At 55.9% G+C, this 69,147-nt stretch overlaps 2 protein-coding genes across 3 annotated transcripts; one reads left to right on the top strand and one right to left on the bottom strand.

Annotated features, from left to right (window-relative positions):
- The first annotated feature begins 58 nt into the window (after positions 1 to 58).
- Positions 59 to 7,092, top strand: LOC135978420 (kinesin-like protein KIF21B). Of its 2 annotated transcripts, XM_065579366.1 has the most exons (5): positions 59 to 563; positions 1,368 to 1,485; positions 1,830 to 2,000; positions 3,524 to 3,723; positions 5,099 to 5,288. In XM_065579366.1, the coding sequence occupies exons 1-5, from the start codon at positions 514 to 516 to the stop codon at positions 5,151 to 5,153; spliced, it is 594 nt and encodes a 197-aa protein (XP_065435438.1). In that variant the 5' UTR covers positions 59 to 513; the 3' UTR covers positions 5,154 to 5,288. The 2 variants fall into 2 exon arrangements, with proteins under 2 accessions (XP_065435438.1, XP_065435439.1); XM_065579367.1 differs by lacking the exon at positions 3,524 to 3,723 and having other exon boundaries at positions 63 to 563; positions 5,099 to 7,092.
- A 2,039-nt stretch (positions 7,093 to 9,131) lies between these two features.
- LOC135978421 (maestro heat-like repeat-containing protein family member 7) lies at positions 9,132 to 54,659 on the bottom strand. Its single transcript, XM_065579368.1, has 22 exons — positions 54,235 to 54,659; positions 53,174 to 53,274; positions 51,450 to 51,566; positions 50,111 to 50,190; positions 48,585 to 48,705; positions 47,876 to 47,962; positions 45,521 to 45,625; positions 44,216 to 44,345; positions 40,376 to 40,482; positions 39,095 to 39,244; positions 37,640 to 37,794; positions 37,133 to 37,268; positions 31,342 to 31,505; positions 31,097 to 31,234; positions 29,565 to 29,679; positions 27,560 to 27,700; positions 25,174 to 25,350; positions 19,313 to 19,468; positions 18,331 to 18,432; positions 17,960 to 18,062; positions 17,462 to 17,515; positions 9,132 to 9,169 (listed from the first exon to the last, which is right to left on the bottom strand). The coding sequence occupies exons 1-22, from the start codon at positions 54,347 to 54,349 to the stop codon at positions 9,132 to 9,134; spliced, it is 2,592 nt and encodes an 863-aa protein (XP_065435440.1). The 5' UTR covers positions 54,350 to 54,659.
- Between the last annotated feature and the right edge of the window lie 14,488 nt (positions 54,660 to 69,147).

Genomic DNA, 69,147 nt, shown 5'->3' on the forward strand with positions numbered 1-69,147 from the left:
GCCTGTCAACATCAACTCCAGGCCAGGGGTGGGGTTTGTGTCGCTCCGCCCCGGGCGTGGAGCTGGCATGCCTGCTGGTACGGGTCTGGCTGGCTGCGCGGCAAGGCACCTCCCTTGGGTGCCGAAAGGTGCTGCCTGGGTCACCCTTGCTGTGCCGTTGCTCCCGGCTTGAGGGGACGTGGGACTGAGCGGGGGGATCTCATCCTGGCACCACTGGCACTGCATATGGCCAGGAAGTGGCGTTGCTTTCCCCTATAGATGGCTGGGGACAGACGCTGTCCAGCCTTCTAATCAGTCCACAATGGGCTAGATCTTCCATTCCACATTGTGTAAATTGCCCCCTTCCCTCCCCCAAGAGTCTCTGCCTTGAGGCTCACCTGTTTGTCTCTTTGGCTTAGCTCTTCAGGTCAGGTGATCTCTGGGGATGCCTGTGCTGGGACCACCACCCGCACCATCGCCAGCGTGCAGGGCGAGCACCAGATCAACCAGATCGCACTCAACCCCACCGGCACCATGCTCTACGCTGCCGCTGGGAACTCTGTCCGCATCTGGGAGCTCAACAGGTCCGGGCGGGGCTAACTCGGGCCCCCAGGCAGGGGCAGCTCTTGTGGGGAGGCAGACGGGTGCTGCGTAGGCAGAGGGAGCAGTCGTTCTGGGCTGAGCGGGGGCCCGCTCCCTCCCGGCTGGAAGCTGTGTTATTGAGGCAGGGGCGGATTTGGACTGGCACCGGGGGAAGCTGCACTGGCACAAACCCCAACGTGGAGCAGCTTAGCTTGTTTGTCTTGGGCTTTGCACTACATCAGCCCCAGCAGCTGCTGATCACGCCCAAGGGGGGCTGAAAGTAGGACCCAGTGCTCCTCTCCCAGCTGCAGCCCTTAGGGCAGGGGTGGGGAACCTTTTCTCTGTCACTGGCCATTGACCCACAGAAAAAATCAATCACGGGCCACTTACCTGCTGGGGGGCGTGGAGGCTTGGGGCTTCCCCTGCAGCGGGTGGTGGGAGAGGGCGCCACGGGCCAGATGAAATTAACTAACGGGCTGGATCCAGCCTGCGGGCCGTAGCTTTCCCCGCCCCTGCCTTAGGAGATCGGTGGACAAGCCGGTCACCCCCTGACACCGCATCTGAGCCCAGCTCCCTGCCCCTAGCCCAAGGCCACAGTCACGGCCCATGGTGCTGAGGGATGTGGTATCCCTGAGATTGCTCCGTGCTCTGCGCCCCGGAGCCCGAGGTCCCCACTTCTGCTTGGGATGGTGGAGAGGGGCCTGGGGCTGGGAGGGTCCCTGCTGGGAGCCTTGGAGACTGGGCCAGCGAAGGGCCTGCAGGAACGAGCGCCTCCTGCTGAGCGCACCCCGGGCTCCTGCTTGTAGGTTGCAGCCTATCGGGAAGCTGACCGGCCACATCGGGCCTGTGATGTGTCTCACTGTGAACCAGACTGCGAGCAACCATGACCTGGTCGTCACCGGCTCCAAGGATCACTACGTCAAGGTACCCTGGGACCCTCCCTCCCTCCCGCTCACAGGCAGCACAAGGGGCCTTTGAGCCCAGGAACCGCTGCTTGTGCCAGCCCTCCCCACCCCCATGCATAGCCGCTCTCCCGTAGGTGCCAGCTACAGGGGCTCGCTGCCCACCAAAGGCCTGGCGAGGAGGGGACATACTGGGTGGTTTTGTCCAGAGCGCCCAGCGTCGGCCTAACTCTGCTCCCATGGTGGGCAGGAAGGAGCCATTCTGTTGATCTCAGCGGGCTGTTGCTGGCCTAATGACCTGAGAGCGACTGGTCTCCTTTGCCACCGGCGTTCACAGCAGCTGCCCTCCGGGCTGTTGCCTTGCAGATGTTTGAGATTGCGGACAGCGTGGTGGGGAACGTCGGCCCCACCCATAACTTCGAGCCCCCGCACTACGATGGCATCGAGTGTCTGGCCATCCAGGGCGACGTGCTCTTCAGCGGCTCCGGGGACAACGGGATCAAGAAGTGGGACCTGGAGCAGCAGGAGCTCCTCCAGGTACGGAGGGGGACGAGCAGGAAGGCCCTGCTGCTGTGCGGGGGGCAGAGAGATGGGCTAGACCCGCAGCGTGCCGTTTCGAGGGCCAGTGCCAGGGTCTGGAGCGAGGACTTAGAACCTGCTGGAGAGTCGCTGTCCAGTCTGGAGCGTGCTCCCGCCATCCTGGGGGCAGAGGATCAGAGAGCAGACACAGAGACCCCATCCCTACGTTGCACATGGGGCCTCCAGGCAATGGAAGAGCCCCGGGGGTTGCAAACGACAGTGGCTGGCAGGGTGGGTCCCGAAGGCAGTTTACAGCCGTGGGCAATGCACGGTAGCCAGTTCTATAGGGCTGGGTCCCACCTGCTGCGGTTAAAGGGCTCAGTGGCCTATGGGGAAGGGGGACAGGTTGGTCTAGGGGTAGATAGCGCTCGGCGTTGTCCCTATTTCTGACCCGGTGAGTGTGGCTGTCTGGTCTCCGGGCCCCACAGGCCGCGGTGCCTGGCTCTCCAGGTCAGTGGTGGCGCGCTGCAGTGTGGGGATGGCCTCCGGTGGGTCTGGGATAGAGCAGCAGCCGAAGGGGGCGTGCAGGCCGGTGCTGGGAGGCAGGAGGTCTGGCTCTGCCATGAGACTTGGCTAACATTTCAGAGGCCTCCATTGATTTTTTATTTATTTATTTATTTATTTTTTTGGTGGTGGGGGGCTCTGTTTTGGAGAACCTACCATGTGCCCGCCCGGGGCTGGGTTGTTCAGAGGAGCTGGGCACTGTGGGAGTCAAGGGGAGCAGTGGGGGCTCCGCCCCTCTGAGAATGGGGTGGTCGGGGTGTCCCCCAAAATGGAGCTGCCCAGAGCTAGTCACCATTTGTGGCTGTGTGACCCTCCCCCACAGTCTCTCCCCTATGAAATGAGGCTAATGCTCATTTTTCTTCCCACTGGAGCACTGAGGATTGATGGCAGACAAATAATTAGAGAGATGGGGGGTGAGGGGGAATCTCTTTTATTGGACCAGCTCCTGTGGGTGGAAGGGACAAGCTTTCAAGCCCCACCCTGGAAGAAGAGCTGAGTTTGCAGACTTGTCCCTTCCCCTCCCTCCCCCCGAAATTGGTCCAATCAAAGAGATTCTCTCCCCCGTCTTGTGTGTCTCGTATCCTGGTTGCCAGCTCGGTTTGGATTGATTAGAGCTTGGAGATCCCCTGGTCAATCCCAATGAGCAATTGTCTCCTGGGGCGGAGCCCTCTTCTCTCCTGCTGAGCTGCTTCTGTAGCTCACCAGAGTCCCCTTGTCTTGAATTCAAATCCTCGGCTGCTGCTTGATGAGAAATCGAGCGGAGCTTAAAAATTCCAGCTCTCAGCCACGGTACAGATGTGGGGGGTTTGTCTCAGCCCATTACAGAGCCAGCAGCCAGCTGCAAACCCAGCATCTGGCTCTGGCTGCTGGCCTGACCCTGCCCTGGAGCTCAGGGGGCAGTTTGGGTCTTGATGGCCCCGGCTGGCAGCGTGGATCGTGGGCGCTCACTGGCTCTGCCCTGTCTCTGTGCCTGCCAGGAAATCCCCAAGGCGCACAAGGACTGGGTCTGCGCCCTGGCCTTCGTCCCCGGCCGCCCCATGCTGCTGAGCGCCTGCCGCGGGGGCGTGGTGAAGGTCTGGAACGTGGAGAACTTCACACCCGTTGGGGAGATCAAGGGCCATGACAGCCCCATCAATGCCATCTGCACCAATTCCAAGCACATATTCACTGCTTCCAGGTGAGGGCAGTGGGTAAGGCTAGGCCCCTGCGGCATGGGGGAGGGAGATCTGACCCCCAACTCACCCCAGTGCAGCAGAGCTGCAGGAGCTCTCCAAACCCACTGTTGCTCCCCCCATGTGGCAGGGCCTGGAAAGGCACTGGGAGCGAGGGATGGGAACAGCGCCGGAACCGGGCTGCAGGCGGTTTGGTGTGGGGCAGCAGTCGGCTGCAGGGCCCCCAACCCCTCCCCATCTAGCCTCTCGTCTCCTCCATCTCTCAGCCATTGTTAGGTCGCCCCACAGTGAGGCTCTTCTGCCCCATCCAGTTATGCCAAGCGCTGGTCCTGCCCTGCCCCGCCATGCTTTTGGGATGCTCTTGCCAGCTCCTTTGATGTGCCGGGACAAGCCAGACCTGGTGCTGCTGGCCCTGCCACCCTCAGCGCAGAGAACGGACTTCCTGCCAACCGGGCACCAGCTCCTCCTCGACGGCGCCTTGTGCATCTCCAATGAGAGCACCACCGCCCCCTCCTTCCGCTCCCTGGCCCCTGTGCACAGCCCTGGCCCCCAGAGGGGGTCCCCGGGTTCACAATGTCTCTGGCACCGTCTCTGATCTCCTCTTTTCCAACCATGTCCCTTTTCTCCTTTCCTTTCTCTTCCCCCCCCCCCCTCTGTTTCTCTCTGTGCCGCAGTGACTGCCAGGTAAAGCTATGGACTTACGTGCCTGGGCTCACCCCCTGCCTTCCTCACCACGTCGTTGCCATAAAGGGGCGTGCCACTAGCCTGCTTTGACCCTCCTTCTGCTCTCTCTGGCTCTCACCCCCTCTCTGGCTCTCTCTCCTTTCCTTTCTCTGTCTCTTCTCTCTCCACTCTGGTCTCAGCTGCTTCTTAACAGTATGAGATTCTTTTGGATTTTCCCCCCATGTAGAGCTCTTTGCAAGAGGAGACTGTCCTCTTGCCCCCCACCTCCCAGTCCCCCAGGTGATTGGATCCAGCGGCCAGCTCGGGGCTGCATGGGGTTTGCCCATCTGACTACTGCTCCTCCTGGGCCACTGCTGGGGGAATTCCCGCCCCATCCCCACTCCCCACTGCGTCACTGGCCACTGCCAGTGAGGTGCCACTGGCTGAGCCTGCGCTCTGGCAGAGTGCCCCGTTACTGGCGCTCTGGGGGATTATCCCGCTGGCGGGCAGCTGGGCGCATCTGCTCCCTCCTTGCGCCGGTGCCCGCCCGCTTGGGGCACAGCGGCCTTGCTCTCCTGGGCTGCAGCGTGATGCATTTGGGGACGGGGGAGTTGGGGGCAGGGCGTGGCCTGTAGCTGATTGTCTCGCTGTGCTGCCTCTCCCAGCTGGGGCGGGGGCAGCCCCCGGCCTTACTTCCTTTCTCTCTTCCTTCCCCAGCGACCTGACAGTGAAGCTCTGGAGCTGGAGAAGATTGCTGAACGGCCCGACCTAGGCACTGGAAAGGCCGGAGCCAGGGCGACTGTCAGGCTCCCTGGCGGGCCCAGGCCCCAGCCCCTCTCCCTGGCTGTGAAGAGCTGGGAGCGGCCTGGCCTGTGTGTGCTCCAGTTTCCAGGACTCTGGGGTGACGGCGTCTCAGCTGGGGCTTTGTGAACTGCCCGCTTCCACGGCTAGGGGGCGTCGTTCCCGTCCAGCCCCACGCTGGGTTTCCATGATGCACAGGGCTTTCTGCTGACCAGGGCGTGGCCAGGCAATGCTTCGGGACATGGCCTTGCCAGCCACGGGGAGGCTCCCAAGCTGAGAGACTCAACGGGATCATTCCAATCTGTCCCACAGCCCGTTCAGCAGCCCCAGATCCTGGATGTGCGAGAGGGATCCTGCCACCTGCATCCTGCTGCTGGCCTCTGCACCTCCTGGGTGCCTGGGGTCTCATTCCTTCTGCAAGCGGCTGCAGGCCCCTCTCCACGCTTCGTCGTTCAGCAGAGCTGGGATCTGCCGGCCGGTACCGAAATACGGAGAGGGCTTGTGTGCTGCCGACCCCAGCCTAGCACCAGCAGGGTGCATGGAGCCCCGTTCGCAGCACTGGCTGTGGTACCATCCTGGAGCTGGGACTCACTCTGTCCCATCTGCTACCATGTGTGCTGCAGGGGCAGGGCTGACTAAGGTCTAGCACCCCACGGCTCACCCCTTTCAGGCCCCCAATTAGCTGTTAGCACCGTAGAGCCAGAGTGCTAGCCCGGTTCCCACTAATCACTGGTGACAGGGCACAGTGTCCACTTCAGAAGCTGACTCCTTTAGCCCCCAAAGCCTTGGGGGAAGCCTGTGGTTCCGACAGGTCCCATCCCTTATGCTCCTCAGGACACAGTAGTAACCCCCCTTCTGAGGGCCCCGTTCTGCAGCCCTTATGTTGGGCAGGGCCGTGGGCCTGCAGCAGGAGACTTTGCTTGGCAGCGCTCCCCAGCATAAGGGTTACAGACCTGGGGCCGCACTACTCGGAAGGTGGAGTCTCATGAGCAACGGGGTGTCCCAGCACTGACTCTCTCCCAGGACCCTGTTTCCTTCCTGGTCCTTTACACTCAGCCCTTCCACCTCCCGCTGACCCCCATTTCAGGTACGATCCCCCAAAGAGCACAAGGGTCAGTTTTTTCTCTAAGCTGACAGCGTCTCCCATGCCACCACCCCCTTCAGCCCTAGAAACAAAGTCACTTGCTTTAAGATTCCAAGGCAAAGTTTCTCTCTGGCCAGAGCTGGGTTGTGGGACCCAGGGGAGTAGGACAAATGGCCTTCATCGGTGGCATCTTCAAAGGCAGTGGGCCATTGGCACTGGGACTGACCCAGAGCGGGGCTCGTTCCACCCCTCCCTGCCATACCCCAAAGTTCCACCCCGTGATTCTTCTGGTGCCCAGCCCTGCAACTCTTAGCTGAATTGTCCCATGCCTCACCCTGTTCGTCCAGGGGCTCCTCCACCTTCCACTACAGCCCTGCTTTACCCTGGGACAATGCCCAGCCTGGGGTGTAGTCTGTCTGCATGATCCCCACCAGGCACTGGCAGGAGCACTGCTTTACATTAAGGTTCTTTTGGTGATGGGCTAACCTTACCCCTGTCCTGCATTTCCAGTGTGAACAGCTGTAGATGGAAACCCAGACAGTAGAGATGGAGCAGGACTAACCGTGGTCACTTTGTCTAGCTCTCACCCTGTGTCTATACTACAGAAGTGTTGCAAACAGCAGGTGCATTTTCCTGCCCGGATAGGATTTTGAAGATGTTAACGCTTGCTACGGCTTTCTCGCTGTATGGGTTGTGGGATCCATTGGAGCGGTCTGTGTTCTGTGTACAGGAGAAGATGTGTAGATCTTTTATACCTCGATGTATTACTGTAATTACAATTATCTAATCAATAAAATGAATAAAAGCATTAAAGTACATCAAAAAACATCAAAATGAAACAGAGGATTGCTATGTACAGGGTGGGAGATTGCATGTGAGTGATGTTTGTCCATCGTTATCGATGAAGACCTCAACCACTCATTCTTTCGATGACCGGGCTCTGTACGTCTGAAGATGACTGATCAGTCCGATTCGAGCGTGGAACGTCCTGTCACATGTCGGGCAGACATGTAATGGCACTGTCGATGATGTACAAGCAGCTCTGGACTTGCGCAGCTCACGCTTTTTTTCAGCCTCAGCAATTCGCCTCGCCTCAGAGGTATTACTGCCTGTGTGAATGAATGTATAGCCACAGCCTGACTGGGACAGCTGTCCTTCGTTAGCAAGGCGAGTTTCGCTAAGGGCTGCAATGTCAATGTTGTAGCGTGCGAGCTCTCTAGCGACACGTGCTTTTCTTCTCTCCGGTCTATCTGCCGTGATGTTGTCCAGTAACGTGTGCACATTCCATGTGCCAATAGTGATCGGTGTCACTCTGTTTTGTTTTTATACGACCGCTTTTGTGGGATCCCCGCCAGCCGCGGTATGCTGGCCAGGGTAAGGTGAAGCAGGCAATGTTTAAGGCACCTTTTCTAGCCCCCTCCTCATTCTAGGGAGGTGAGCAGTGCAATCCTGAATAGGGCTGCTCAGTCGCTCAAGAAGATGCCGAGCCCCACTGCTGCTTCGGTCAGTGAGGAACGACCATTATGCCTGAGCCGCCTGTGTGCGGGTCCGCAGCTACAGCTCCCAGTGTATCCACACCTGCTGCTTCGTCGCTCGCCCATCGCCACAGGACTTGATATGATGTAATAGGATACGATATTATGTCGAGACTTGCGCATGAATTGGATTAAAGTGAGGGAGAGTTGCGCGACGTCAGCCTCACTCTCTCTTCCCAGTTCCTATCTGTATCCAGTGGCAAGACAGAAGTCGAGACGGCTGGAGATAGGGCAGGGCGCAGTGGATGACCAGGACGCCTACGTGTCTTGTCGTGCTCTTAAGCGTTCCACAACGCTTGCTGTCATCGCCTTCCTGACCATTGAACCAGGTTGCCTCAGTCAGCCAGATCCAGCCTTCGCATGCAATGGGTAGACAGGCCCTAACTCACAGAGAGTCTCATACTCATCGGCTACCCTCACCTGGTTTAGCCCACCGGTCGAGACGGTCTCCGGGGTGTGGCCGCTGTCACATGCTGACAGCTACTTGGAGCCACAGGTGAGAGCTGGGTATTGTCAAGTGGGGACCAAAGTGGATGAGCTACTCCTAGGAGTACGACTGCTCCCCCATCAGAGGTACTACCCCTCCCTGACAACCCCATGTGAGTAGGTAACCGCTCGATAGCTTTCATCACCATATAGTTTTTGACAGGTTACCACACCCCATCCCCATTGCCGGCGCCGTCCCCATTTTTCTGTGTTTTGCCGGGGGAAGGTTGCGTGCTTGTGTTTTGACATATTTAGAGAAAAAAGTATGAAAGACTAGAAAAAGAGGCTGTAAGGGGTTTGCAGCTCCCTCCCCGTCCGTCTGGGCAGGAGACAACACTAGGGTGACCAGACGTCCCGATAAAATCGGGACCGTCCCGATACTTAGGTATTTGTCCCGCGTCCCGATTGATCTTCGGTCGGGACGCTGCACTCCGCTTTTTTTTTTTTTTCTCCGCCGGCAGCACTCGGCTGTTCTCGGCTTTTTTTTTCTTCTCCTCTGACTGCCAGCAGCACTCAGCTGTTCTCCGTTGGTTCCCCCCCCCCCCTCTTAAAAACCAGAGGCTGAAGGGATGCATACCTAAGGAAGGGTGCATAATCTCCTCTGACTGCCCATAGCACTCCGCTGTTCTCAGCTCCCGCCCCCGACTGCCGGCAGCACTGGGCCACAGTAGGGAATTGGGAGAGGGAGCTGTTTGTGTCCTTATACCGGCAGCACTCAGTTTTTTGGGTTTTTTTGCTCCACCAGTGACCCCCCCCCACCCCCCTTGTGTCCCGATATTTTCTTCCTGTCATCTGGTCACCCTAGACAACGCCCCTCGCTATGATACTTCTGGGATACCTTGGTTCAGGGGAAAATTAGCTCAGTGTTAATGGGGTTCAGGCCTGCAGTCAGACCGAGCAAAGATAGAGAGTCTGTGTCACAGGGCAACGGTGAGGGATGATCTCTTCCGGCCTCTAAGTGCCCTCTACAGGCTGGTGTCTCGCCTGCCGCTGGTCCCCGGTGTACCTCCCAAACCCCGGTACCCCTCTACGTCAGGGTCCTGCCCCCGGCAGTAACCCACTATCTGGGTGTCCAGGGGAACCCCCAACCCTCTAACCACACCTTGCCTCAGTGGCTACTGCCAGTCACTGTCTAGCCCCCGCTCACTGGGGCGGACTGCAGTATATAAACCACGCATCAGCGGCAAGGGGGGTTGGACCAGCTGCCTCTGCCTATCTCTCGGGTGCCCCTCTGCAGCCCGAGTACCTTTTGTAGGTGTAAGAGTATCCGGACTCACCCCTGCGGCACCTCCTGCTGGTCGTCCAGGGAATTAGCTCTCCAGCCTCTGGAGCGCCCTCTGCAGACCAGTGATCCGCCTGTCCTCTGCATGCAGGCTCCCGTGTCCTTCCCAGGACCCCGGTGCCCCTTGCTCTGGGTGCTGCCCCCTGGCAGTACCCACACATGCTAGGTCTCCCCTCCCAGGTGAACCCCTACCCACTAACCCCACCTCACCTCAGGATAAGGCCACTGCCAGTCACCAGCTAGCCCCCACTCTCTGGGGCAGACTGCAGTATAAGCCACTCCTCATCGGCAAGGTTGGGTTCGGACCTGCTGCCTTGGCTTGGGCTGCCCTCTGCAACCCCCAGTACCCCTTGGCCTATTACCAGGCCACAGCCTGGGGCTATCCAGGCTGGAGCTCCCCAGCTCCTCAGCCTTTCCCCAGCCCTGCTCCACTCAGGTATCCTGTCTAGCTCCCTGCAGTCAGGCCCGTCTCTCTCTGCACTCAGAGAGAGACTCTTGAGCTCCTGGGTCCCAGCCTTCTTATACAGGCCAGCTGGGGCCTGATTGGGGCATGGCCCAGCTGTGGCTACTTTCCCAATCAGCCCAGTAGCTTTTCCCTTTGCCCCAGCCCTCTGCCAGGGCTGTTTTAAACCCCTCAGGCAGGAGTGGGGTAGCCACCCTGCTACACACACCCCCACCTCAAGATCCCCTCCACCGGGGGGGTAGGGTGTCTGTCTATCCCTAACGCCCCAGCACTCCTCTCAGTTGGGCCCGCAGGAAATCCCTCTCTGCTTGCAGGCTGTCCAGTGCAAGGAGCAGCTGCTCACTTCCTCCATAGTTTGGGTTCCCATGGTTGCCTTTTCAGCTCCCCCATGGGATCCTAGGTTTGTCTGGGGCCTCCCTGCCCCTGACAATCCCCTCTGTGGGGCCCTGGTCGTCACCACCCCCTCCTTCGGGGCAGTCTCAGACCCGGCCCGATCCTCTGGCCTCCCCCTCCGTCTCTGGGGGCTAGGCCGCTTTCCCCGGCGCCCCTTGTGGCAGAGGAGGCACAGCCAGTGCTCACCCCTGCCCACCTCAGGGCTAGCCTGGGCCCTGCGAGTTCCGTGAGGGCACTCCCCCTTCTTGTGCCCTGGCTCCCCACAGGCCCAACACAATTGGAGCCCCCCTGTTGGCTTCACAGGGGGCACTCGAGTCGGTCCATGGTCTGTCTCTGGCACAGCCCTTCCTTCAGGGCTCGCCTGGGCCCTGTGAGGGCACACCCTCTTCAAGTGTCCTGGTTCTCCACAGGCCCAACAGTTCTTTGACCTTGGCACCGGCCTCCTGCCCAAGGTGCCTGGACCCCAATGAGATCCTTGTGCCCTCCCCTGCAGCAGCTGGAGCAGCCTGCCTTGCTGCTTGGCGAGACGGGCCACACGGGCTCTCCAATAATAGTCCTTCATGGTTTTCTCCACCTTCGGTTCTCAAGTCTCTGCATTGGGCAATAGTCCACAGTCCTTGCCTTGGCCCCTTGTGTCACGGGTGGACCGCTATACCCGCATTCTCCACCATATGTAAGAGTATCCGGACTCACCCCTGTGGCGCCTCCTGCTGGTCGTCCAGGGAATTAGCTCTCCAGCCTCTGGAGCGCCCTCTGCAGGCCAGTGATCCGCCTGTCCTCTGCACTCAGGCTCCCGTATCCCTCCCAGGACCCCGGTGCCCCTTGCTCTGGGTGCTGCCCCCTGGCAGTACCCACACACGCTAGGTCTCCCCTCCCAGGGGAACCCCCACCCACTAACCCCACCTCACTTCAGGATAAGGCCACTGCCAGTCACCAGCTAGCCCCCACTCTCTGGGGTAGACTGCAGTATAGGCCACTCATCATCGGCAAGGTTGGGTTCGGACCTGCTGCCTTGGCCTAGCCCTGGGCTGCCCTCTGCAACCCCCAGTACCCCTTGGCCTATTACCAGGCCACAGCCTGGGGCTATCCAGACTGGAGCTCCTCAGCCTTTCCCCAGCCCCGCTCCACTCCAGTACCCTGTCTAGCTCCCTGCAGCCAGGCCCTTCTCTCTCTGCACTCAGAGAGAGACTCTTGAGCTCCTGGCTCCCAGCCTTCTTATACAGGCCAGCTGGGGCCTGATTGGGGCATGGCCCAGCTGTGGCTACTTCCCCAATCAGCCCAGTAGCTTTTCCCTTTGCCCCAGCCCTCTTCCAGGGCTGTTTTAAACCTCTCAGGCAGGAGCGGGGTAGCTACCCTGCTACAGTAGGCCTTTATCTAGGCCTGCAGCCTGGGGTTTTGCCCAGAGCCCTCAATCAGGGCGGGGCGGCAATCGAGAAGGGGCTGTGGCCTACAGGCAGGCAGGCAGAGCAACAGAAGGTCCATTTGCCTGGCCACTGATCAGGGTGGGGCAGCAAGCAAGTAGGGGGGCTCTGACCTACAGTCCAGCAGAGCTGTGGCAGTCTAGGGGAGGTTACCTCTCTGGTGGGAGAGTCAGCACAACCGTCTGGCATCCGGATTCAGGTGGGAGCCAGACCAATGCAGGCCTCCTGACAACCAGGTGGGGAGGCTACCACTCCTGACGTTGGGTTGCCGGGGGTAGGGGAACCCAGGCCCTCCCACTCACCTACGTCCCATCCCAGGGCCCTAATAGAAGCGGAGTGGCCTGCCACTGGGTCAGCGGGGAAAATCCAACTGCAACACACTGGCCGGCTTGTAGTCAATGACACAGCTGAATCTGATTTGGCTTCCCTGGGCTCCTTCCTACACGACCATTCTCTGTGTACATGGGTTCCAGGGTTGTTGTTTGCTTTGGACCACGAAAAAGTTCAAGGAGCTGAGATTACAGAAAAGTCCCATAAAATGTAAAAGGGCTTAAAGCCAATGGGGTTCTCTCTCTCCCTCTTTCTCTCTCCACATACACCACATCTATCTATCTACCCCCATACACCCCCACATCTGTCTATCTCCATACACCACATCTGTCTATCCCCATACACCCCCTCTATCTATCTAGCTACATACTCCATAGACTCATAGACTTTAAGGTCAGAAGGGACCATTATGATCATCTGGTCTGACCCCCTGCATGCTGCAGGCCACAAAACCGTCCCTACCCTTCCCTTGACTCTGCTGATGAAGTTCCCAAATCCTGTGTTTTAGTGACTTCAATTGGCAGAGAACCCTCCTGCTAGCGATCCCTGCCCCATGCTGCGGAGGAAGGCGAAAAACCTCCAGGGCCTCAGCCAATCTACCCTGGAGGAAAATTCCTTCCTGACCCCAAATATGGCGATCAGTAATACCCCGAGCATGTAGGCAAGAGTCTCCGGCCTGACCCTTGCTAGCCATTATACTATTTACCTACTATTGCTCGGTATTCCTCAGCTAATATGTTTTATCATTAAACCATTCCCTCCATAAACTTATCTAACTTAATCTTAAAACCAGACAGGTCCCTCGCCCCCACCGTTTCCCTCGGAAGGCCGTTCCAATATTTCACCCCTCTGACGGTCAGAAACCTTCGTCTAATTTCAAGCCTGAACTTCCCCACGGCCAGTTTATATCCATTCGTTCTTGTGTCCACATTAGTACTAAGCTGGAATAATTCCTCTCCCTCCCTTGTATTTATCCCTTTGATATATTTAAAGAGAGCAATCATATCCCCCCTCAGCCTTCGTTTTGTCAGACTAAACAACCCGAGCTCCTCCAGTCTCCTTTCATACGACAGGTTTTCCATTCCTCTGATCATCCTAGTGGCCCTTCTCTGCACCCGTTCCAATTTGAGTTCATCTTTTTTAAACATGGGAGACCAGAACTGCACACAGTACTCCAAATGAGGTCCACCAGCGCCTTATACAACGGAAGCAGCACCTCCTTATCCCTACTAGATATGCCTCGCCTAATGCATCCCAAGACCGCATTGGCTTTTTTCACCGCCACGTCACATTGTCGACTCATAGTCATCCTCCGGTCTACAAGAACCCCTAGGTCCTTCTCCTCTTCCGTTACTTCTAACCAATGCGTCCCCAGCTTGTAACTAAAATTGTTGTTAGTCATCCCTAAATGCATCACCTTACACTTTTCACTATTAAATTTCATCCTATTTCTGATACTCCAATTCACAAGCTCATTCAAGTCTCCCTGCAGAATATCCCTATCCTCCTCCGAATTGGCAACGCCTCCCACCTTCGTATCGTCCGCAAACTTTATCAGTCCACTCCTGCAATCGGTTCCGAGGTCAGTTATAAATAGATTAAATAAAATGGGTCCCAAAACCAAACCCTGAGGAACTCCACTGGTAACCTCCCTCCAACCTGACAGTTCACCCTTCAATACCACCCGCTGCATTCTCCCCATTAACCAATTCCTTATCCACCTCTGGATTTTCATATCGATCCCCATCTTTTCCAGTTTAATCAATAATTCCTCATGGGGTACAGTATCAAACGCTTTACTGAAATCCAGGTATATTAGGTCCACCGCATTTCCCTTATCTAATAAGTCCGTTACTTTCTCGAAGAAGGAGATCAGATTCGTTTGGCACGATCTGCCCTTCGTAAAACCATGTTGTAATTTATTGCACTTGCCATTAACCTCAAGGTCCTCAACTACTTTCCCTTTCAGAATTTTCTCCAGCACCTTGCACACTACAGATGTTAAACTAACAGGCCTGTAGTTACCCGGATCACTTTTTTTCCCTTTCTTGAAAATAGGAACCACATTAGCTATTCTCCAGTCTAACGGAACCACCCCCGAGTTTACAGATTCATTAAATATTATCGCTAATGGGCCTGCTATTTCCCGCGCCAATTCCTTCAATATTCTCGGATGAAGATCGTCCGGTCCTCCCGACTTAGCACCATTAAGGCATTCGAGTTTTGTTTCTACCTCGGATACGGTAATCCCCCATTCTGTTTGCCCCTCTGTCACGGTGCTAGTATCCCTAATACCTTCATTGGCCTCATTAAACACCGATGCAAAATATTCATTGAGATATTGCGCCATGCCTAGATTATCTTTAATCTCCTCTCCGGCTATAGTCTTCAGCGGTCCTACTTCTTCCTTCCCCCCTCTATCTATCCCCATACACCCCATCTATCTATCTATCCCCATATACCACATTTATCTATCTATCTACATACTCCCCCTCTATCTATCTATCCCCATACACCCCATCTATCTATCTATCCCCATATACCACATTTATCTATCTATCTACATACTCCCCCTCTATCTATCTATCCCCATACACCCCATCTATCTATCTACACACTCCCCCTCTATCTATCTATGTATCTATCCGCATACACCCCATCTATCTATCTATCTACATACTCCCCCTCTATCTATCTATCTATCTATCTACATACTCCCCCTCTATCTATCTATCTATCTATCTATCTAGAGGGGGAGTATGTAGATTGATAGATAGATGGGGTGTATGCGGATAGATACATAGATAGATAGAGGGGGAGTGTGTAGATAGATAGATGGGGTGTATGGGGATAGATAGATAGATAGAGGGGGATGATGTAGCTAGATATGTGTATGGGGATAGATAAATAGATAGAGGGGGTGTATGGGGATAGATAGATGTGGTGTATGGAGATAGATAGATGTGGGGGTGTATGGGGGTAGATAGATAGATGTGGTGTATGTGGAGAGAGAAAGAGGGAGAGAGAGAACCCCATTGGCTTTAAGCCCTTTTACATTTTATGGGACTTTTCTATAATCTCAGCTCCTTGAACTTTTTCGTGGTCCAAAGCAAACAACAACCGTGGAACCCATGTACACACAGAATGGTCGTGTAGGAAGTAGCCCAGGGAAGCCAAATCAGATTCAGCTGTGTCATTGACTACAAGCCGGCCAGTGTGTTGCAGTTGGATTTTCCCCGCTGACCCAGTGGCAGGCCACTCCGCTTCTATTAGGGCCCTGGGATGGGACGTAGGTGAGTGGGAGGGCCTGGGTTCCCCTACCCCCGGCAACCCAACGTCAGGAGTGGTAGCCTCCCCACCTGGTTGTCAGGAGGCCTGCATTGGTCTGGCTCCCACCTGAATCCGGATGCCAGACAGTTGTGCTGACTCTCCCACCAGAGAGATAACCTCCCCTAGACTGCCACAGCTCTGCTGGACTGTAGGTCAGAGCCCCCCTACTTGCTTGCTGCCCCACCCTGATCAGTGGCCAGGCAAATGGACCTTCTGTTGCTCTGCCTGCCTGCCTGTAGGCCACAGCCCGTTCTCGATTGCCGCCCCGCCCTGATTGAGGGCCCTGGGCAAACAGACTCTCTACCATTACTTGGCCTGACTGCAGGCTAGAACCATTAACACTGAGCTACTTTTCCCCTGAACCAAGGTACCCGGAAGTATCATAGCAAAGGGCGTGGTCTCCCGCCCGGACGGACGGGGAGGGAGCCGTGAACCCCTTACAGTCTCTCTTTCTACTCATTCATACTTTTTCTCTAAATATGTCAAAACACAGGCACACAACCTTCCCCCGGCCAAACACAGAAAAATAATACAAAATAAATTTTCAAAATGGCTGACGGCACCAAAAACATACACGACTGGAAATGGGGATGGAGGGCGGGACGTAAATGCTACACAGTGCATGGAAACCTATCAAAAAGTACATGGTGATGAAAGCTATCGAGCAGTTAACTACTCACATGGCTGCGCAGAGCAGGCGGCCAATGGGGAAGAAGCCATGGTCTGGCACGAAGCTCCCAGGGAAGGGAGGCTGGCTTTTCCCAGAGCTAGGGCAGCTTCAATGACCGGGCTCTCCTTAGTGCACATTGTTCTTATCCTATGAAAGCATGTCCATAGGCTGCTGTGGGCTGGCGGGTGGTTCTTGAATGCCTCCAGGATGAAGATGGTCTGAGAAGCCAGGCTTTGGACCGAGGAGTTGCTGTCCTGCTGCAAGCCTTTGAGGTCTAAGATTGAAAGGAAGGAAATGGAGGTCAGAGCCACAGCGCTCTGGAGAGCCCCAGCAAACCAAGCCAGCGCTGTACCTCTCGGCCTGTGACAAGGAGGCAGCAGGCTGGGAGGCGGGAGGCAGGGGACTAGCAGGAACAACCAGCAACCTTCACTAAACATCCCTGCTGCCCTCCACAAATGAGGGAGCCTCCAGACACAGGCAAGAAGTCCCAATGAACCCCATTTACTCACTATTTCTAGGACTGCCCCATCCCTGCAGTATCTGAGCACCTCATCCCTGGCTGTATTTACCCTCCGCCTTCCCCCCAATGCACAGATGGGCACTTAGGTCCAGAGAGGGGGAGAGTCATAAAGGGGGCTTGGACATTGTTAGGCTATGCCTAACTTTAGGTGCCCTGCTGCCATCCAGGAAATACCGAGGAGGGAGCTCAGCCATTCTCTAGCTCTGGTTGGGAGGCCCAGCTGTGAACCTGCTCTGGGATTGAGAAGCCTGAGCTATATCACTCCCGCCCCCCGCCATTCGCCAACAGATGTGGAGATTCTGCTCTGCCCTGCGCTGCCCAGGGGTCCGGGCACGCAGCAAGGAGGTAGGTGACCGGATGTCACCTCTGCCTCATTTGGAGCAGTGGCTTCACCCCAGGCACCCCACGTGGAGGTGACTGCTCCAAACACTGGGCTAGTGAGTGCAAGGGGGGAGGCAGCACCCCACCTCGGCTGTGTTTGGGGGGGGGCAATCATCTCTGAAGGCCAGCCAGCTCAGGCCCAGTTTGGGGATCTGCCAGGCCGCAGCTCTGAGGTCAGGGCTAAGTGCCTGGCACATGCCAACCAGCAGACACGACAGGGTGAGGGGGCAGCTGATCAGGGGTTTGGGGATCTACATTTTGCATCCCTTTGTGGCTCTCGCCCGAGATCATGTTGCTGGCGTCGGAGATTGAACCCAGCCCACGGCTCTGGGCCGTTCATCCCCCTAGCGCTCAGTGCTCAAAGCAGGTACCACCCACCGTTGCAGATGGCATCCAGCTTGTCCTGTCTCCTCTGGTCCAGCTGCCGGGCAGCGAGCCCTACACATACAAACAGCTCGTCACATCCCCGCATCCCCAGCGAGGGTGTCAAATGTCACCCTCCAAGCAACCCCTCGCTTCCCCCGCCCCTCACTGGCCAGGATGGTGCTCCCGAGTCCCCAGGGCAAAGGGTGAGTCCCCAGGGATGGTTACAGGGCTGGTTGCCAAAGGAGAGCACAGCACCTTGAGGGTTCACTACCAAGAGCCCATGGTGGGGTATGCGGGGGGGAATGGGGACTGCATGGGGAGCAATGGGGTTAGAGGGGGCCCATCAGCCGATCAGGGCAGTTTGGGGTGAGCTTGCTCCTGCGGACTTCTGACACCCTTGATCCTGCATTGGACAATCAGGAGCCCAAGGGTTACTTATCGCTGCTGGCAGGGACTGAGGAGAGCCTGGGACCAGATCCAGCCCCCCTGTTAAAGGGACCCCTGCTCTGTGGTTACCTATGAACCTGATGGCCGCTTGTCTAAGTGGAGTCTGTGGGTTCTCCAGAAAGGCCATGGTCTGGCACAGAAAGTTGTTGGCTCTCCCCTTGTAGCGCGTCAGCTAGGACCAGAACAAGGGAGCACAAGGTTATTAAAGGCCTTTCCGTCCCGCAGGCCGGGTTCCAGGTGTGTGGAGCGCATGTCCTGTTTTCACCCCTCTTTCCTGTGCCGGGGGGATCACGCAGAGGGACTACACCCAGGGCCAGGAGTGGTCCCAGGGCTGGGGCTCAGTGTGGGCACAGAGCTGGGCAATGGGGGGTGCCCTATCCACCGATTCCCCCGCTCCTACCACGAGGGCTGCGCAGTGAATGACCTGAGGGCTCCCTCACCAGGCAGTCACAGCTTTGCCAGGTATCCTTGCGCTGGATGAAGCCACCAAGCTGGTGCCACTTCAGGAATTCTGCCGCACTGCTGAGGGTGTCCCAACACACCTGCAAAACAAGTGGGGCCAGGGCGAGCCGGCCACGGTTACGGGAGCTGGAAGCCACTAGCCTCGTTACCCGGAGGCGGGGAGACCGTGCATGCTGAACGCTTCCCGGCCCCAGGTTGCTTGCGGAAGGGCGGTGGTGTGGCTAAGGCAATAGCTGGAGACCTGACTCAATTCCCAGCTCTCCCTGCAGGAACTCAGGCAAGTTGCTTAGGCCCAGGGCTGCAAAGGGATTTAGGTGCCTAATGCCTATGGGTGATCAATACTTTTGAGGCGCTAGGCCTCATGCTGTGCCTCAGTTCCCCACCTCATGGTGGGTAGGAGGGTGAATTCATTAGTGCTGGTGGCATTTGGCTCCCAAGTGATGGTGGCCATGAGCACTAGCATGTGCAGAGACACCTGGGGCGGGGGGAGGGGGGCGGCTTGGGCATCTCATGTCTCGTACGGGCTGTACGGGCCGCTTGGCCAAGGGCACACTGGGTCCTGCGCACAATCTGGAGACTGGGTAGCCCTGCTCCTGGTAGGGGCCATGGCCAGGGTTGTGCTCTTCCCACCAGCACAGCCAGGGAATGTGCGGAGGCCAGTGGCTGTAGGAGTGGTGAGGCGACCCCTCCCCCCACCCAATCTCTCAGCCTGGCTGCAGGGGGGGAGTGTTGGGCTCAGAGGATGCAGGGAAGACTCAGCAGTTGGGTGGGGCGCCATGGTCATGGCGCTACTGCACTCAACGTTCAAGTGATTTTGAACGCCTGACTGTCACAGCACTGAGCACCTGCCCTCTGTCAGCGAGACCCTTTAAAGAGGGGGTGTCACATGCTGCCCCCTCAAAACAAATTACTGGTCACTCTGTAACGGTATCCGCTGCAGGCTCCAGCTCGTGGCCTCACCTGGGACACGTTGGGACGCTCATCATGCACGAGGAGGAGCAGCGGGACCAGGCTCTGGAGCACATGCGCCTTCATCCGCCACCTGTCGAGCCCCCTTACAAGCTCCAGCAGGTGTTTAAAGAGGGTGATGGAGAGCACCCGGAGCCTGCTGGACACCTGCAAGAGACGACGTGGGGAGGAGACGCTGTGACAGTCATTCTCACCCAGCGGGGCGAGCGCTCACTGTGCCAGAGATGTCTGCCCTGCAGGGGGTATTGGTAACTCACCCCCAGCCATACAGCCACAGCTGGGGCCAGAGTCTCATGGGCATAGCGCCATTGACGGCAATAGAGATGCAGATTTTCACCAGTTGAGGGGCTGGCCTGGTAACTTCTTGGCCAGGGAGAGCAGTAAGGTGGGGTGAGACTGCCCCTGGACTCTCACAGCCAGCTCTGGGCACACTGACATCAGCACACACCTGTGTCAGCCAAGGGGGAATGCTCAGGGCAGAGCAGCGCCAGGACAGGGGCGGCAGAGAGGGAGTGATGAGGAAAGATTCAAAGAGCGAAGGAGGGGGTGTCGTTTGTCCTCCCGCTTTGCGGGCCCAGCTCACACTGCTGTTGACCCACAGCGGCCCTCTAGCCAGGCCAAGGGGGCCAAGCGTGGGGGGCAAATTCCTACACTGGTGTTTGTTCAAGCCACGCACAGGGACCTGGGGTGGATTTAACCCAGGGCCAAGGAGTGGTAAATGTGCAGGAGTTCCCAGACAGGGGGCCTTGGAAGCCATGACTGGAAGCCACCCAGCCTCCAGGGGCTCGGAGTGGGCTGAGGGTTGCCCCACTCCTGTGCATGGGTTTCTTGTTAAATCAGAGCCAGCCCCGCTTGGTCACATGGTGCTGCTGGGCCCCCGCCCTGCATGGCTGCTGGCAGAGCTGAACCAGTCCAGTGACCAGGGAGGCTGGGCGAGCTGTGCCAAGCAGGGAGAACCAGGAGCAATAGCTGGATGCTGTAGGGAGGGGCCACTGCTTTCTGGGAGGTGAGGCTGAGGGGGCAGCCTGGGGACGGGGTGACTTGAGCTGTTCTGGGAGTGGCTGAACCTTTAAACGGTGACCCCAATCAGCAGTTACATGTCACCTCCGGGCACCAGGTTCTAGACAAGGCAGTTCTCTGCGTGACATCTGTTGTAAAAGTGTTCATAAGTTCACCTCACCTCAGTCCCTGGAAAAATCATGGAGCAGGTCCTCAAGGAATCAATTATGAAACACTTAGAGGAGAGGAAAGTGATCAGGAACAGTCAGCATGGATTCACCAAGGGGAAGTCGTGCCTGACTAACCTAATTGCCTTCTATGAGGAGATAACTGGCTCTGTGGATGAGGGGAAAGCAGTGGATGTGTTATTCCTGACTTTAGCAAAGCTTTTGATACGGTCTCCCACAGTATTCTTGCCGCCAAGTTAAAGAAGTATGGGCTGGATGAATGGACTGTAAGGTGGATAGAAAGCTGGCTAGATCGTCAGGCTCAAGGGATAGTGATCAATGGCTCCATGTCTAGTTGGCAGCCGGTTTCAAGCGGAGTGCCCTAAGGGTCGGTCCTGGGGCCAGTTTTGTTTAATATCTTTATTAATGATCTGGAGGACGGTGTGGACTGCACTCTCAGCAAGTTTGCAGATGACACTAAACTGGGAGGCGTGGTAGATACGCTGGAGGGTAGGGATCAGATACAGAGGGACCTAGACAGATTGGAGGATTGGGCCAAAAGAAACCTGATGAGGTTCAACAAGGACAAGTGCAGAGTCCTGCACTTAGGATGGAAGAATCCTATGCACTGCTACAGACTAGGGACCGAATGGCTAGGTAGCAGTTCTGCAGAAAAGGACCTAGGGGTCACAGTGGACGAGAAGCTGGATATGAGTCAACAGTGTGCTCTTGTTGCCAAGAAGGCTAATGGCATTTTGGGTTGTATAAGTAGGGGCATTGCCAGCAGATCGAGGGATGTGATCATTCCCCTTTATGCGACATTGGTGAGGCCTCATCTGGAGTACTGTGTCCAGTTTTGGGCCCCACACTACAAGAAGGATGTGGAAATATTGGAAAGAGTCCAGCGGAGGGCAACAAAAATGATTAGGGGTCTGGAGCACATGACTTATGAGGAGAGGCTGAGGGAACTGGGATTGTTTATTCTCCAGAAGAGAAGAATGAGGGGGGGGATTTGATAGCTGCTTTCAACTACCTGAAGGGGGGTTCCAAAGAGGATGGAGCTCGGCTGTTCTCAGTGGTGGCAGTTGACAGAACAAGGAGCAATGGTCTCAAATTGCAGTGGAGGAGGTCTAGGTTGGATATTAGGAAACACTATTTCACTAGGAGGGTGGTGAAGCACTGGAATGCTTTACCTAGGGATGTGGTGGAATCTCCTTCCTTGGAGGTTTTTAAGGCCCGGGTTGACAAAGCCCTGGCTGGGATGATTTAGTTGGGAATTGGTCCTGCTTTGAGCAGAGGGTTGGACTAGATGACCTCCTGAGGTCCCTTCCAATCCTGATATTCTATGATTCTATGATTCTTTTAGCCTGTTTATCTGATTTGGCTGCGCTCTTCCTGTCTGGCCACTTCGTAGTAGGTTCTTGGAACAGTAGTTCTGAGTTGTCTTTCCATGAGGAGTTGTGCTAGACTAGATGCAGGAGCTGCTGTTGGTGTTGATCTGTAATTCAGAGGAGCAAGGAATGGATCTTCCTGCTGTCAGATGTTTTTGGCTGTCTGCGCAGCTCTCTCAGCCTCTCCATTCGCTTGTGAGTAATTTGGGCTGCCAGTGATATGAGCAAAATCATATTTCATTCAGACTGACTTAAATTCTGCTGCAGTGAATTGTGGGACATTGTCCATCACTAGTTGTTCTGGATACAGAAATGAGCAAACGTACACTTCAGTTTCTCAATAACACTGCAACATGTTATGTCTTTCAAGTACATTATTTCTATATAGCTGGAAAAGTAGTCCACAATGACCTGGCAATGATGTCCTCTGAATTCACAAAAATCTGCAGCTAGTCTTTCCCAGTTCTCTCTCTTGTAGAGGTGGTTGTTCACTGGTTCAGCATTGCCTCTTAAGTTGATTTGGACTAGATCACCTTTCAAAAGCCCAATAGCATCAGATCCTCAAGTTCTTCCATCTTTCTCACTAGGCCCATCATGGCTGCTACACTGCAGCTGAGAAGGTTGTTGGTCTTTGATCTCATACACACGGAACGCAAAGCTTTTGTCTTTGTAAATTGGTTCGGTGCCCATGCAGTTCAAAATCCCTTGAGGGAGGGTCAGAGCTGTGTGACATCAGCTCTCGAGTCAACTTTAAAGTCAATAGTCTTGCTTTGAATATTCAATGTCACTCTCCAGGCGGGCGCCATGTCATCACAAGTGATAGATCCCAGAATCAATGGGTCTTGATTGTCTGCAATATGAGTCAACTCCCTGACTGCTTCAGTGCAACGAACAGCTGCAAAATGTCCATATTTCAGGCATTTATTACAGCATGAGCCTCTGGCTGGACATGTATCATCCCTTGGGATATGACTTTTCCACACCTTGTGCATGTAGACTGGCATTTGTCCCTCTTAGCCTGCGAATTCTCTCTCCTTACCTCAGGGATTTTATGAGAAAGACTTTTAACACTTAAGTGTCTGTTTGTAGCTTTTAAGCTAGTTGCAGGTTTTTCAATTTGCTTTTGCCTGTTGTTTGACTAATTCTGACTCTTGCTAGCTGTATAGCTGTGGGTAGAGTTAAATCTCTCTTCGGCGGTAGCTACTGTGAAAGGTTTTTAGCAGTGTTGTTATAGCTGTGACAGTCCCAGGATATTAGAGGTAGGTGAGGGAATATCATTTAGACCTCACCTGGCTTGTCTCTATGAAAGGTTTTTATCTTTTAACCCAATAACCAGCCTGTTTCTGAAATTTTCATGTTTTACATTCCCCAAATCACAGTTTTCAGCCAGGGGATGCAGAGGTCTTCTAAAACTTTCAACATTTTCCCCTGGTTCTTGAATTCTTTGCTGAAAACATGCTCTTTAATAAACCACATTTCCCTCGGTTATAAAGTGTGCATCAATCTTAACCACAACCCTTGCATAGTTGTCTTTGTGATGGTCTTCAGTAAAGTCAAAGGAGGTAAAGATATGCTCTGCGTGCTTCTCCATAGCCTAAATTAAAGTCAATACCTGTATATCCCCAGTTCCTTTGTGCAGCTTGTTTGCAATGCAAAATCGTGCCAAACATTGTTTCCAGTCTGTCCATTGTGAAGGGTTATGAAAGGTGACGTTCTCTGGGGAATCAGAGTGGGGCATGTTGATGAGGTCCTGCAAACTTCGTTGCTGTTCCTTCTGTCTGCAACCTGTGTTGCTGTTTTCCTTTGGTTTCTGTTCTTAGTTTACTCCTGACACCATATCATGTTCTGTACCAGATATGTACTGCCTACAGAGCTTGTTTACACACACCAGATGGACAGTGCTTAATTTGTAATGAAAGAGGTGCTGGGGCTCAAGCAATTTTTTTACAATCATAACTGATGCAGCAAGCCCAGAGGTGCCAGGGCTAAGCCCTGGCAAAAGTTGAGCACTGCAGATGGGTTCATCATAAGAACCGTTAATGCTCTGCTGGATACAGCTGAGGTTCATTGAAATAAGGTATTTTACAGAGCATCACCTAGTAGTCGAACAATATCATACAGGGTAACATGCCATTACACAGGTAGCCTGGCTTGTTTGCTAGACTCCATCCCATGTTAATCTTACTAGCCAGCTGCTCCTGCCCCCGGTGTCAGCTCAGAGCAGCCGGGCAGGCTCTGCACAAAACTTATGGGAGCGGTCTGGGGGCATCAGAGCTGCACTGCAGTGGGCATAGGCAGATGTTGAATTGGCACCTCGCTGGTCTTCCCTCCAGTTGTTGAGGCCTATTTGCCTTTCCCTGGTGATGGGCGTTGTGTTCATTAACGCTATTTGGATTTAACACCCCCCCCCATAAAGAACCTGTTCTGTTCCCCCCGGGCCCGAGAGGGGTTTGGTTTAAAGGGCTCGCACCAGGGCGAGATCCTGCAGCTGGGGTCCAGGAGACCCTGGGAACAGCTTGAGCCGGGCCTGTGCCACTACTAAATAAAGAGCGGCAGGGTCCCAGCAAAGTTCGGCAGGGCTGAGGGTAGTATTTAGTGTTGTGAAAGCTGGGGAGGTGGGTGGACGCTCCAGGAGCCCCCACTGGGGGTTACCCCTAGAAGGCAGTAATGGATGGGCCCCTTTCTCCTGCCCACTTGCTGGATCTCACCATCCAGTGGGGGACTGGACATCAGTCTGGTGAACGTGTCGGCGGGGGCTAGTTTGTGGTTATGAAAGGCCTGGGGAGAACTAGGCCCTCCTTTGACGCTGCGCTGCCATGAGAACGAAGGGGAGAGGAAAGGGTGGTAGCTGCAGAACCTACAAATGGAGCCGTTTCCTTATGGAGCTCCCAGGCCAGCTGTGGGATTCCTGGCCAGGGAGAGGAGGGGCAGGATTTTCACCAGGGTACCATCACTTGTCACCCTGGAAGCCAGCAAGAGCATTGCAGCACCCTGTGCTGCAGAGGCCCCCTCACTGCATGCAGACTCAGGAATGCATGTCCTTCCACAAGGGGAGCCTTGTTCCCAGGCTGCCCTGATCTTTGTCAGCAGGCCTGCAGGACACAAGGGTTCCCATCCTTTCTGCCATACGCTCTGAAGGAGAGTGAGGTAGCAGAGGAAGGCGGGAATGGGCTCACATCATTTACAACAATCCTTTTTCTGGCTAGGACCATACACAGGCCCTGCTAGCCCACCCGCCAGCCCCCATTCACAGGTCCGCAGTTTGAACGGTCTCCTATGGGCCACCAGGCCTTACATCATCAATGAAAGGCAGGAGTTTCTCAGCCACTTGCACAGCCGCGCGGCTGGCGCTCTGCCTGTCCATGCTGGCAAGGATGTTTTTCAGCACGGTGATGGCCTCGGCGATGATGTCCCTGTCTACCTCCTGTAGTTGCTCCAGGACCTCTGGCAGCAGACGCTGGAGTTTCCCCACCTGCGTGAAATGAGGAGCTGCTTTACAAAACACCCTCCAGTGACCCACAAGCCATTTCCAAAACAACGTCCACCTCCCCTGCAGATAGAAGCATGGGAACTAAGGGGGTGCTGCAGCACTCCCAGGTTTTACACGGGGCTCTGCTCCTGGCCCCGCTCACAGGGTCCCAGCTGCCAGCCCTGCGCCAACCCCCATCTGTGGCCCCAGCCTCGGTCCCCTTGCTCCATCCACCTCCCCCGCCCCCGGCTCCTGGAGCCATGGCCCTGCTCCTGAGCCCAGCTCTAGGGGTGGCAGGGGGTGTGGGCAGGGGTAAGGTGGGGTGCAGCACCTCCACTATAAAAAGTCTTCCAGCGCCCCTGCCTCCAGGTGACATGTTAGAACCTCAAAGCCTTTGCACAGCCAGCTAGGATCACGGGCAGCAGGCCCGGCTACCTGCAATATAAGCAGCTGCTTCCTTGTACCCCAGATCTCAGGGGATGGTATTTATTAGCGGGTATCATCTGTGGAAAGTTCTCTGCACAACACATTGACCCCAAATAAATCAAGTCTATTATTGTTATAGGGGTTCAAATAGCACCTCGAGGGCCTATCTGCAATCAGGGCTTGTGCTGGGGGATTTCCAGGCACAGTAAGAGACGTCCCCTGCCCTAGAGCTTACAGGCTAGGCACACAAAGGAAGGATTTCTATCCCCATTGTACAGACATGGAACTCAGGCACAGAGAGGCTACGTGACTCGCCCATGGTCACCCAGAGAGTCTGGAAGAGCCAGGAACCGAACCTGGGTTCTCCCGAGTCCCTGTCCTTACAGCCCAGCCTAGAGGAGGGAGCCAATTTTGCACACGAGTTCTAGGGTTGGTCTGTTACTAAAAGCCAGATTCAATCATTTCTGTATTTGGTTTTTGAACCTTTCAAAGACAGCCCCACAAAACATTTTTGGAGAGGGTCCAGAGAAGAGCTTGAGAACATGACCTATGAAGGAAGGCTGAAAGAATTGTGTTTGTTTAGTTTGAAAAAGAGAAGACTGAGAGGGGACATGATAGCAGTTTTCAGGTATCTAAAAGGGTGTCATAAGGAGGAGGGAGAAAACTTGTTCACCTTAGTCTCTAAGGATAGAACAAGAAGCAATGGGCTTAAACTGCAGCAAGGGAGGTTTAGGTTGGACATTAGGAAAAAATTCCTAACTGTCAGGGTGGTTAAACACTGGAATAAATTGCCTAGGGAGGTTGTGGAATCTCCATCTCTGGAGGTATTTAAGAGTAGGTTAGATAACTGTCTATCAGGGATGGTGTAGACAGTATTTGGTCCTGCCATGAGGGCAGGGGACTGGACTCGATGACTTCTCGAGGTCCCTTCCAGTCCTAGAATCTATGAATCTATGAAAATCTCAACCGGCATCAGGGAAAAAATGTGTGAAATACAGGCTAACCGGTTCCGGAAGAAAAAATGAACCACAAGCAAGTGAAAAGCAGGCTGAGGCGCATGGAACGATGGGAATGGTGTATGACAAAGAATTACAGTCACGCCCTCTCCATGTCTGATCGAATCGTAGTCCGGGTTTAATAAACCGGACTGACCCGCTATTCTCAGGGTAAGTAAATTATCATTAGTGAGAGTTGCCTTCAGATTGTCTCCTCTTTACCAGGCTGCCAGATCTGTGTATTTAAGCCCCAAGGGTTTTCTCTGCCTTCACTATACTGTGTGTATCAAACTTGTTATGAGATCTTAGCAGCAAAAGGCCCCTGTAGAGCTCTTCAGAGGAGCAAGTGCTGCGGGACAGAGCTGTGACATCAACAGTTAAAACCTATGAGGCTTTAAAAGGGGATTTGTAGGAAAAAATGGTTCCTAATTGAAGCGAAATGGCTCTGTCTGGGCGTCCCTGATCACTGGTGTCGCCAGCATTCCCTGGGGTCTAGAGTCCACAGCTCTGCTGCTAATCTAGTGCTAGGGTTCTTTGGATCACAGAGACCCCAGACACAATCAGGCCCGGCAGTGCCAGGTACTGCACACACCCAGAGACACACCCCGCAGGAGCCAGGCTTGGAGACTTGCCCAAGGTCACCAAGCAGGTCAGTGACAGAGCCAGGAATAGAAGCCAGGGCTCCTGACTCGAGGCCAGGGCCATGTCCCCATGGAAGGTTTCAATGACCCCAGCCCTGCAGCAGCTCCCTGCGGTTCTGGGTTTATCCCCCAGCCCTCCTCCCCTCTCACCTTCTCTGGGCACAGGGACAGGTTCAGGAGGCCTTTGAGCGCCAGCCAGCGCACCACAGTGTTGGGGTCTCTCAGCTGCCCACTCAACTGGTCCAGGATGGCGTCTTCCTGCTTATTGCCAAGGTCAGGGCACTGGAGGAGCTAACACACCAACAGAGAAACAAGCTAGAGAACGGGGCTGGACCCTCACGACTCATCTCTGCCAAGGGGCCCTTAGCTCCACCTGCCACGGGCACAGCATGCGCTGTACGCCGGGCACCGCGATTGGTCACCGTGTGTGCCCCACTGAAACGCTGCTAGCGCAACGGGCCCTCGAGGCTCCAGCCGAGATCAAGGCCTACCCTGCTCCCTCACTAAGGCTCAGCTGCATGCGGAGCAGGGAGGGAGGGGGCTGCAGCCTTGTGTTCCAAAGGGCCGCCCGGTCTACGGGGGGCAGGTGAATTGGCCGTGGATGGGCCCGGCCTGCGCATGGCATACGGACGTCAGAGGGGGCTTCAGGGCCGAGGTCACACAAGGGACCATTCTATGGAGCTGAGCCTTGGGGAACAAGAGACACCCGACCCTGGGCTTTGCTTCAGCCCCGCAACACCAGCTGGGGCCGGTAACAATGTCCAGAGTCAGTGACTCCACCCCTAGGGCTTTAGGAGCTTTCCCTGCCCCTGGTCACCCACCCACCCCCAGAGCCACCTACTCCTCTCCTGGCCATAGGCATGGGCGGCGAGTTCTATGGGCCCCCGGTGCCTGGGCACCATGGGCCTCAGCCCCGCCTTCTGCCCCCACGTCTCCCGGGCCATTTAAAAGAGCCCGGGGCCCCCACTTACCACCCGCAGTGCAGCGGAGCTGAGCGGCTTCCTGCCTGCTTGCTCCACATGGCTGCCGGCCCCTCCCTGCGGCCCCTGAGTGGGGTGGGTCTGTGTCCCACTGTCACGGAGTGTGGGGGAGTCAGGGCCCCGCACCCCCCACTTCCTGTGATTCACCGTGACTCTCACCAGCCAGTAAAACAGAAGGTTTATTAGATGACAGGAACACAGTCCCAAGCAGGGCTTGTAAGTACAACCAGGACCCCTTCAGCCAGGTCCCTCTGGGGGGCAAGGATCTTAGACCCCAGACTTGGGGTTCCCTGCCTCTTCCCACCCAGCCCAAAACTGAAACCAAAACCCCTCCTGCAGGCTCTCTCCTCCTCCTTCTCTCCCCCTCTCCCTTTGTCCAGTTTCCAGGGCAAAGGTGTCAACTTGCCCCACCCCCCTTCCTGGCTCAGGTTAACAGGCTCAGGTACTGTCCCTCACCTAAAGTCATCCCCTGCTCTCCCATCCCCCATGCAGACAGTCCAGTAAAACTAACCGACATATCCAGGTCAATCCACCCCGCTCCCTACTGCGTCACACCCACCCCAAGCGCCCCTGCAGCCAGTAGGAAGCTGCGCGGGCAGTGCCTGGGGGTAGCAGCACACGGAGGCCCCCAGGCCCGCCCTGCCTAGGAGCCCCAGGTAAGCGCCGCACCCTCCCAACTCCTCCCAGAGCCTGCACCCCCACCCCTTTCCCACACCCCACTCCGGCCCCCAAACTCCCTCCCAGAGCCTGTACCCCCTCCCTCCACACCCCCTCCTGCCCCCAAACTCCTCCCAGAGCCTGCACCCCTCACCCCTTCCTGCACCCCCACCTTCTGCCCCAGCCTGGAGCCTGCACCCAGCACCCAAACTCCATCCCAGAGCCTGCACCGCAGGCCCCTTCCCCCACCCAAACTCCCTCCCAGGGCCCAACCTCTCACCCCTCCTGCACCCCAATCCCCTACCCCAGCCCAGTGCCTGTACCCCAGACCTCCTCCCCCCGCCCAAACTCCCTCCCAGAGACTTAGACAGGTGGGAGGCAGTTTGGAGGGGCGGGCTCTGCTGGTCACCACCAACATTTCTACAAACCTGCCGCCCCTGGCCATAGGTCAGCCCCATGCCACAGTCACCGCTGGGCTAGGGCTGTTCTCACGACCCTCACCCGCCGGTGAGGCTCACCTGAATGAAGAACGCCATGGCCGGGATGTACCGCCTATCATCCCTGCAGTTGAGGATGGCCATCAGCTCCTGGAAAATCCAGCAACGCTCCTGGAAACTGACCGAAACCATGGCCCTGGCATGGGAAACACAAACACCACATCATTGAGGTGGGCAAGGACTGGTTCTCCATTTACAAATCTAACCAGACCAGTGCCACAGGACAGGGGATCCCGGGTGACTAGTCACGTGCAGCTGGCATGGACAAGTTCCTGCTGGCTTAAAATGCCCAGCAGCCTAACTGCTAGAGACCCAGACCCTTAATCACTCTACAGGGAGCCCTTCCACGAGGCCAAGCTCCGAGCACGCAGCGCTGGGCTGTGTGACCAAGTGGGACCGTTCTTAATGTCTCCTCTGAATACTGTGTGGGTGCCTCAGTTTCCCCTATGCATTTCTTAAGTCTCCAGTGTGCATAAATGGCTGACAATCTGTCTCCTAGCAACAAATGGCCAGGGCCCTTCCCCCCTTGCAAGGGGATAGCTAAAGGTGAACAAAGATCAGGTGACCTCCTGGCCCAGGAAAGAGACAAAGGCCAGAAAGGAGGGGCTGGAGGGGGGTTTCAGTTGGGAGCTGGCTGGGGACGGGAAGTGAGTGCGGACGGAGTTGTCTGCCTCGCTGGGCCCCAGAATGGACCCGGCTGAGGGGTCCCGTTTGCTGTAACCTACAAGCTCTGTTTTAGACTGTGTTCCTGTCATCTAATAAACCTCTGTTTTACTGGCTGGCTAAGAGTCACGTCTGACTGCGAAGTGGGGGTGCGTGCAGGATCCTCTGGCTTCCTCAGGACCCCACTTGGGGGGACTCGCTGTGGGAAGCGCACGGAGGGGCATATGCTGAATGCTCCAAGGAGAGACCCAGGAAGGTGAAGCCGTGTGAGCTTCTTGCCCTGAAGACAGTCTGCTCCAAGGGAGAGGAGGCTCCCCAAAGTCCTGACTGGCTTTGTGGGGAGCAGTTCCAGAGCATTGCCCAGGGACTCCGTGATAGGCTGCAAGAGAACTGCAGACAAAGAAGGGCGTCGGTGGGCTCGGTGGCCTTTCTCATGTGCCCAGATATTGGGTGATGAGAGACAGAAGGTGGGTTAGGGAATATCTTAGATTGGTCTAAGACAAGTGTTAGAGCTTTCTGTGTTAGCGTCTCTCTCTCACACACAGATGCTGGGCCAGCCAAAGATATTCCCTCCCCCACCTTGTCTCTCTCATGTGCTGGGCCTGACAGGGCTACACCAACGCTGCAGACAGACATGACGGAGGCTGTCTTTGCCCAGCCACGCCTGCCAGAGCCACGCAGGAAGCGGTTTACGCCAGGCAGCGCAGGGTGGAGAAGTAGCCGACTGACCCCTCGGCCAACGGCACAGAGGCTGTGGCCTCTTCCACGCAGGCGATTGGGAGCCGCGTCTCACCCAGCGGGGAAGGCGATGTGGCCGTGTCCTGGGCCCAGGGACGGGAGATGCTACTGCGGTCAGTTCTGGGCAGCAGCCCCAGGGACAAGACACTCACCGGGCAAGCACCAAGACGCCTTTGTGGTGCATGTCGGCGTTCACGAGCATGCCCCAGCCACCCTGCTTGTGGATGAACGTGGTCTGGTCCCTGTAGCCAGCACATTGGAGCAAGGCTTGCATGGCATCCACCGCACACCTGCATGCAGAGCGAGCCTCTTGTTACTGAGCGAGCCCAGGCCAGGCCCTGCCGCGTGCCTGCGGGCGACGGTTCAGAACCGAGGTGGGGTGTCGGGCTGGTGGTACCTGACAGGGCTGAGGGGTGCGGGCGTGTCCTCCTGGTTATGCATGGACAGCTCCACTATGTATGTGATCTGGAATAGCAGGGCGATGGAGAGCTGAGGGAAGAGCTCCTTCACCTGCTGCCTGCAGTTCTGCTCCTTGAAGATCTCGTACAGGGCTCTGGTGGCCTGCAGCCAAGAACAGGAGACAGATGTCACTGCAGGGCCTTCGCCCTTCCCACGCTCCCCCGAGGCACCTAGAGAGGAGGGGTGGGCTGGGGGCTAAGGCCTGGGATGCTGGATTCAATTCCTAGCCTGTGTGACCTTGGCTAGAACCACAGAAGGGACTTTGGCTCAGCGTTGCCATGCCTAGCTTCATGTGCCCTGCTGCCCAGTGGACTCACAGCCCTGAGTTAAGTGCCCAGGCTCCATATACGCTCCAGAGGGAGAGTCAGTTGGGCCAATTGTTAAAGAGGGTAAACGGGATGGCCTGGGTAATTTCAGGCCTGTCAGCCTGACATCGATCCCAGGCAAGATAATGGAGCGGCTGGTACAAGATTAAATTAATAAAGAATTAAAGAAGATAATTTAATTAATGCAAATCAACATGGGTGTATGGAAAATATTTCCAGCCAAGATAATTGCGATCTGTTTTTCGATGAGATTACAAGTTTGGTAGAGAAAGGAAATAGCATTGGCATAATGTATGTAGACTTCTGTAAGGCGCTTGAGTTGGCGCCGCACTCCAGTTTGATCGGAATCCTAGAAGGATACAAAAGTAACGTGGCACACATGAATTGGTTATAAACTGGCTGACAGGTCTCAAAATGTAATTGTAAACTGGGAATCAGCATTGCACTGGTGTGTTTCCAGTGTGGTCCCCGCAGGGATCGGGTCTTGGCCCTACGCGATTTAACATTTTTATCAATGACCTGGAAGAAAACATAAAATCATCACTGATAAAATTTGCAGCTGACACAAGAATTGGGTGAGTGGTAAATAATGAAGAGGACAAGTCACTGATACAGAGCGATCTGAATCGCTTGGTAAACTGGGGGGCAATCAAACAGTATGTGTTTTACTATGGCTCATTGTAAATGAATACATCTAGGAACAGGACGGGGGATTCTCTCCTGGGAAGCAGAGACTCTGAAAAGGGCCTGGGAGTCCTGGTGGATAATCAGCTGAACAGGAGCTCCCAGTGTGGCGCTGTGGCCAAAAGAGCTCATGTGATCCTGGGATAAATAAACAGAAGAATCTCGAGTGGGAGTATCTGGCACTGGTGTGACCCACTGCTGGGATCCTGGGTCCTGTTCCAGTGCCCACAATGCAAGAAGAATGTTGATAAATTGCAGAGGGTTCAGAGAAGAGTCGTGAGAATGATTAAAGGATTAGAAACCATGTCTTATAGTGATAGGGTGACCAGACAGCAAGTGTGAAAAATCAGGACGGGGGTTGGGGGGTAATAGGAGCCTATATAAGAAAAAGACCCTAAAATCAGGACTGTCCCTATAAAATCTGGTCACCCTACACAGTGAGAGACTCAAGAAGCTCGATCTATTCAGCTTAACAAAGAGAAGGTTGAGGGATGACTTGATTACTGTCTATAGATATTTCCCTGGGGAACAAATATTTAGTAATTGGCTTTTCAGTCTAGCAGAGAAAGGTCTAACATGATCCAGTGGCTGGAAGTTGAAGGTAGACATTCAGATTGGAAATAAGGCATACACGTCACAGTGAGAGTAATTAATCATTGGAACAATTTACCCAGGGTGGTGATAGATTCTCCATCACTGACCATTTTTGAATCACAATGGGATGTTTTTCTTCAAAGACCTGCTCTAGGAATGATCTGGGGGCAGTTCTCTGGCCTGTGTCATGCAGGGGATCTGACTAGATGATCACAGAGGTCCCTTCTGGCCTTGAAATCTATGAAGCTAAGAGTGGGGAGCTGCCTAAACCAGCCAATAGGAAATGCTGAGGAGAGGGGTGTGGCCTAAGCCCCACCCCCAAAGGGAATTCGGTATCTATCTCTACTTGGGAACACTTAAATAGTCATTGGAGCAGAGTTTAGACCCCGGGTCTCCCAGTTGGGTGCCCTAACCACTCGGCTAGAGACAGTGGTGTAGTCCAAAATCGGAAGGTACTGGAATGCCACTAAAATATTGATTTTCATAAACATGAATTATACAAATTCACATTTTATTTGTCTACTGAATTTCTGGTACAGTAATACTTGGCTAAACCAGGCATGGCTGGAGACAGGCTGGCTGTCCAAAATAACAAGGTATTGGATTTTCTTTTTTTTAATTGTGTACACAGGGGTCGGCAACATTTGGCACGCGGCTCGCCAGGGTAAGCACCCTGGCAGGCCAGGCAAGTTTATTTACCTGCTGACGCAGCAGGTTCGGCCGATTGCGGCCCCCACTCGCTGCGGTTCGCCATCCCGGGCCAATGGGGGCGGCGAGAAACCGCGGCCAGCACATCCCTCGCCCGCGCCGCGTCAGCAGGTAAATAAACTGGCCTGGCCCGCCAGGGTGCTTACCCTGGCGAGCCGCGTGCCAAACGTTGCCGACCCCTGGTATACACGCGCACACACACACACACACACACACACACACACACACACACACACACACACACACACACACACACACCTATAGTAGCTATTCAATTCATTTTAACTGTTGAAATCATTATGCTGAAATGCCATTAATGTGTACACAACACACTATGTAAAAGATCTAAATCTAGACAGTACAGTGAGAAAAACCCAATGAATGCGTAGCACGTTTTCTTTTTACTTTAGCCTATAGGCTAATGAAAATACAAAATAAATCATGCTGCTGCACTATAGACATTACTCTATGAGGCGGAAATAATAAAAGTTTATTTTAAATTGAAACTAGCTAGTAGGTTACACAAGTAACACAAAATACATCAAGGCATAACAGGGGCTGAAGTAGCAAAGGCCTGCTGTAATGCATTTATCTAATTTCTACAAGTATTTCCACAAAGTGTCTTTCTCCATCTTGTAATTTATGTGTCTGTGAATCAGAGGGAGAACAAGGATGTGTGAGCCAAGTTCTGGCACAGCTGAGAGGATGCCACATGGAACATGAAGGGCCACGGAGCTTGCTAAACATGAGCAATGACATATGCGGAATAAGCCGCTTGCTACATTTGCCATTCACAATCATAGTCATGTGGCTAAATCCACGCTCACACTCAGCCGTGCTGCATGAAATCACACACGTGGAGCTGAACAGAGGTTTCAGCTGACCAGTATAGTCAAGAAAGTCACGCTAGGCATTGACTATTCCAAATCGGTTGCACAGCTGCCCTACCTCCTTTTCACTTTATCTAAGAATAATGGGTCACTACAAAAAGTAATTTTCCCTCTGCTGATACTCACACCTTCTTCTTGTTCTTTCTTGGTTTCAGGTGACCGGCAGTAAAGCGTATACAGTTTGTCAAAGAATTCCAAGTGATTTACAGCTCTTACTTCACTTAACGTTTCAGCAGCTGCCAAATCCAACCTGTGATTCACACACTACCTCGCTAGAACATTTGGGTACTTCTTCACAATACAGCTCGCTACGCCAGAGTTCTTCCGAAGCATAACACTAGCACCACCACTCGCAAATACTACAAGAGTAATTGTAATCAGAATTCGATTTATTGAGGCATTTCAGCTCACAATCTACAGTGCCTGAAGCCGTCTGACGTGGAAGTGCAATCAGATCAAGAAACATGAAGTGAGGATAATCATCCTTCAAAGTGTCACATTTTAAATAGATTCTAACTGTTGATTCATTGCTCAGAGTAGTTGATTCATCAACAGACATGGCTATCTTTCCGTCACTCTCCGGCATCTGAGCGCACATTCGTCATTTGCAAGGCTTTCGGTGCATTGCAGATGAGATAGGGTCTAGGATGTCTGTAGCACTGAATTGTGAACACAGACCGATACCAATATCTACACCATGCAGTATGTGGAATTCAGTTAAATCGGGACGATCCGAGTAGGGTCTGCCATGTTTAGCAATGTAATATGCCATTCGCTTTACCTGCACAGTTGTGTCAAGTTCTGATTTTGTCATGTTAACCACTTCATCTTCAAAAGTTGAGGTTTCTGCTTCTGTTGAAAGCTGTAAAGCTACCTGCAGTTGAATCTTTGTGTTCCTTTATCTTCATTGGCAGAGATGTTAATCTGGACTCTCAGCTAGGTCCATAAGGAGAAACAGAAAACTACCACCACCCTACTGCTATGGAGAGACCCTGATGAAACTTTGCTACCGTTAAGGCATCCAAGCTTACCATCATGGCAGGACAACCAAGGATAATCCCTCTTCTTCAGCATCCACTAACCAGAATTCATGCCAGCTGGTCTTTGGCTGTTGAAGGGTAATCTTCACAGTTCGTTCTCACTGCAATAGCCACCTCAGTGAACTCCATTACAGGAAGAGCTCTGTTTTTGTGTTTGGGTCTGCAGTCGAAGCACGGCTGCTACTGTCTTCGTCAGCACCTTTAGCCTTCTCAAAGAAGTAGTTAGGAAGAGAAGAATTTCCTAATGCTCTTTTCACTGCATCAGAGGACTGCTGGCTGTAACAGACAGTTGTGCCGGAGATGTGAATCATGTCATTTAGCTTGCCTACTATGTGCGTTCTGGCTCGATTACAATATTGTTGTCTGGTGTTGTTTCACATCTTTATTAATGACCTGGATGTAGATAGAGAGAGCAAACTGGTCAAGTTTGCAGATGACACAAAGCTAGGAGGAGTCACCAATACTTTAGAGGAAAGAGCTAAAATTACGAGGGATCATGGTAAATTGGAGGACCGGGCTATAGACAACAAAATGAAATTCACCAAAGACAAATGTGAGGTGCTACATTTAGAGAAGAAAAATCAAATGCACAGATACAGAATGGGGGATAACCAGCTTGGCCGTGGCACTTCTGAGAAGGATCTGGGAGCTGTGGTCGATCACAACCTCAGCATGAGTCAGCAATGCGATGCTGTTGCAAAAAAAGCAAATGCAATTTTAGGTTGCATTAACAGAGGTATAGCATGCAAGTTATGGGAGGCGATAGTACCGCTCTACTCAGCACTGGTTAGGCCTCAGCTGGAGGACAGTGTCCAGTTTTGGTCACCAATGTCTAGAAAGGATGTGGAGAAACTGTAATGGATCCAGAGGCGAGTAACAAAGATGATCAGAGGGACGGAACACAAGCCATACAAGCAAAGGCTGAAGGAACTGGCTATGTTTAGTTTGGAAAAGAGGAGATTAAGGGGGGACTTGATAACGGTCTTCAGATACTTGGAAGGCTGCCATAAAAAAAAGATGGAGAAAAGTTGTTCTCTCTTTCCACAGAGGGCAGGACAAGAGGCGATGGGGTCAAACTACAGCACAGCAGATGTAGATTAAACCTCAGGAAAAGCTTCCTAACGGTAAGAAGAGTAGGACGATGGGACAGACGCCTAGGGAGCTTGTGGAAACTCCTTCGCTGGAGGTTTTCAGAAGGAGGCTGGAGCCATCTGTCTGGGGTGGGTTAGACACAACAAGTCCTGCCTCGTGGCAGGGGGCTGGACGAGCTGACCCTGCGATCCCTTCTCACCCTGTGGTTCTAGGAGTGCTGCTGAATAGCACCAGGAGAGCGTTTCGGCGTGTTCCGGCTCGACTATAGCACTGGCTAGAGTCACGCTCTCTCTCTTCGGCCCAATGACTATACCCAGTGGGAGACTGAGAGACACCCTCAGGCAGTGATGGGGACACACGGCGCTCCTTCCCTTGCTTCAGGGGCTGATACTTACAGCCAAGGGGGCCTCTCTCTGAGAGACATGATGGTGGTGCAGCGGCTGTTCCCGCAGCGTGTTGAGCAGCTCCTTTAGGACCTTTTCTATGCTCTGGCAGTGGGATGCCAGCATCCGCCACATCTCCGCAGCAACGCTGCAAAGGGAGAGAGCCAACGGCACTTGGTCAGAGCCCCGCCAGCCTCCTGCACCATGCCCCCCCCGGCACCGGCACCCTGCTGGGACTCCTTGCACCAGCCAGCTCTTTGTTGCCCTCCCACTGCTGCTGGTGCAGGCTGCCTGGGGACCGGGTCTGAGTGTCAGCCCCAGGGGAGGCTGAGGGATGCCATACAGGGTTTTGCAGGCTGGCCTGTCTCCAGGGCAAGCCAGCCTGCAAAACCCTCCAGGAGAAGCAGCAGCTCTGCAGGGAGAAGGAGATCTCTGGAAGGTTCTGCACTCCCCTGTCCCTGGCAGCGGGACCAGTCCGGGGGACCCGGAGCGCAAGCGACGGCAGCCCCAGCCCCGTACCTGTCACATGACAGCGAGCAGCCCAGCAGGGTTCTGACCACCTCCTCGCTGTACTGGTTGCCCAGCATGAGAAGGGTCCTGAACAGCTCCTTCCGGGACAGCGGCTCGCTGATGGAGTCCAGGTTCTTGTAAATGCTCATCACAGCCTCCGACACCTGGAAGGGAAATGAGGAGATGGGGGCCTCGGCTTCCTCGCACTGCTATTGATCTGGGGTGCCAGGGACCTGCTGCACCTGAAAGCCATCTGCCCTCCCAGATCCTCTTTGCCAGCCCCAGACCTAGAGCACAGGACCAGTTCCCAGCCTATCGATTCATAGACTGCAAGGCCACAAGCGGCCATGGTGATCACCTAGACCAGGGGTCTCAAACTCAAATGACCACAAGGGCCACATGAGGACTAGTACATTGGCCCGAGGGCCGCATTACTGACACCTCCCCCCCGCCGCCCTCTGCCCCACCCCCACTCCACCCCTTCCATGAGGCCCCACCCCTGCCCCGCCTCTTCCCACCCCTTCCCTGCCCCCATTCCAACCCCTTCCCCGAAATCCCCACCCCAACTCCGCCCCCTCCCTGCCCCCAGGGGGGGCAGGAGGGGTGTGGGGTGTGGCAGGGGCTCAGGGCAGGGAGTTGGGGTGTGGGGTGCAGGAAGGGTGAGGGGTACTGCAGGGAGTCAGGGCAGGGGATTGGGGTGCAAGAGGGGTGCAGCAGGGGGCTCAGGGCAGTGGATTGGGGTGCAGGAGGAGTGCAAGGTTCGTCAGGCGGCTCAGGGAAGGGGGTTGGGGTGCAGGAGGGGTGTGGGGTGCGACAGGGGCTCAGGGCAGGGGGTCAGGGTGCGGCGGGGGCTCAGGGCAGTGGGTTGGGGTGCAGGAGGGCTGTGGCAGGGGGTCAGGGTGCAGGATGCGGCAAGGGCCTCAGGGCAGGGCGTTCGGCTGCAGGAGGAGTTCGGGGGGCGGGCTCTGGCCTGCCCTGCCCCGCCCCCGCGCTGCTCCGGGATGTATGTATTGCTGTTGCTTCAGGCACCGCCCCCAGCATCTCCCATTGGCCGGGAATGGGGAAACGCGGGCAATGGGAGCTGCTGGGGGCGGTGCCTGAAGCAACATCAACACACACAGCAATGTGCCCCCTCTTCCCCATGTTCCGGCCGCTTCCCGGCACGGCGCGGGGGCAGGGCAGGCAGGCAGGGAGTCTGCCCTGCCCCAGTGCACGTCGGGCCAGAGCCGCTCTAGGTAAACGCTGCGGGAGGGCAGGAGCGGGGGCTGCGAGGGGCTCGCGGGCTGCAGAAAATTACCTCGCGGGCCGCATGTGGCCCATGCGCCGTGTGTTTGAGACCCCTGACCTAGACTGACCCCCCCCCTCCCCCCCACATTGCACAAGCCAGAGACCTGCCCCCCAATAACACCTAGAGTCTCCCACGGATGGGCTCCCCCAGCAGGGTGTTCTCACTGCAGCTCTTACCCTCTCCAGCCTTGGGCCGGGGACCATCAGGATCTCATGCAGCATGTGCCTGGCCACCACCGAGTCATGGACGCTGGTGTCTTTCATGCTATCAATAGCAGTGCAGAGGAAGTCCATGCGCTCGGATCCGTTGAAGTACTTCCCAAACATCTGAAACAAACCCGCCAGTGAAACCATTTTTGCTGCCCAGCGTGGTTCCAGTCAGTGGCCGAGCAGCCAGGACTGGCCCAGCCAGGAGTGCAGGCAAACCCCACTCTGCCGGGACAGGGCTGGGTTACTGCACCTGGGCAGCACAGTATCCAGTCAGCAATCAGGAACTGCCGTGCATGGCAGAGGCCAGCCGGGCAGTCCACGGGGGCACAATACTGCACAGCACGGATACACTCTCTAGTTCTCAGCAGGGGCTGGCACTGGTGCACAGATGCAATGATGCCTTTTGTTGCATTAATCTCTGGGGAAGCTCCCACCACGCCTGACAAGGAGCTGGGATCAGGTTTGGATGAGCCCCAGTGCATCTTGGGATGTGGCATGTAGGGAGGCATATTGGGCTGCATTAGTAGAAGCATTGCCAGCAGATTGAGGGAAGTGATTATTCCCCTCTATTCGGCACTGGTGAGTTCACATCCGGAGTATTGCATCCAGTTTTGGGCCCCCCACAAGAGAAAGGATGTGGACAAATCGGAGAGAGTCCAGCAGAGGGCAACGAAAATGATTAGGGGCCTGGGGCACATGACTTATGAGGAGAGACTGAGGGAACTAGGCTTATTTAGTCTGCAGAAGAGAAGAGTGAGGGGGGATTTGACAGCAGCCTTCAACTACCTGCAGGGGGTGGGGGGTTCCAAAGAGGATGGAGCTAGGCTGTTCTCAGTGGTGGCAGATGAGAGAACAAGGAGTAATGGTCTCAAGTTGCAGTGGGGAAGGTCTAGGTTGGATATTAGGAAAAATGATTTCACTAGGAGGGTGGGTGAAGCACTAGAATGGGTTATCTGGGGAGGTGGTGGAATCTCCATCCTTAGAGGTTTTTAAGGCCCGGCTTGACAAAGACCTGGCTGTGATGATTTAGTTGGGGTTGGTCCTGCTTTGAGCAGGGCGTTGGATTAGATGATCTCCTGAGGTCTATGATTCTATGAGGTAGAGTGGGCCATAGGCAGGGCTCTGACCCAGATGAATGGGCTCAGTCACACGCCTGGGTCTGTCCCTTCCCCCGACTCTTAGGGTGCTAATTTCTGACTCCTGATAACTCTGCGCACAACAATCCCGTGAAGCACTGACTGTACTTACCCATGTGATATCGCTGGTGTTGGTGAACAAGGTGTCCCAGGAGCCGTACAGGATTTGCTTGTCCTTGAGGAGCTGCCGATGCTCTTCACTGTTCGCCAGTGTCATAGCTATAAAGGGAAGGGTGTAACAGCTGACCTGTGTACAGTACTATAAAATCCCTCCTGGCCAGAGCCTCCAAAATCCTTTTCCCTGTAAAGGGTTAAGAAGCTCAGGTAACCTGGCTGGCATCTGACCCAAAGGACCAATAAGGGGACAAGATACTTTCAAATCTTGGCGGGGGGAAGGCTTTTGTTTGTGCTCTTTGTTTGGGAGTTCGTTCGCTCTTGGGACTGAGAGGGACCAGACATCAATCCAGGTTCTCCCCATCTTTCTAAACAAGTCTCTCATATTTCAAACTTGTAAGTAAAAAGCCAGGCAAGGCGTCTTAGTTTTACTTTGTTTTCTCAACTTGTAAATGTACCTTTTACTAGAGTGTTTATCTTTATTGCTATGCTTTGAACCTGAGGCTAGAGGGAGGTCCTCTGAGCTCTTTAAGTTTGATTACCCTGTAAAGTTATTTTCCATACTGATTTTACGGAGATGATTTTTACCTTTTTTCTTGAATTAAAAAGGTAATTAATTTCTTTTTAAGAACCTGATTGATTTTTCCTTGTTTTAAGATCCAAGGGGTTTGGATCTTGATCCACCAGGAGTTGGTGGGAGGAAGGAGGGGAATGGTTAATTTCTCCTTGTTTTAAGATCCAAGGGGTTTGGATCTGTATTCACCAGGGAATTGGTGAAGGTCTCTCAAGGCTATCCAGGGAAGGGAATTAGCTTTGGGATGGTGGCAGCGGACCAGACCTAAGCTGGTAGTTAAGCTTAGAAGTTTTCATGCAGGCCCCCACATTTGTACCCTAAAGTTCAGAGTGGGGAAGCAGCCTTGACAGCCACCATCAATGAGGCTGAGCCAGGGAGGGGAAACAGACAGCAGGCAATATAAATCAGATGTTCGGTTAGCAAATGGGAGTTTTGCAAGAAAGTTTAGAGAGGGTGTGTGAGAGACAAGTACATCTAACAACCATACTGTAAACTCAGGCCAATAACCCCCTCCCCAGAAACAAAACTAAACAAACTAACCCCCCTGGAAGAGTAAAAATAAACCAGGCAGAAGGGCAGCAGCAGCATGGGGCTCGCCAGTTGATTGCACTGAATGCAGCATGTATGATTACCAGCCCTATGGGCAGGTAGCATATGTGGGCATTTGGCCCAAGGAGCTACTGGCCCTCGGAGACCAGGAGGCCAGAGGGGCTGAACTGGTGGAGCCAAGGAAGGCAGCGAGGTACATAGAGGAGACTTTTAGGGACACAGTAGAGTGGTCCCACCCCCAGTCTGACAGCCTCTGTGCTGCTGAGGAGGGTGAAAGTTTCGGGGAAGGAGAACATCGAGCTAGAGCAGAGGGAGACGATCCCATAGTTGGGACCCACCTTCCAGATGAAGTCATGATGTCCTCTCAAATTGAGGTAGGAACCCCAGTTACAAAGAAAAGCCTGGTAATAATAATGGGGGATTCAATCAATAGACATATAAGCAGTTTGGTTTGTGATGGCTGGGAGAACCACATGGTAAATTGCCTGCCTGGTGCAAAGGTTGCAGCTCTCACGAGACATCCAGACAGACTTATGTGCCCTGTGGTATGTAATCTAGCGTTTAAATCGGCCTCTGTATGAGATAGCTAATGTGACAGTGAATTTTAAAAAAGTCTCCAGATGTGATCCCTGGTAAGCCTGACTTCAGTACCAGGCAAATTGTTGAAACTATAGGAAAGAACAGAATTATCAGACACGTCGGTGAACACAATTTGTTGGGGCAGAGTCAACATGGCTTTTGTAAAAGGAAATCATGCTTCACCAATCTACTAGAATTCTTTGAAGGGGTCAAAAAGAATGTGGAGAAGGGTGATCCAGTAGATATAGTGTCCTTGGACTCCTTTGACAGGGTCCCTCACCAAAGGCTCTTAACCAAAGGAAGATGTCATGGGATAAGAGGGAAGGTTCTCTCATGGGTCAGTGGTTAAAAGATAGGAAGCAAAGGACAGGAATAAATGGTCAGTTTTCACAGTGCTGAGAGGTAAACAGCAGGGTCCCCCCCAAGGATCTGTGTTGAGACCAGTGTAGTTCAACATAGTCATAAATGATCCAGAAAAAGGGGTAACCAGTGAGGTGGCAAAATTTGCAGATGATACAAAATGACTCAAGATCGTTAAATCCAAAGCAGACTGCAAAGAGCTACAAAGGGATGTCACAAAACTGGGGGACTGGACAACAAAATGGCAGATGAAATTCAATGTTGATAAATGCAAAGTAATGCACATTGGAAATCATAATCCCAACTATATATACAAAATTATGGGGTTTAAATTACCACTCAAGAAAGGTTTCAGAGTAGCAGCCGTGTTAGTCTGTATCCGTAAAAAGAAGAACAGGAGTACTTGTGGCACCTTAGAGACTAACAAATTTATTAGAGCATAAGCTTTTGTGGACTACAGCCCACTTCTTCGGATGCAGAAAGAGATTTTGGAGTCATCGTAAATAGTTCTCTGAAAACATCCACTCAACGTGCAGTGGCAGTTAAAAAAGCAAACAGAATGTTGGGAACCATTAGGAAAGGGATAGATAATAAAACAGAAAAATATCATAATGTCTCTATATAAATCCATGGTGCGCCCACACCTTGAATACTGCGTGCAGTTCTGGTCGCCCCATCTCAAAACAGATATACCAGAACTGTAAAAGGTGCAGAGAAGGGTGACAAAAATGATTAGGGGGATGGAACAGCTTCCATATGAGGAAGGATGAAAAAGACTGGGGGCAAGTCTACACTTCAAACACTGTATCGCCTGTCGGAGAATAACAGAGTTCTCACTCTTTTCGTTGGGTACAGCACACGCCGTAGCTGCACTGGCGCTGTAGCATTTAAGTGAAGATGTTCCTATGCCAACAAGCTCTTAATCCACCTCCCGGAGAGGCGCTAGCTAGGTCAGTGGGAGAGGTGCTCCTGCGACAGGGGTGTGGATTTTTCACACCCCTGAGCAATGTCGTTATAACAATATAGGTCTGTAGTATAGACCTGGGACCATTTAGTTTAGATAAGAGATGACTAACGGGGGATATGATAGAGGTCTATAAAATCATGACTGGTGTGAAGAAAGTGAATAGGAAAGTGTTATTTACCCCTGCACATAACACGAGAACTACGGGTCACTTTATGAAATGAATAGGCAGCAAGTTAAAAACGAACAGAAGAAGGTATCTCTGCACACAATGCACAGGCAACCTGTGGAAATTGTTGCCGTGGGATGTTGTGAAGGCTAAAAGTATAATTGGGTTCAAGATAATCAGGGCATGCAAACCCATACTCTGCATGTCCCTAAACCTCTGACTACCAGAAGCTGGGACTAGATGTCAGGGGATGGATCACTCAAAATTTCCCTGTTCAGTTCATTCCCTCTGAAGCATGAGGTACTGGCCACTATCAGAAGACACAATACTGGGCTAGATGAACCATTGGTCTGAGTCAGTATGTCCATTCTTATGTGAGTTATGAAGAGTAGCATATAGATAGGGGAAGCTAAAGACATCAGGGGAAACACCATGGCTTGCAGGACTAAGGATAATAAGGAGGTTTTTTTAAAAAAGTGATTTAGGAACAAAAGAAATCTTAGCAGTGGTGTAGGCTCATTACTAGATGGAGACTCTTTAAAAGGTTGCAGAAAAGGCAGAAGTGTTCAAGAAATATGTTTTCCATGTTTGGAAACCCCATGTTAGTGTATTTAGGAAGGACAAGGGTCTCCATGGCTCTTACATTTTAGCTGCAGCATGAAGGAGTAGAGGTGGTAAAATGCCTCCATAGACGATCGGCAGATCTCCTGCTCCGGATGGCACAGAGTGACACACGCCACCAGCTGGCCCAGGACTCTGAACTCCTCCGCTTCCTGATGGAGAGAGGGCGCAAAGGGAGTCACTCGCCCCTGCAGGCCTAGCGCAGCGTGTCCCCCTGGCATTGCCCTAGCAATGGGTTAGAACTGGGGGAGGCAGAGCCCAGTGCAGAGAGACTGGGGACAAGGAGAGCAGGAGGAGCCGTGGGGCCCATCACCAGGGGCTGAGGAAAGCTCAGCAGGGACGGGGAAATCTGGTCAGCAAAGTCAGCAAACCTTGCTCCCGAGTGGGGACCCGGGTAACGAATGAACTAACGTCCAGTCTCCATCTCAAGGGCAAGCGCCTAATCCCAGCCCCTTCTCCCACCCCCCACCCTCCATTGACCTCAGGCCCAGGCGCTTGGGGTCACCTTGGACTCCTCTGCTCTGCATCCCGCCTCTCTCACTCCATCCTGGAGTTCCCCAGAGTCCTCCCTTCCTGCGCCATCCCCAGCCTGCCGGCTCTCTCCCACCGGCTCTCTACTGCAGCCTTGTCCTCTCATCTCCCCCTCCTGCCAGACCTTCCCTTGCCCCTCCTGCAGCACCTGCGCTGGCTCCCTGCTCTTCCCCACCTCGCACCAAACCCCTTGCCCTCCTCTCCAGGGGTCTGCACAGCCTCCCCACACCCACTCCCCAGTGCTCTGGCTCCTTTGGTCCCTCCCATCCCTTTCGGTGTGTCCCCTCCCACCTCCCTCCTTCTGTTCAGCCTCTGGGGGCACATCATCCAAACGCCCCCCTCCAGCTGCCGAAGGGGAGGCCTTGACACAGGGGGGATGGAGCAGCTGGAGCAGCTAAATGGCCCTGAGCACCCAGAGCAGGGGGCGTTCTTCTGGCAGCCTGGCAGGAGCTGATGCCAAAGCATCCCACAGGCAACTGACAAAGGGGGTGAACAGACACCTGGGTTCAGAGGCTGCTCTCAGGGCCATCCTGTGTAAATGCACTGACCCTGTGGAGCAGACTTTGGTGCTAGGGGAACAGCGGGGAGAGTCCTTGGAGACAGAATTATGGGGCTCGACCCAAAGCCCACTGGAGTCAGAGGACAGACCCATCGACATCAGTGCTCAGTAGATTGGACTCCTACCGAGGATCTTGCTGAGTCACTATTCTAGGCCCGGGTTTTCCCTGCCAGGGAGCGCTGCACCGCGAGGCTGCTCAGTGCAGTTAGGAGGCGGCCAGGGTCACAGGCTGCTCACCTTGCATTCAGGTTGACAAGCCATGAATTTCATCAGGCAGGTGATCCTTTCCACTGCCCTCAGCCGCCCATGCACCTCCTTGGATGCGGTCCAGGGGAGCAGGGCCTGAGAGAAACAAATTGGGACAAATTGCTGAGGAGAAGTACCAAAAAATAGCACAAGCACATAGGGAGAAGATCAGAAAGCTGAAGGCAAAAATGAGTTCTAACTGGCAAGGGACATAAAAGACAATCAGAAGCAGCTCTATAAATGCATTCGGAGCAAGAGAAAGACAAAGGAAAGTGAGGGGCCACTACTCAGCAGGGAAGGAGAGCAAATAATGGATGACACAGACAAAGCCAAGGTGTTTAATGCCTTTTTTGCTTCAGTTTTCACTAAAAAGGTTAATGGCAACTAGATGCTTAACACAATATTAACAACGAGGGGGAAGGAATACAGGCCAGACTCGGGAGAGAACAGGTAAAAGACAATTTAGGACAGTTAGATGAATTCAAGCTGGCAGAGCCACATGATATTCACCCTAGATGGAGCTAGGCAAAGCAATCTCTGAACCGTTAGGAGGGCTGAGGTCCCAGAGGACTGGAGAAGGGCAGACACAGAACCTATCTTCAAAAAGGGGAACGAGGAGGCCTCAAGGAATTATAGACCTGTCAGCCTAACTTTGGTACCCAGAAAGATACGAACAACTTATTAAACAGTTTGTAAGAACCTAGAGGAGATAATAGGGTGATAAGGAAGAGCACCATGGATTTGTCCAGAACAAACCATGCCAAACAAAGCTAATTTCCTTCTTTGACAGGGTTACTTGCCTAGTGGATGGAAGGAGGCAGTATATGATGATGTATATGAAGTTTAGTAAGGCTTTTGACACAGTTCCACAAGACATTCTCAGAAGCCAACTAAGCCAGTATGATCCAGATGAGATTACTATAAAGTGGGTGCACAACTGATGGAAAGACCATACTCAAAGAGGAGTTATCACTGACTCGCTGGCAAAGTGGAAGGGTGTCTCAAGTGGGGTTCCCCAGGGGTGTGCCTGGGTCCAGTACTAGTCAATATTTTCATTAAGAACTTGGTTAACGGAGAGGAGAGTATGCTTGTAAAGTTTGCAGATGACACCAAACTGGGAAGGGTTGCAAGCACTTTGGAGGACAGATTAGAATTCAAAATGAGCTTGCTAAATTGGAGAGTTGGTCTCAAGTCAACAAGATGAAATTCAGTCAAAACAAATGTGACGTAACGCACTTAGGAAGGAAAAATCAAATGCATAAAAACAAAGTGAGGGATAACTGGCTAGGTGGCAGTACTGCAGAAAAGGATCTGGGGGTTATCATGGGTCTCACACTGAATATGAATCAACAGTGTGATGCTGTTGTGAAAAAGGGAAATGTCATTCTGAGGTGTATTAGCTTGTAGCACTGTGTCCAGTTCTGGGCACCACGCTTTAAGAAAGATGTGAACAAACTGGGGCCAGTCCAGAGGACAGCGACAAAAGTGCTCAGCGGTTTAGAAAACCTGACCTGTGAAGAAAGGTTGAACAAACTGGGCATTTTCGTCTTGAGAAGACGGAGGGGGCACCTGGTAACAGTCTTCAAATACGTTAAGGGCTGTTATACAGAGGATGGTGACAAATTATTCTCCATGTCCCCTGAAGGTAGGACAAGAAGTAATGGGCTTAATCTGCAGCAAGGGAGATTTAGGTTAAATATTAGGAAAAAGTCTAAGGGTGGCTAAGCACTGGAACAGGTGACCTAGGGAAGTGGTGGACTCCCCATCACGGAGGTTTTAAAAAACAGGCTGGACAAACACTCATCAGGGACGGTCTAGGAATGCTTGGCCCTGCCTCAGTGCAGGGGGTGGAGTAGATGACCTCTTGAGATCCCTTCCAGCCCTGCACTTCTGTGTTCCCTCTTCCCAGGCTCTGGAATCGAGGAGACCGAATCTCTGTCAAGGACATTTCCCTCTTTTTGGAGCACAAACCACCCACAGAATCTACTTCCTGTGGCCCCAGAACTAGAACGTTGGGGGAATCTCGCTCTGGGCTCTGGCCAGGTTGGTGGGGCCCATGGTGAACACAAATGAATGCCAGGGTCAGATGGGGGCTCAGTGGAAAACACGACAGATCCTGCACTCCTCCACCCCCCCCCGTGCAGACGTTTTTCAGATATAGCGGGGGCACTTGGCCCTCCAGCCCAAGAACCTTTGTATAGAACGTACTTTGAGGAGCCAAAGGCACCAGGGGGGGAGGGGAAGAGGAGGGGGAGTGTCCCATGCTTGTGATTAAATGGAGTCTTGGTCCCTGAGCCCCACCCCAGCTACAGGACTAGTCCCCTTCCTGCCCCCACGCCTCCAGACCTCCAAGATCTTCTCCACCACCAGAAGTCTGGGCTCCTGATTCTCACACGCCAAGGCCTTCAGCATCTGATCCATGGCTCTCAGAGTCTGTGTGCAGAGCAGAGGAGACACCAGAGCAAGTGGCGTTACCCAGCCAGGAGATGAACCAAGGCCCTGGCATGTGACACCCCCCAGGCCACGGCAGCACCTGGTATTCCAGCTCACCCACTCACTTGTACCCACAGGGGACCTACTGCAAACTCCTGGCAACAGGACACCACCTGCCTTTGCTGTCCCCAGAAAGGCCACTGCATGGAGTCTAACCCACTGGAAGAGTCAGAAAGGACTGCACATTTGGAGGGGAGATTTCCAGCCAAGCTTCGGTTCCTCTGGCCTGTGTGCGTCTGAAGCAGCCAATCACAGGCCTGTGCCCCCCGCCACGCACTGGGGATGAATGTGCTTGTGAAGGGAGTGTCTGTTCCCCACTAATTGTCGGTGCATGTGAAGGAGAAATGCCTACTACTGCTACCCTATGAGGGAGTTACTCCTTTATCTGCAGTGGTGGGGCCTGTGCTTTGGTGCTGCAGGTCCTGAGCTGAAGTCCTGCCGAGGAGCTGTGATTATTATACTCATGTGCCAGTGCCAGGTTACCCGGGGGACAGGTACACGAGCGACCGGCAGGATTCCCACTTGGTTTCGGGTGGCTCTGCGTGGCCGGTTTGGGGCTTACCTTGGTGTAGAGAGCAGCCTCCTCGCCCTGCATGGTCTCTGCTGGAGGCAGGGAGAAGACGCTGGAGAAGCAGGCTGTGAGCAGGCTGGATCGTTCCAGGTCCTGCAGCGGTGGCTTCACTCTGCTAAGAGAAGAAACACGTGCGGATTGGAGGGCTGAGGCGGGACTGACGCGCTAATGTTGGCGTCAGGCTCCCAGGACATGGAAACACCTGAGGGGGCTCCAACTGGTGGGTGGCAGACGAGAACAGGTCAGGGGGCGGTGGAGGGAGCTGGTGCTGCCTTCTCTCATACCAACAGGCAGGGACTTAGTGCAGTCTGCAGCTGTCTGCTGTGACCCCACCAGGACTCACCAGCTGGGGCAGAGAGCACTGCGCTTCACCGAGAAATGACATCCCACAAACGGCACGGACGGGAGACTAGAGCCTGCTGGCACCAAAGTGCCTCTGAACCAAGTGGCCACAGTGCAAAGGAGCCTGCCAGTCCTGTCCCGCTGGGGGCAAAGAGACTCTTCCACCACAGCTGTCTGCACTGCGGCTGCACAGTCCGGGCCAGCAGAGAGATGCTGCATCAGCCCGCAGCAGGGCAGAATCCAGGCAGGGATCCAAGCCCTGCCCCTTGCCCAGGGCTCTCAGCCTGCTGGACAGGGCACCCAGCTGTGTGCAGGGGGGGAGGAAGGTGGAGACAGCCCAGACAGCATTAACCTCTTCACCCCCACTGCCAGAGCATGGCCCCAGCACATGCAATGAGGTACCAGGTGACTACTTGCCCCCTGCAGGACAGAGCCACGCCCCTCGTGGCAGGTGGCAGCTACGCCCACTGCTGACGCAAATCACCTCCCTCCGCCCCAGCAGAGACAGGATCGTGGCCAATGCCGTCCCCTGCCCCGCTGTCAGGAAGCCAGTGCCCAGTGGGGAGAGCCGCTCCAGCGCCTGCCCTGCCTCCCCCTCCCATTCCTGGGGAACCTATTGAGCCACCAGCGAGAGCCCAGCTCCAGCCAGCAGCATCTGCCACCTCCGGACGCCTGATGGGCAGGCTTCTGGGAAGCTCAGAGCAGGGCACCAGCGGCGCTGAGAGAGAGCCCCCCATGGCACAGGCAGTGCCACGGGCCAGGGCTCAGCCTGCCCAACTTCTCAGCCACAGGGGGTCGCTGAGCTGCCGGTGTGACGCAGCTGGCACAGCTGGCAGTGACTTCGGTTGCTCCGCTCCAGCAGCACCCAACTGCCCCTCTCCCCCCAGAGCCATCTCCTGCGGGGTCCCAGAGGGGACCAGTCCTAACCCCCTCACTCCCTCCCCCACATCTTCCTATGGCCACGTGGAGAGGTCGCCAGGCACCGAAGAATCCTCCACCATCTACCCACTGGTGCCAGCCCACATGCACCAGCACCATCACCTGCTGCCACGTGCCCGGCGGAATCAGAAGATGGGGGAGGAGCAGAGGGGGGAATGCCCTGGAGAACTGGCCATGCCAAGAGGCTGGCGTGTCTGGCTGCACACAGCACTGGCTGGGCCGGGCAGGCTGGGTACCTCATCTCCATGATGATGAGCATCGCTTGCTGACGCACCATGTCGGTCAGGGAGTCGACGGACTCGTGCTGAAGCATCTCCTGGGGAGACAATGTGGGGAAATGCCAGCCAGGCTCCAAGCTCCTTCAAGGCTCCGACTGGGGAGCAAAGCGCAGGGCCTGCAACATGTGGGCTCGGCAGCCAGGTCGTCCTACTGTGGACTTGATGGTGTGCAGGGCTCCAGCCGGGGAGCGCAGTGCAGGGCCTGTGGTCAGTGCCCCAGTGTCACGCGCCAGTGCACTGAAAGGCTCCATCAGCATTAGCACCCAGGGACACCACCTGAGATCAGGCCCCCTTGTGCCCGGTGCTGCACACACACAGTGAGAGCCAGTCCCTGCCCCAGAGAACTCACGAGCTAACTAGAAGAGACAAGGCATGGAAGGGAAACTGAGGCACAGAGGGGGAAATGACTTGCCCAAAGTCTTACTGCAGAACTGGGAGTAGAACCCAGGTGTGCTGAGCCCCAGCCCACTGGACCACCCACCAGCCCACGCTGTCCCACGTTCAGGGAAGGGAGGTGAGCTCTGGAAAGCTTTCTGCAGTGCTGGAGAGCAAAGACTTGCCAAATCTATGGAGCAGATTTGTTGCTAGTTCCCTAGTGGGCACTGACTGCAGAGTGTTGGGGCTCTGGGCAGGGAGACTGGCGTATACAGAGCGACCTGGTGACTTGGGAAGCTGGGTGCAAGGGAACAATCTACATTTCCATACAGTTCTATGTTTAGGAACAAAGAATGCAGGCCACACTCACAGCATGGGGGGCTCTAACCTGGGAAGCGGTGACTCTGGAAAAGACTTGGCAGTCAGGGTAATCAGCTGCCCATGAGCGCCCAGTGTGACGCTGGGGCCAAAAGGGCTAATGCCATCCTGGGATGTAGAAACAGGGTAAACTCCAGTTGTTAGAGAGGTTATTTTCCCTCTGTATTTGGCACTGGTGCGACCGCTGCTGGGATCCTGTGTCCAGGTCCGGTGCCCACAATTCAAGGAGAATGTTGATAAATTGGAGAGGGGTCAGAGAAGAGCCACAAGAGTGATTGGAGGATTGGGAAACATGCCTGACAGTGAGAGACTCAAGGAGCTCAATTAGTTCAGCTGAACGAAGGGAAGGTTACAGGGTGACTTGATGACAGTCTGTAAGTACCTACACGGGGAGCAAATATTTGATAATGGGCTCTTCAGTCTAACAGACAAACGTCTAACACGATCCAATGATTGGTAGCTCAAGTTAGACAAATCTGCAGAGATCTCCAGGCCAATCACTAAACCCGCCAGGTAACACAGCCCCAGTGTGTGTTTTACTCACCGTTATCTTCTCCACTAGCAGGGCTTTGCGGTCCATATTTTTTTCTGGGCTCCATGCCACGATGTCTATGACGAGGTTGAGGATGGAATTCAAAAAATTCATTTTCTGGGCCTCGTCCTACGCCCCGCAGAGATGAGACACAAACAGGAAGGTTAGCGTGGAAAGGAGCTGCCAATGGGATAGATGTTAGAAAGCTTCCCCCCAGTGCTGCTCAGGCTTTGATATGCCGAGTGGCAGAAGGCCATTCATCTGGTAACAGGAGTGACTATCTGGGGAGGGCAGGGCAGCTCTGTGTGAAACCGGACTAGAGAGGGAGCAGATCTCACGGGGTAGGTGTCCAAAGAGGAACTGCAACATGGGGGCTAGGCAGCCAGACAGTGTTACTGGGGGCTTGACAGAGTGGGAGGAACAGCTGGGTGGGACACCCTGACACCCCAATATTCGCCACTGTCATGTCATTAGGACATGTTTTGTACAAAGTACGTATTGTAAGGTATCATTCTAAAAGTCTTTATCTGCTAGACATTAATGTCTCATTGGATTGTATGTGCTATCGTTGTATGTGAAATTATGAAGTTCAGCTATGTCTGTGTTCCTGAAACACGTTGTGAGGTTCAAAACAGCCTTTCAGGTACAACAGTAAAAACGCCAAACAATGGCTTATTGAGGAAATGCACATAAGCAGCAGGGTTAGCCCAGGAACTGTCCACAATAGAAACCTCTCCGAGAGAACGCTACACAATGGGAACCGTTGGACCCAGGTCACAGCAAAAGAGTTTTCCAGCGGGTGGGAAGAGGAGATAAAAGGGGAACAATGACATCGGGGGGGGACCTCACGCTCCCTGCAATAAGACACATGGAAACACCTGAGGGACAAAGATTGAACTATGAGAAGTGATGGTGCCAGGCTGGAGAGAGATTCCTAGCCTGTGTAAGAAAACCTGGGAAATCCAAGCTGCAAAGCCAAGGCAGCTTGTCCCTTAAGAATCTGCCCACCTGTTTATCACTCAGGGTGAGAATTTGCTCATGTAGAGCCTATCTATCCAGTGTGGAAAGCTTAGTTTGCGTGTTGTGTTTATTTACTAATGCAATCTGCTTTGTACCGTTTGCTATCTCTTATAACCACTTACAAGCTACCTCTTGTAGTTAATAATCTTATTGCTTGTTTATACCATAACCCAGTTTGTGCAATTAGCAACTGGGGGGAGGGGCAAAGAGTTGTGCATACCTCTCTCCACATGGAGGGAGGGGGCGAATTTCATAAAACCTTTGGGTCTGTACTCCAAAGGAGGTGGGCACCAGAGTACTGGGACAAGCCCTTTCACCTGAGTCTTCCCAGAGCTGATCTCAGTGTCTGTGTCTTTCTGCAGCTGGGCGTGGCCCTGCCTGAGTGTATGGCTGGAAGAGGCTTGTGAGCCTAGCCCAGCAAGACGAGGTAAAGGGGGCCCAGGCTGGCAGAACAGGTGGGCTCGGTGGTAGCCCGGTACAGCAGGTGGCACCTCAAAGGGGGGCAACCCGTCACACTAGGGACTGTAACTCAAGACGGGACTTTTTAAAATGCTGTAGTTTAAACAGGAATTATTTGGGGGCAGGTCCCTGGCCTGTGTTATACAGGAGGTCACAGTGGTTCCGTCTGGCCTTAGAATCCATGCATCATCTGGAGAAGGGCAGATGTGCATGTGGACAGGGCACTAGCTGACAGGTCAGAGGAGGGCTCTTGGTACCTGGTCATTGCCCTTCAGAAAGGAGTCTATGCATTCCAGGGCCTCTCTCTCCTTCCAGTTGTGCCCCTTAAAGCAGGCGGTGCTACATGGCCATGGTGAATCTGATCAAAGACAGAGCAGTGGTAATACCTGGGTCTGCCAAGCTGCAGTCTGGGTGACAGAGATCTTAGAGAAAACCCTTGCCCCCACTCCCGCCCCAGCAGGGGAGCAGGGTCTGGCACAGCGATCCCTGGCTTCCCCACCTCTTTGCTGCCCAGCCCAGCAAAGACCCAGTCGGAGCCCTGGTTCCCAGCGGCCACCCCACTTCCCCACCCAGCATGCAGGCTCAGTCTGGGGATTTGGGGAGCGCCACACCTGGAAGGAGGGACGATGTCAGGCCATGAGGGGTGTCCCCACTCTCCGGCCCATTGCTGGAGGGGGCGGAGGGACTGGGAGTGAATCGGTCTGGTCCTTGCAGCAGGAGAGAGAACTGCTGCCCAGTCTGCATGGGATATGGGGACCCAGGGCCTGCCCGTTCTGCTTGTTCTGACTGCCTCTCCTGCCACCAACAATCAGCCAGAGGCACTGGGCTCCCATCGTCAACACTCCCCCCAAATGCCCTGTGCTGCGACATGCGACAAAGGAGCCAACAGATGGGGCTGCAACATCAGGGAGCATCTTACGCTCTGGCCGGCGCCCTGCAATCCTAGGCTTTAACAACCCACCGTGCACCAAGCATCCCCTTCGACTGGTGGAAAACATCCTCCGACCCAGCAGCGTGACAGATCGGGGTGGGCGAGTCAGTCAGTCTCCACCTGATGCTTCTGCCGCTATGCCCCGATCAGCTTTAGTGGCTGCAGCTGCTGCCAGCAGGAGGGGCCATTCCCCCCTGCCTGGGTTTTCCTGTCTCTCCATCTCGTGGCAACCCAGAGCAGTACAAGGTCTATGGAGTCTTCTCCCCACAATGACACCCTAGTCTTGCCCCCCCAACCCCCACAGGGGCCAAGTCCCACCCCAATGCAGGGCCATGGCCCCAGCCATTTTTGCAGCCCCCTCCGCCCACCCAGAAGGCGCCCACTCACCGGGATGGTGCGCACACTGCTGCTGCTGCCATTCCCTCCTCTGCCGACTCTTCCCTGGGGGAGGTTTTGTCTCCTCCCAGGCACGCCTGGGCTCTGGGCGGCCCTCCTCAGCCATCCTACAAGAAGCCAGGACAAGGCATTGCTTGTGAGTGACGAGAGGCGATTGCCCCGTTCAGCATCAGGGCCAGCCCAGTTATTTCTGTCCCACCAGCACCTACAGATGCCAGCTGAGCTCAGGGCCCTGTTGCACCAGGTGCTGCAGACAATCGCTGGGCTGGAGGGCTCAGACTCTAACTAGCCAAGGCAGCCAGCAGGGAAACAAGGGAAGGGATGTGCTCAAAGTCACCCAGGATTAGAACCCAGGTGTCTGAACTCCCAGGCCAGCAGCCCATCCCACAGGCCAAACGGCCTCCTCTGGGTCACTCCCACCTCTCCTTCTCCTGGTTCACAAGCTGCACAGCAGACAGGCTGGATCCAACCACTCAGGATTCTTCCTGCCCCATGGAATGACCCTGATCCCTTCCCCAAGGAATATTGGGGCCGTGGCAGTTCGCAGGTGGGCGAGGCCAGCGGGGTGGGGGAGGTGGGGCGGGCTCGTGAGCAGCAGGAGTTGCTCAGACACACCCGTGAAGGGGCAGGAGCAGAAGGCAGGAGAGCGGCAGGGAGGCTGGTACCTTCTCATGCAACCTCGGTGTGGCTGGCGATGCAATGGAAAAGCAGAGGCGGGCAATAGAAGATTCTCCTACCTGGAGTCAGGAGTGGGCAGAAGCTGGCGTGTATATGGGCCACCCACTTTCTGCTGCCGGTGGCGGAGCTGAAATGGCTGGTTCAGCTTTCCCAGCGGCACGTGCCAGCTCTCGCTCTGCCAGAGCCAAGCCTGGCAGTGAGGGGATGAGGCTGTGCCAGCCAGCAGGGGGCGTGTCACAATGGGCAGGCGAGTCACAAGCCAGTCAATGTGTGACTGCCCAGCCATGGGCTGCCCCAGCCCAGACTAGTTCTGGCCTCGCCGGGGCTTTAGAGCCTCTCCTTCCCCACCGGAGTCATGGGAGGGACCTTCCGCTCCCCACAGTCACAGACTTTAGGCCGGAAGGGACCGCTCAGGTCATCTAGTCCCAGCTTCTGCGGACCCCAGGCCACAGCCCCTCCCCGCGTCCATACAGCTGGAGCCGGGGGCGGGGGGGAGGTCTCCAGATCCCCGAGTGGGAGAATCAGTTCCATCCCGGTTCCTCCTCCTTGTGACAGCGCAGAACAGGGGTTCCCGAACGCTCCCCTCCCCCAGCTCCCAGCCTACGCGGGCGGCTCTTTGTGCTTGCCCAAGCTGCTGGGCGCCTTGGCCGTAGGATGTAAAATGGCCCCATCTCTGCTTCCCCTCCCACCGCGGCAACAACACAGAAACTGCTTTCATAGCACCCCCCCCCCGCCCCCGCCCAACTGGGTCTCAGGCCTTGCTAGCCGCTCAGTGCCATGGCAGCCCCAGGAGATGATTGCTGCGGGAGTCTCGGCTCAGGGGGAGGCAGTGGCTCCTAGAAGCAGGGAGAGCAGCAGCACCATAGATCAGGGAGGTCTGGCAATGCCAGTGGCTGGCTGGAGTCTGACAGCCCAGGCACCCAGAGCAGACAGTCAAAGGCCAAACCCCTCTCACCACCAGTTCTGTAGCTCCCCCTTGCCTTTGGTGTGTCTTAGGCACCATCCTGGCCCTCATCCCCATGGCATCAGAGCACTGTCCAACCTCGATTGCATTTATTCTAACCTCCCCCTGCAGGGCAGGGCCTGGCTGCTACCTCCACTGAACAGACAGGAAACTGCAGCACAGAGGGAATAAGGGATTTGCCCGAGGCCACACAGAGCATCTGTGGCAGAGCTGGGAATTGACTATGGGTCTCCTGGGTCCCAGGCTGGCACCTTCTCTTCCAACCTCCTGCCCCCTTTGCCCCTGGTTCAGTGTGAGCTGTGAGAGCTCTCTGGGGCACAGGAGCTGGCTGGTGCCCAGATGGAACTACATTGCCTATTGCACATATCTCGCTTTTCCCAAACATTGAGTCTGCTGCTACAACCATACCAGGGCCCGCCAGGATCCTTGCAGCTGGGCAGTGCTAAGTTTTGAACTGTGCTAAGTAGGGAAGACAAACTAGATCTTCCATCACTAGCGCAGCTCTGTGTTACTGGGGACTCACTGCTGGCTCAACCCAACCAGCCCTCCTCACACGGAGCCTGTAAATCCTCCAGCCCTGCTGTTCTCCTTTGTATTTCGGCAGTGCCCAGAGGGCTCAGTCCCGGATCAGGGCCCTGCAGTGCTAGACATTGTACACACACAGCCCGATTCCCCCCACGCTTGGTCTCCTGAATGGCTCCTGCCCCAAGGAGGGACGGCTCTATTCCTCACCCAATGTCTCCTGCTGGCAGAGATGCTCTGAGAGACGTCTACGCTCTGGGTCTCTGGGCTTCCCGGGCTGGGAGGCAAGCGTGGCTGTCTCCGGGCGGTTCTGCTGACTCTCCAGCAGCTGCACTTCAAGTGTCCTAATGCAGCCCTAGTCCTCTCCAGTGCTCAGGGGCACTGTCCTGGCATCGGACTGTCCTGATAAATAGAACAATGGCTCCTGGCACCCTGAGAATTCCTGTTCCCCTGGCAACCTCAGTGCCATTTCCTATGGAAGTGATGGTGTCAGCAAAGGTGATGGAGGTGGTCAGGCCTAGTGGTTGGAGCTGGACTCAGGGGGCGGGGCAGGGCATGGGTGGAGCAAGGCCGGAGCGAGACCAGGGCTGGAGTAGGACTAGGAACAGGGCTGGAGCAGGCTCAGCCTGTTGCCTATGTCAGGCAGAAGCGAGTTCCTGGCCCTGGAGTGATGTTGAACAGACTGAGCTGCTGCTGTGAGACTGATATACCTGCTCTGGGAGACACAAGGCCAGTTCCTGGCTTGTGGATTAGCTGGAGCCCAGCACAGGAGGGAATCAGCACCTTACAGATGGCTCCCGGGACGCTTGGCTCCCGGCCCTCTGGGTATTGACATGCCAGGTGCAGGGGGCAAGGTGCAGCGCCAGGGAGGAGATTGGGGAGGCAGGAGCACTGAGGTGGGGCTGAGCGGGCAGGTGCTGAGGAGCTGCGGCTGGCTGGCCAGCAGAGAGGAGGAGCAGCAGCTCGGCTCTGGAGGGCCCAGCTGCAGCTCCACACAGGGCGCTGCCAGAGCCTGGCAGGCGGCTGGCTGAAGTGGCACTTTGTGATCTGGCACGGGCGGGAGCTAGCTCCCCACAGCTGAACGCTCCGCAGCACCGGTGGATTCAGATCCAAACCAGGATCTGGCTCCAAATTCACAGCTGGCCCCTTCCCCCGATCTGGAGCAGCTCGCACCGTCTGGGGGTGGTTGATTTCACAAGAGAGGGGGCTTCCCACAGACTCTCCAACTCCCTCACTGTGAGGAAGTGGGACTGTTCTTAATGTTTCCTCTGAATACTGTAGGGGTGCCTCAGCTTCCCCTATGCATTTCTTAAGTCTCTAGGTGTGGGGATAAAGGCCAGTGTGCAGAAATGGCCAACACTCTGTCTCCTGGCAACTAATGGCCGGGCCCTTCCCCCCTGCAAGGGGATAGCTAAAGGTGTTGGAGAACAAAGAGATCAGGTGACCTCCTGGCCCGGGAAAGACACAAAGGCCAGAGAAAGGGGCTGGAGAGTTTCAGTTTGGAGCTGGCTGGGGACGAGGAGTGAAGTGCAGATGTGGGTGTCTGGCTCACTGCCCCCCAAAATGGACCCAGCTGAGGGGTCCTGTTCTCTGTACCTACAAGCTGTTTTAGACCATGTTTCTATCATCTAATAAACCTCTGTTTTACTGGCTGGCTAAGAGTCACGTCTGACTGCGAAGTGGGGGTGCAGGACTCTCTGGCTTCCCCAGGACCCCACCTGGGCGGACTCGCTGTGGGAAGTGCAAGGAGGGGCAGAGGATGCTGAATGCTCCAAGGTCAGACCCAGGAAGGTGAAAGCCCTTTGAGTTTCTGGCCCAGAAGACAGTCTGCTCACAGAGAGGAGACTTCACCAGAGTCCTGAGTGGCTTCATAGGGAGCAGCTCCAGAGCATTGTCTGGGGACTCCATGACACACACCTCTCATGCTTCTTCCCATTTGCCTTTAATCACCCCCACATGGCCCATGTTGGCCACCAGCTACCTCCCTGTCTGGACCCTTACCTGGCCCCATCATGGCAGTGGCTGAGCACGCGGGTGTTGTTGTATTTAGGCTCTCAACCCCCCGCATGGAGCAGGGACCTGTTCTCCCTAGTTTGCTGAGGCCCAGAGCGACAGGGACTCACCTGATCTCACACAGAAGACTTACAGCAGAGCTGGGAACTGAACACCGCTCTCTTGAATCCCAGCCCAATGCCTCATCTACCAGCCTGTGTCGCCTTCCCGTGCCCTGCCACCAGCCCCGCCAAACCCTCCTCCCTGTCTCCGTTAGGTGACCAGACGTCCCGATTTTATCGGGACAGTCCCGATTTTAGGGGACTTGTCCCGCGTCCCGACCTTACATTGGTCGGGACGCACTTTGTCCCGATATCGGGGGGACCGCGGCACTGCTCACGTCTTCTTCCGGGCCCTGGGGCAGTGCAGTTGAGTTTCTGCTGGGCTGGCCGGCCGGCAGACGCCTGCAGAGTGCTGCAGCCCCACTCCCCAGGCACGCACAAAGGCAGGGGCGGGGCTTGTAGGCACCAGCAACGAGCCCCCCCGCCCCTCAACCTGACCCGTGCCGGAGCTACGCAGACAGGAGCCAGAGGGACGCTCCCTCCTCCTCCCGCTGCCAGCCCTGTGAACATGGCTGCAGCACGGCCCCGCTTCTCCCTCCTGCTCCTCGCCCTAGTTGCCCTGCTCCTGCCCGCACAGTGGCCCCTCTGCTTGGCCGCCAAGCATCTGGCCGGTGCTTCGCTGAGTGCAAGCGCTGCACCGACCCAGAGTGCAGCAGTAAGTGGGTGCGGGGTGCTGGGGTCCCCGGACGGGACCTGCCTGCTGGATCCTGAGGCTAGCACTGCGGGGGGGGCTGTGCCAGGCAGGCTCTGGGAGGGAGGACGGGGGGGGTCCGATGCTGCTCTGGGTAGCCCGTGCGGGATGGGATGATGATGGTGCAGGGACGGGAGACCCATGGGGAGGCCGGGGTGGAGGCAGTGCTCTCGGGGCCGGCCCTCGGGCAGGGCCATGGGGCCGCACTTGTGGGCACCGCGATCCGGCCATGAACCGGATGTTTTTCCGTCCCTTTAAAGGGCCAGTAGCCCAGCGTCCTGTCGGGCGGGTTCTCCCACACGTCCCGGTCCAGCCCCAGTGCGGGATGTGAGGGGAGGCGTGTGTTTGGTCATCGGCTCCCCAGCCCCATCTGCAGCGTTGGTACGTTCCAAGCGGAGCGGGAGGGGAGGCAGTTGGCCGAGAGCGGGTGGAGGGAGGGGGCTGGGGGACGTGGCCTGAGCGCACCCTCTGGTGCTGGGGGGGGGGGGGTCAGGCGCGCACAGGGGAGGGGCTTGTTCCCCCCCCCCCCCCCGCGTCCTGATTTTTCACTTCTGTCATCTGGTCACCCTAGTCTCCGTCCCCTCCGGGCTGGACTGGTGTGACCCCTTCTGTCTGGCCATCGCAGACTCCCTCCTGTGCGCATGCCGCTGCCCACTTCCTCACTGGCACCAGGCTAGACAGCCGGCACCGGGGCACTTGGTAGATGTGCGCCGCCCAGCCAGGAGCTCGGGGAAGGCTCGGTGTGGCTGGCGATGCAATGGAAAAGCAGAGACGGGCAATAGAAGATTCTCCTACCTGGAGTCAGGAGTGGACAGAAGCTGGCGTGTATATGGGCCACCCACTTTCTGCTGCCGGTGGCGGAGCTGAAACGGCTGGATCAGCTTTCCCAGCGGCACGTGCCAGCTCTCGCTCTGCCAGAGCCAAGCCTGGCAATGAGGGGATGAGGCTTTGGCAGCCAGCAGGGGGCATGTCACAATGGGCAGGCGAGTCACAAGCCAGCCAATGTGTGACTGCCCAGCCATGGGATGCCCCAGCCCAGATTAGTTTTGGCCTGGCCGGGGCTTTAGAGCCTGTCCTTCCCCACCGGGGTCATGGGAGGGACCTGTGATGGGTTGGATCACAGAAACCCCCCGGGAGCTGCCACCTGATGTGCCAAGACTACCTCTGCTCCTGTTTTCCCTGCCAGCTTGGGGCCCCAGAGCCCTGTCTTGCTGAGCCAGACACTCCCGTCTGCTCCAACACAGACCCAGGGTCTGAATTACTTGCCCCAATGCTGCAGGTTTACCTGAAAACAGCTCACAGAAGTGTGCTGGTCTTTAGCACTCAGATGCCCAACCCCCATGGGGTCTAAACCCAAATAAATCCGTTTTACCCTGTATAAAGCGAATGCAGGGTAAACTTATAAATTGTTCACCCTCTTTAACACTGATAGAGAGATATGCACAGTTGTTTGCTCCCCCAGGTATTAATACATACTCTGAGTAAATTAATAAGTAAAAAGTGATTTTATTAAATACAGAAAGTAGGATTTAAGTGGTTCCAAGTAGAAACAGATAGAACAAAGTAAGTCACCAAGCAAAATAACATAAAATGCACAAATCTATGTCTAATCAAACTAAATACAGATAATCTCACCCTCAGAGATGCTTCAGTAAGTTTTTTCCTCAGACTGGACACCTTCCAGGCCTGGGCACAATTCTTTCCCCTGGTACAGCTCTTGTTGCAGCTCAGGTGATAGCTAGGAGATTCTTCATGATGGCTGTCTCCTCTCTTCCACCCCCTTATACAACTTTTGCATAAGGCGGGAATCCTTTTGTCCCTCTCTGAGTTCCCACCCCCTCCTTCTCAAGGGAAAGACACCAGGTTAAAGATGGATTCCAGTTCAAGGGACATGATCACATGTCACTGCAAGACTTCATTACCCACTTGCCAGCACACAGGTATAAAGGAAGACTTACAGGTAAAACACAGCCATTTGCAGACAATGGTCCTAGTTAATGGGAGGTTTCAGAGTAGCAGCCGTGTTAGTCTGTATCCACAAAAAGAACAGGAGTACTTGTGGCACCTTAGAGACTAACAAATTTATTAGAGCATAAGCTTTCGTGGACTACAGCCCACTTCTTCGGATACATACCGAAGAAGTGGGCTGTAGTCCACGAAAGCTTATGCTCTAATAAATTTGTTAGTCTCTAAGGTGCCACAAGTACTCCTGTTCTTCTAGTTAATGGGAGTCATCAAGATGCCAAATCACCATTAATGGCCCACATTTTGCATAATTACAATAGGCCCTCAGAGCTATATTTCATATTTCTAGTTTCAGATACAAGAGTGGTACATTTATACAAATCGGATGATCACACTCAGTAGACAATAAGCTTTGTAATGATACCTTACAAGAGACCTTTTGCACGAAGCATATCTCAGTTACATTATATTCACTTATTCAATGTTTATAAAACCATACAGACTGCACAATGTCACACCACCGCCCAGGCTGGCGCTGGGAGGCCACCTGTGAGATTCAGCTCCCTGCCCAGTCCAAGGCTCCAGCCCTGCCCTGTGATGCTGAGCCAGGGCAGCAGGCAGGAAGGCCGAGTGCTGTAGACAACAGGCTGCCGAGCTGGGCCCCATCCCTCAGCAGGCTGGGATAGGGCTGGCCCTGCCCATGCCCTACTGTCCAACCTTGTTCCTAGCCCATCCCAGTGGGCCCTGTGGGCTGGCCCCAGCCTCCATGACTCAATGTACCCGCCGCTGGGGCTCCCCTACATTCCAGATTCAGCAACTGCCCTGGAATTCAGCAGCCGTTCGCCTCTCCTGAGCTCCACCCCAGGCCTCCTGGCTCTCCCCTCGGGCTGCCCTCCATCCGCCCTCTGCTCCGGGCCAGTCACCCGCTTGTCGCCATCCTCCCCCCAGCCCTTCGGCCAAGCCTACACAGTGTAGTTAGCGCCTAACAATTCTCCTTCCTCACTCAGCTCCTCCATCACCTGGCTCTTTCTCTGCACCTCCTCCTGTGGCGTTCTGCTGCTGAAGGGCCTAGACCGGCAGAGGGGCATCCAGAGGACGGGCTGAGGCCTGAGGAGCCAAGTTCTCCCCAGCAGCGCGGCAGGGTGCCCGGCTCCCCCGCGGCACAGCTCCTGTTAGGGCTAACCCTGCAGAGACATGTTGGCAGCTGGGAGAGAGAAAAGCTGTTTGCTTTGCTGCTCTGCCAGCAGCACAATTTCCTGGGAGGTTGAAAGCCCTCAGCCAGCTCCCACGCCCAGTGCAGGCTGGTGAGACCCAGACAGTGCTAGGGGCTGGCGGGGAGGGGAGCGGGGACAAGGAAGGGGAGAGAAAGGGAGCGAATGAAGGGAGGAGTGGAAGGGCAGAGGGGGGAGGTGAGGTAAGCAGAGTGCTGGGGGGGGACAGAGAAGGGGGGAAGGGAGGGGTCGGGGTTCCCGGGAATGATGTGCAGACAAAAGCTCCACCCAGGAATCTGCTGCTGCTGCCTAGCCAATAGCTGGGAGATCCGCTGTGCAGGGGTGGGGTGTGCAGTGGCAAGGGGCAAGTCAGCGGGATGGGATGTGCAGTGGGCAGAGAGGGGCTGTGCAGTGAGATGGGGTGTAACGGGCAGGGGGCTGTGCAGTGAGGGGGTATAGTAGGTGGTGGGGTCTGCCGTGAGCTGCGGTGTAGCAGGTGGGAGGAGCTGTGCAGGTGGCAGAGGGAGCTGTGCAGTGAGGGGGTGTAGCAGGCGGGGAGCTGTGCAGTGAGCTGGGGTGTAGCAGGTGGGAGGGGCTGTGCAGTGAGATGGGGTGTAATGGGCAGGGGGCTGTGCAGTGAGGGGGTGTAGCAGGCGGGAGGGGCTGTGCAGTGAGATGGGGTGTAGCAGACAAGGGGGCTGCGGAACGGTAGAGGGGGCTGTGCAGTGAGATGGGGTGTAGGAGGCAGGAGGAGCTGTACAGTGAGGGGATGTAGCAGGCGGGGAGCTGTGCAGTGAGCTGGGGTGTAACGGGCAGGGGGCTGTGCAGTGAGGGGTGTAGTAGGTGGTGGGGTCTGCCGTGAGCTGCGGTGTAGCAGGTGGGAGGAGCTGTGCAGTGGGCAGAGGGGGGCTGTGCAGTGAGGGGATGTAGCAGGCAGGAGAGGCTGTGCAGTGGCAGAGGGGGCTGTGCAGTGAGGGAGTGTAGCAGGCGGGAGGGGCTGTGCAGTGAGATGGGGTGTAGCAGACAAGGGGGCTGCGGAACGGTAGAGGGGGCTGTGCAGTGAGATGGGGTGTAGGAGGCAGGAGGAGCTGTACAGTGAGGGGATGTAGCAGGCGGGGAGCTGTGCAGTGAGCTGGGGTGTAACGGGCAGGGGGCTGTGCAGTGAGGGGTGTAGTAGGTGGTGGGGTCTGCCGTGAGCTGCGGTGTAGCAGGTGGGAGGAGCTGTGCAGTGGGCAGAGGGGGGCTGTGCAGTGAGGGGATGTAGCAGGCAGGAGAGGCTGTGCAGTGGCAGAGGGGGCTGTGCAGTGAGGGAGTGTAGCAGGCGGGAGGGGCTGTGCAGTGAGATGGGGTGTAGTAGGCGGGGGGCTGTGCAGTGAGGGGGTGTAGCAGGTGGGAGAGGCTGTGCAGTGAGCTGGGGTGTAGCAGGCGGGTGGGTCTGTGCTTTGAGGAGCTGTAGCAGGCGTGGGGGGGCGGGCTCTGCAGGCGGGGGAAGAATGCCAAGCACATACCCTTGGTAACAGGCCCAGCCCACACATTGTCATTAACCCCTTCCTGTGGTGGCTGTGGCCGAGGCTGTGTGTTCCATGTTCCGTGTTGCACACCTGGGACATGGGGCAGGGACTGGGGCTGCTGACTGATCCCTGGCTTCTCTGGTTCCCTTTCCCAGGAGGCTCTCTCCAAGATTCCCCTGGGATCTATCCCTGGTGCAGGAGCAGGGAGGTGCTCCTGGGGCGAGATCTTTGCCTGGGGAGCACCCTGCTGCCTGTCTCTGTCGGCCTCTTGTGAGATTCCAGGCTCCCATCCCGGGCCGGTGCAAGAAGCGATCGGGTTTTATTTGTTTTGGTTGGAACAAAGTCGCCTGGGCTGCAGTGGCCTTGGCTGGCTCGCTGCTCCCGTTCGCCACCAAAGCACCCTGGTGGGCACAGCCTAGCACTTGTTCCCGAGCCCCTCTGGGCCCATCTCCCCAACCCCGTGGCCCCTGGCTGTGGGGAGGGCTTGGCTCTGGGACATGCCCCTTCCCTCCCAGCTTTTCTCCCCTGCCCGGGGAGCTGGGGGTATGGCAGGGTGAGGAGGAAGGACATAGTGGTGCCATCTGCTGGGATCCCAGGGCGTGCTCTGATTGCCCCTGACCCAATCACAGCAGAGTGGCCTTTGCCTGGCAGACGGAGCCCAGCTCCCGGGTCTGTGGGGCCATGCTGGGCTCTCTGCGTGGGTGCCCCAGGGCTCACCTCCCTGTCCTTGACCTTAACCAGGTGTGACAGAATACAATGGCTGTGTTCACTTTGTACTAATGTCCATGCAAGGGACGCCTTGTGGTGGGTCAGTTCACAACTCATAATTTGCTGATCAATAATCCGATGGCAATGTGCACGGAGCGGTGTGACCTGTGACCTGCTAAACACAAGCTGAGCTCCCGGCTAGAAGCATGTTGTCCAGAGAAGTCTGGGGAGTGGTTGAACCAGTTCCTCGGAAACAAAGAGCGAGCTGACGCCTCAGCCAGGTGTAAACAGGACCGATGGATCGCTACCTACTAGGTGGCCATTCTTTGGCAGGAGCAAAACATCGACATTTTAGCAAAGAACCAGCATGAAGTTCCCACCCATACAGCCTGCCTGGTGCCTCGCTCCCATCGGGAAATGCTTCTCAAAGGGGGACAGGACTATAAAAGGAAGGGGCAGATCCCCCTCAGGCACCCCTCTCTCTTTCCCTGCCCATTGCATTCACTGCACCTGAAGCGACGAAGGTAGCGTTTGTTGGATCTGGAAGAGGGGTCCCATCCTGAAGAGGTTGGTCAGTCAGACTGCGGAAAGCACGTGGTGAGAAAACTTGGTTTTGAATCTAATAGACTGTTAAGTTGGGCACCAGAAGCGTTTTATCTTTATTTTTCTTGTAACTGTGTCTGACTTTTCTGCCTCATTGCTTGTACTCATTGAGAATCTCTCTTTGTACGTAATACACGTGTTTGATCTAATCCAGCATGTTCCAGTCGTGTCTGGGTAACTCCATTTGGGGTAACAACTCGGGTGCATATTCTTCCCTTAAAGGAATAACGGACTTAGTAGATTAGTACTGCCCAGCCAGGAGGGGGTTGGGCACCACAGAACATGCATTTCTGGGGGGAACTGTGGGACAGGGGGTGTGTTGGGGTCATCTGTGAGAGCCCAGGTGTGGCTGGCTGCCTGCAGCACACGCAGACATGGCTGGGAGTGATTTCCACGCTGAAGGCTCCCTGTTGGAGGCGACAGGAGCAATACAGTGGAAAGGGCACCCCAGGGTGCAGGGCAGGGGTGACTCATTGGTCTGGCTGGAACCCTGGCATGTCACACCCCAATGGCTGGCTTTTGCAAGGGTCGGGGAATGTGACTGACCCTGATGCCCTATTGCTTGGGGGAGGGGAGAGACCGCAGGGCTTGGGTTCTGTGCCCATGTCAGCTGGACCCTCTGGGAGGAGCAGGGGCCTTGTGGGATGTGGCTGGGTTGGGAGCTGGCTGCGGCTGGGCTGGGTTTGGGAGCTGGCTGCGGCCGGGCTGGGGTTGGGAGCTGGTTCCTGCTGGGCTGGGTTGGGAGCTGCCTGCGGCTGGGCTGGGTTGGGAGCTGGCTGCGGCTGGGCTGGGGTTGGGAGCTGCCTGCGGCTGGGCTGGGGTTGGGAGCTGCCTGCGGCTGGGCTGGGGTTGGGAGCTGGCTGCGGCTGGGCTGGGCTGGGTTGGGAGCTGGCTGCGGCCGGGCTGGGGTTGGGAGCTGGCTGCGGCTGGGCTGGGGTTGGGAGCTGGCTGCGGCTGGGCTGGGGTTGGGAGCTGGCTGCGGCTGGGCTGGGTTGGGAGCTGCCTGCGGCCGGGCTGGGGTTGGGAGCTGGCTGCGGCCGGGCTGGGGTTGGGAGCTGCCTGCGGCTGGGCTGGGGTTGGGAGCTGGCTGCGGCTGGGCTGGGATTGGGAGCTGCCTGCGGCTGGGCTGGGGTTGGGAGCTGGCTGCGGCTGGGCTGGGGTTGGGAGCTGCCTGCGGCTGGGCTGGGTTGGGAGCTGCCTGCGGCTGGGCTGGGGTTGGGAGCTGGCTGCGGCCGGGCTGGGGTTGGGAGCTGGCTGCGGCCGGGCTGGGGTTGGGAGCTGCCTGCGGCTGGGCTGGGTTGGGAGCTGGCTGCGGCTGGGCTGGGGTTGGGAGCTGGTTCCGGCTGGGCTGGGTTGGGAGCTGGTTCCGGCTGGGCTGGGGTTGGGAGCTGCCTGCGGCTGGGCTGGGGTTGGGAGCTGGTTCCGGCCGGGCTGGGTTGGGAGCTGCCTGCAGCTGGGCTGGGGTTGGGAGCTGCCTGCGGCTGGGCTGGGGTTGGGAGCTGCCTGCGGCTGGGCTGGGTTGGGAGCTGCCTGCGGCTGGGCTGGGTTGGGAGCTGGTTCCGGCTGGGCTGGGGTTGGGAGCTGCCTGCGGCTGGGCTGGGGTTGGGAGCTGCCTGCGGCTGGGCTGGGGTTGGGAGCTGGTTCCGGCCGGGCTGGGTTGGGAGCTGCCTGCGGCTGGGCTGGGGTTGGGAGCTGCCTGCGGCTGGGCTGGGGTTGGGAGCTGCCTGCGGCTGGGCTGGGGTTGGGAGCTGGTTCCGGCCGGGCTGGGTTGGGAGCTGCCTGCGGCTGGGCTGGGTTGGGAGCTGCCTGCGGCTGGGCTGGGTTGGGAGCTGGTTCCGGCTGGGCTGGGGTTGGGAGCTGCCTGCGGCTGGGCTGGGGTTGGGAGCTGCCTGCGGCTGGGCTGGGGTTGGGAGCTGGTTCCGGCCGGGCTGGGTTGGGAGCTGCCTGCGGCTGGGCTGGGGTTGGGAGCTGCCTGCGGCTGGGCTGGGGTTGGGAGCTGCCTGCGGCTGGGCTGGGTTGGGAGCTGCCTGCGGCTGGGCTGGGGTTGGGAGCTGCCTGCGGCTGGGCTGGGGTTGGGAGCTGCCTGCGGCTGGGCTGGGTTGGGAGCTGCCTGCGGCTGGGCTGGGTTGGGAACTGCCCGCGGCCGGGCTGGGGTTGGGAGCTGGCTGCGGCTGGGCTGGGGTTGGGAGCTGCCTGCGGCTGGGCTGGGGTTGGGAGCTGGTTCCGGCTGGGCTGGGGTTGGGAGCTGGTTCCGGCTGGGCTGGGTTGGGAGCTGGCTGCGGCTGGGCTGGGTTGGGAGCTGCCTGCGGCTGGGCTGGGTTGGGAGCTGCCCACGGCCGGGCTGGGGTTGGGAGCTGGCTGCGGCTGGGCTGGGGTTGGGAGCTGCCTGCGGCTGGGCTGGGGTTGGGAGCTGGTTCCGGCTGGGCTGGGGTTGGGAGCTGGTTCCGGCTGGGCTGGGTTGGGAGCTGGCTGCGGCTGGGCTGGGTTGGGAGCTGGCTGCGGCTGGGCTGGGTTGGGAGCTGGCTGCGGCTGGGCTGGGGTTGGGAGCTGGCTGAGGCTGGGCTGGGGTTGGGAGCTGGCTGCGGCTGGGCTGGGGTTGGGAGCTGGCGGGGGTTGGGCTGGGTTGGGAGCTGGCTGCGGCTGGGCTGGGGTTGGGAGCTGGCTCCGGCCGGGCTGGGGTTGGGAGCTGGCTCCGGCCGGGCTGGGTTGGGAGCTGGCTGCGGCTGGGCTGGGGTTGGGAGCTGCCTGCGGCTGGGCTGGGTTGGGAGCTGGCTGCGGCTGGGCTGGGGTTGGGAGCTGGCTCCGGCCGGGCTGGGTTGGGAGCTGGCTGCGGCTGGGCTGGGGTTGGGAGCTGCCTGCGGCTGGGCTGGGTTGGGAGCTGGCGGGGGTTGGGCTGGGTTGGGAGCTGGCTGCGGCTGGGCTGGGTTGGGAGCTGGCTGCGGCTGGGCTGGGGTTGGGAGCTGGCTCCGGCCGGGCTGGGTTGGGAGCTGGCGGGGGTTGGGCTGGGTTGGGAGCTGGCTGCGGCTGGGCTGGGTTGGGAGCTGGCTGCGGCTGGGCTGGGGTTGGGAGCTGGCTCCGGCCGGGCTGGGTTGGGAGCTGGCTGCGGCTGGGCTGGGGTTGGGAGCTGGCTGCGGCTGGGCTGGGTTGGGAGCTGGCTGCGGCTGGGCTGGGGTTGGGAGCTGGCTGAGGCTGGCTGGGGTTTTCACCTTCTTGTACCTCCCTGGGGACCTGGGCCGGAGTTAAAGCAGAGACCCAGAGCTGAGAGGCTGCGCTCAAAGCCCCAGCCGCTGGGCCTTGCTGACCCCCCCAGGAAGCGCAGGGAACTGTCCCCAAGGGCAGGAAGAGCTCTGGGCGCTTTAACACAGGCTTACAAATAGAACAAGCTCCTGCGCTGTGAGAGCGAGAGGCCAATGGGGGCCGGGCTCGGCCCACTGGGCCGAGCTGGGCAGGGCTCCCCGACACCACAGCACAGAGCGACGGGCTCTGGCACCCGCTTGGGCTTCCATGAACATGGGGAGAGAGGAGAGCCCGATGTGGGGTGCACAGGCAACTGCGTGCAGGACCTCTGGGAGTTCAGGCAAGCTTAGGGTTACCATTCGTCCGGATTCCCCCGGACATGTCCGGCTTTTTGAGCTAAAAATAGCGTCGGGGGGGATTTGTAAATGTCCGGACTTCCCCCCCCATGCAGAGCGCGCGCGGCTAACAGGGCAGCTGGCCGGATGGTGTCACTTACATGGGGCTCTGACAGCCGGAGAGAGCCCGTCCTCCACTTCCCCCTCCTCCCCCATGCAGCTGAGATCACTCCCTCCCTCCCTCCCTGCATTCGCAGATCGCCTCCAGCAGTCTGGAGCTCCTCCCCCGCCAGCCAGCCTGCCGGGAGAATGGCTCACAGAGACGTTAGCCGAAGGCCAATGACAAGGGAGCCAGGGGGTCGGAG

This window comes from Chrysemys picta, unplaced genomic scaffold (genome assembly GCF_011386835.1).
Source record: "Chrysemys picta bellii isolate R12L10 unplaced genomic scaffold, ASM1138683v2 scaf252, whole genome shotgun sequence".
In the NCBI taxonomy this organism is placed as follows: domain Eukaryota; kingdom Metazoa; phylum Chordata; order Testudines; family Emydidae; genus Chrysemys; species Chrysemys picta.

Coding starts and splice junctions, on each gene's coding strand:
- LOC135978420 (XM_065579366.1), top strand. CDS start 514: ATGCTCTACGCTGCCGCTGGGAACTCTGTCCGCATCTGGGAGCTCAAC. Junction 564..1,367: donor CGCATCTGGGAGCTCAACAG/GTCCGGGCGGGG, acceptor TCCTGCTTGTAG/GTTGCAGCCTATCGGGAAGC. Junction 2,001..3,523: donor AGCAGCAGGAGCTCCTCCAG/GTACGGAGGGGG, acceptor TGTGCCTGCCAG/GAAATCCCCAAGGCGCACAA.
- LOC135978421 (XM_065579368.1), bottom strand. CDS start 54,349: ATGGCTGAGGAGGGCCGCCCAGAGCCCAGGCGTGCCTGGGAGGAGACA. Junction 40,483..44,215: donor CTTCATGCTGCAGCTAAAAT/GTAAGAGCCATG, acceptor TTCCCTTTATAG/CTATGACACTGGCGAACAGT. Junction 17,516..17,959: donor AGCGGCCATCAGGTTCATAG/GTAACCACAGAG, acceptor TTGTATGTGTAG/GGCTCGCTGCCCGGCAGCTG.